This window comes from Pelophylax lessonae, assembly GCF_965119305.1.
Source record: "Pelophylax lessonae genome assembly, chromosome: 3".
NCBI classification, from domain to species: Eukaryota; Metazoa; Chordata; class Amphibia; order Anura; family Ranidae; genus Pelophylax; species Pelophylax lessonae.
Window position 1 is genome coordinate 434,651,110 of NC_138770.1, and position 67,291 is coordinate 434,718,400.

General features: G+C 43.2%; 1 protein-coding gene across 1 annotated transcript; it reads right to left on the reverse strand.

Annotated features, from left to right (window-relative positions):
• Positions 1–16,835: 16,835 nt before the first annotated feature.
• Positions 16,836–59,747, reverse strand: ALDH8A1 (aldehyde dehydrogenase 8 family member A1). Its single transcript, XM_082249436.1, has 7 exons — positions 59,562–59,747; positions 51,209–51,356; positions 36,860–37,015; positions 36,633–36,782; positions 31,930–32,186; positions 21,470–21,631; positions 16,836–17,338 (listed from the first exon to the last, which is right to left on the reverse strand). The coding sequence occupies exons 1-7, from the start codon at positions 59,718–59,720 to the stop codon at positions 16,886–16,888; spliced, it is 1,485 nt and encodes a 494-aa protein (XP_082105562.1). The 5' UTR covers positions 59,721–59,747; the 3' UTR covers positions 16,836–16,885.
• Between the last annotated feature and the right edge of the window lie 7,544 nt (positions 59,748–67,291).

The window sequence follows — 67,291 nt, forward strand, 5'->3', positions numbered from 1 at the left end:
CACCACCATGCTTGACTGTAGGCAAGACATACTTGTCTTTGTACTCCCTACTTGGTTGCCGCCACACACGCTTGACAACATCTGAACCAAATCAGTTTATCTTGGTCTCATCAAACCACAGGACATGGTTCCATTAATCCATGTCCTTAGTCTGCTTGTCTTCAGCAAACTGTTTGCGTGCATTCTTGTGCATCATCTTTAGAAGTGGCTTCCTTCTGGGACGACAGCCATGCAGACTAATTTGATGCAGTGTGTGGCGTATGGTCTAAGCACTCACAGGCTGACCCCTGACCCCTTCAACCTCTGCTGCAATGCTAGCAGCACTCATACATCTATTTCCCAAAGACAACCTCTAGATATGACGCTGAGCACATGAACTTAACTCCTTTGGTCGACCATGGCAAGGCCTGTTCTGAATGGAACCTGTCCTGTTAAACCGCTGTATAGTCTTGGCCACCGTGCTGCAGCTCAGTTTCAGGGTCTTGGCAATCTTCTTATAGCCTAGGCCAAAACATTTTTTTTTTCAGATCCCCAGAGAGTTCTTTGCCATGAGGTGCCATGTTGAACTTCCAGTTACCAGTATGAGTGAGTGAGAGCGATAACACCAAATTGAACACACCTGCCCCCCATTCACACCTGAGACCTTGTAACACTAACGAGTCACATGACAGACAGGGAAAATGGCTTATTGGGCCCAATTTGGACATTTCCACTTAGGGGTGTACTCACTTTTGTTGCCAACGGTTTAGACATTAATGGTTGTGTGTTAAGTTATTTTGAGGGGACAGCAAATTTACGCTGTACACTCACTACTTTACATTGTAGCAAAGTGTAATTTATTCAGTGTTGTCACATGAGAAGATATAATAAAATATTTACAAAAATGTGAGACGTGTACTCACTTTTGTGAGATACTGTATATATATATATATATATATATATATATATATATATATTTGTGTATGTGTGTGTAAAATACCCCCCCCCCCCTCCCAGATGATTACTTCCCAGGTCACAACAACCAATAATGTTGGATGATCTGGGTGACATTTGGGTTTAGTGTACAAGCGCCAAACCAAATGCTCAGGAGAAAACAATGTCATAACATTTTAGCGATCATTTACCTGTACTGATTTGTGCTCTTGTCAACTCAATGTAATCTTATTATATACATCTCATCATTTTTCCTTGTATTTATCACAAAGTAGCATTGGATGGGGTATAGAGCTTTTCTAAAGTAAAGAGCATCTATTCAGTTAAAGCGGAGTTCCGGGCACAAAATCGATCTTTTTTTTTTTGTGCCCGTCCGCTTGTTCTCCTTCACCTGAAAAGGAATTGGATAGTTAGGTTTTTTTTTTTTTTTTTTTTTTTTTTTACTCACCTTGTAATTGAAGATCGAATATACTCACCTATTCTTCACTTCCTCCCTCTGCGCCGCGGCTCCGCCATCACTTCCTGGCTTGCAATGATTCCTGGGAGCTGAACGTCATCGCTCCCAGGAATCAATGCGACGGCACCGGCCCCGCTCGTCACTTCCGGGGCGACGCCGCATTCCCTGCTAAACAGCTTCTGGGCATGCCCAGAAGCTGTGGAGGAATGCGGCGCCGCACCGGAAAGTGACGAGAGAGGCCAGTGCAGGCGCATTCTGGGAGAAGAGGACGCAGAAGAAGACGCAGAAGAGGATCGCGCCGGCTTCAGCTGCCCACAAGAGAGATGGCAACGCTGTGGAAGAAATTTTATAAGTGAGTATTTCTTCTTGCAGGTAAGTGCGAACCGGGACAGATCAGAGGCTAGCCATTGTGAAATGTACTAGCCCTGACTGTCCCGGGGGTATGTTCACTGAAAATTTTTTTCTGTGCCTGGAACTCCGCTTTAAGTTACATAAAAGTCATGCTTGTGTAATATACCTTTAATCAGTAGAACTTGTTAGCTATATTTTCAGGTAAATATATGGGGGTGTGCAAATTTTGTCAATGATGCACTGAGAAAAAATGGATTTTTGTAAAATCTTACCGTAAAATCCTTTTCTCTTAGCTCATCGACAGACGTAGTCCTCGGTGATACACCACCTTCGGGTTATGTTACCTCCGCAGGAGCAGGACTAGACAGGAAATTAAAAAGCTCTGGCCACACCCTAGGGGCAGTCCCAGAGGGTATATCCTCTCTCTCTCTGCCTCAGCAAATCAGTTATGTGAAAAAGCAGTGCTTAGAGAATTTAACCCAACCCAACTCCAAAACAGAGGGGCGGGGACTACGTCTGTCGATGAGCTAAGAGAAAAGGATTTTACGGTAAGATTTTACAAAAATCCATTTTTCTCTAGCGCTCATCGACAGACGTAGTCCTCGGTGATACACCACCTTCGGGACGTCCCAGGGCAGTATCACAACTGAGGGGTGGGAAAATGGAAATCAAATCCCAATCTAGAAGGCCCAACCGGTGCCAACTAGAAGTTTACAATGCTCATCCTTAATGATGAGACTCAACAAAAAAATTTTCAAACAGAAAAAAAAAAAAACCCTCGAGGTAGACCACCGGTCTCCTCAAATTGCGGCCTGCAAAACCTTGCGGCCAAATGAGGCATCCGCCGATGCCATCACATCAATTTTATAGAATTTTGTAAAGGTATGTACCGACGACCAGGTGGCCGCCTTACATACCTGGACCACTGACGCCTGATGGCGAAAGGCCCAGGAAGTACTGAGCGCTCGAGTGGAGTGCGCCCTAACAGGGAACGGAGGACACTGACCCTTAATAGAATAAGCCTGTACCACCGTTTGTCTAATCCATTTGGCAATGGTCGCGGCAGATGCAGGCAAACCCTTTCTGGGGCCATCCGTGATCACAAAAAGTGAATCCGTCTTACGGAATGATTCCGTAGCTTTCAGGTATACCCTGATTGCCCGAAACCACATCTAAGGAATGCAACGCATGTTCCCGATGATGCTTGGGCTGAGGACACAAGGAAGGTAGTACAATATCTTCATTCAGATGAAAATCTGAAACCACCTTGGGAAGAAAAGATGGCTTAGGATGAAGTACTACCTTATCCCTATGAATCACTAGGTATGGTGACTGGCATGATAATGCAGCCAGTTCTGACACCCTGCGAGCAGAAGTAATAGCCACCAAGAAGGCCACCTTCTGGGATAAAGTAAGCAAGGGAATCTCCCTGATGTTTTCAAAGGGAGGTTTCTGTAGAACCGACAAAACCAAATTAAGATCCCAGGGCGGTAAGGGCGCGCGGACTGGAGGAGCCAGGTGCCGCACCCCCTGGATGAAATTCCGCACCAAGGATTTGGTAGCTAAAGGCTTCTGAAAGAAGATTGCTAATGCTGAAACTTGACCCTTGATGGTGCTCAAGGCTAGCTTCTGCTCAACCCCTTGTTGCAAAAAGGCCAATATTCGAGTCACCGAATAGGTACGTGGAGGAAATCCTAAAGATTCGCACCACGCAATATAAGTCTTCCATGTGTGATAATAGACTTTGCTGGAAGTCGCTTTCCTTGCTATAATAAGGGTAGGAATGACTGAAGCTGACAAACCTCTGTCCTTCAGTACTTGGGTCTCAATGGCCAGGCCATTAAACCCAGCGACTGTAAAGCATGATGGTAAATTGGTCCTTGAGACCACAGACACTCCCTGAGACGAAGTTCCCACGGAACGTCTACGACTAACATGTCCAAGTCGGCCAGGCCGGCTAGAGGAGGCCAGCCTAGAATTTCTAGGACCACTGGCGCTGACTGGATCTGAACCAGGCGTCCCTAGAGGTATCTGGCCCCGACCATCCGAGAAAGTCTGGTCGTTTTCTGTTCCCACACATTTATCAGATACCTGATAGTTATCAGGAAAGGTGATCTTTTCTGGTTGAACCTCAGGGACCGAAGTCACCCGACTAGAGGCTACTTGGCCTATCTGGTCAACCAGATCCTGTGAGGTATCGGGACTAATCTTAGGAAAAGGTAAAGGAAAAGATCTATTCAGGGAACGGTAATTACCGCTTCCTGTAGTACTTAAATGTTGGAAGGGAAGAATCGCACCGGTAGTAGTGGTTGATGCTCGATCTAATGTCCTGAATACCGGTGAAAACGTCCCCCCACCCTGAAACCGGGTGGGGGCGCACCTTCAGGCTGTGTACTCCTTTGCTTCGGGTTTGGCTGGGTTGGTCCTTTGCTTGTCCGACCAGCCCTTCTTGAACCCTCCTGGAGGAGTCTTGCCTTTCCCGCTAGTACCAGCCGGGCGCCCTTTATGGGCGGTAAAGAAAGGTCCTCGCTTGTTGCGAGGTCCCTTAGCTTTAGCAGCCTGTGGCAAAAAAGTGCTCTTGCCCCCAGTGGCATCCTTAATGATTTCATCTAGGTTGGCCCCAAATAGACGATTCCCCTGAAAGGGGAGATTTGTCAAGGTCTTCTTGGAACCTAGGTCAGCTGACCAGCATTTTAACCACAGCACACGTCTGAGGATCACCGCTGTCTTAGATGCATGCCCTAATAAGGGAGTAGTGTCCAAGGCTGCGTCACAGATAAACTGTAGCCCTTGTATAATCTGTTCCATCAAATCAGATGTCTCCTGGGGAATATCTTTCCCCCTAAGATCTTGGCGTACCATTTTCGCCCATTCCGTAAGTGTCTGGGAAACTAGACCAATAACAATTACTGGTCTAAATGCTGACCCTATCAGAGAGAAGATGGTGCGGGACTCTGCTTCCATCTTTCGATCCACCGGATCCCTAAAGGACGAAGTGTCCTCCACTGGAATAACCGTGGCTTTATTCAGCCTGGAAATAGGCGGATCCACGACTGGTGGTACCGTCCATTTCTTAATGATGGATTCCTCAAACGGATAGCGTCTAGCAATACGCTTGGAAATAATAAAGGTACGTTTAGAATGCTCCCATTCTCCTTTAATCTGATTACCGAAACATTTAGGTACAGGAAAAGCCTTCATCGTCTTGATGGGCTTATTAGTACCAAAAGGAATCTCTGTTTCAGTTGCCTCTGCCGGTAAAGCCTCAAGTTTTAAGGTTTCCTGCACTGCCACAACTAGTGCGTCCACCAATGCTTCTTCCTGAATAATAGCAGGAGAAGAAGCGTCCTCCTCACTGTCTGAGGGGGCTTTACCTGGGATAACAGCCCTTGCAGAGGAACCTGCAACTGCCGTGACCACCTCTGAATCTGAGTCAGAGGTGTCAGATGGTATAGGGGTAGGCGGGGGTCGCTTCCTTGACCCCCGTCCCTGACAGGCCGCCTCCACCCGAGCCACCATAGACTCCAAAATTGCTGTAAATGACTCTATACTCTGTGCACCGGCGGGTCCCGTGGCCCCCTCGAGGGAAACAGGTGGGGGAATATGTGTGGCAGGGTCCATGATAACTCCAGTTACTTCCTGGATAATCTAATTCAAAAATAAAACTTTTTTTTTTTTTTTTTTTTTTTTCGACCCCCAGCGCCACAAAAGCCCCTTAGTGTTACCTGCTAGGGATCCCTATCGATCGAGAGCGAGAGAGAGATAGACCCCCAGGCTCACCACTTGATGCTCAGAGTTTAACTGCAACAGGTTACAGCGCTGTCTTAACAAACAGGAAGTCTTTTGGCTGGCTGCCCAGGAAGAAAGGAGGCGGCTCCGCCCCTCTGTACGCCTTCCGGCGCCTCCCCCAAGCTCCACGAGGTGTTTGGATCACCTCAAACAAGGCCGCCCCCATGCTGGAGACACGATGCTCCGCCAAAATGGCGGCTCGTGCGATCCAGCAAAAAAAATGGCGGCGGCCCGTACTGAATAGCGGTGTGCTGCAGGGCACACAACACTCTCACTGCATGGGGATATGGCGTGGTTGGCGGTACCGGCCCTGGCGGACCGCATGGCCGTTCGGGAGGCCTGCTAATAGCTGGAGATCTGATTAGGAAGGCAGTCTACATGTCCGTGGCTTCTGACTGGTAGGTAGCTTATTCTTAACCCATAAGATTCCCAGAATGCCACAGATTACATCTTTAAGACATGTATACAATTAGATTGTTAGCTCCCAAACCAAGCCTCCTGGCTTTTTGCACACATAAAATCACACTCAAAGTAGGAGGATCTGTGTCATGTTGTAGGATAGAAAGGGACTCTATCTTACCATACAGAGAGGGGCCCGCGTTCACCACAACACCCGTCAGGGGGAAAGGGGGAACATACTACTCACCATACCGGAACCAGGCGGGCACCAACTCCTGACAGTACCCCTCTCCACCGGGGCGGGAGGGCTGTCGACCGATACGGACGCCGTGACTCATGGTCTTTGACGTTTCGGCGAGACGTTTAACTCGCGTGGACAGTCCTTTAATGGGACTTTGTCGCGGCCGACCCAGCGCGGAGCTATGGCCTGCACGCGCTTGTAGGCTGAACTGGGGTGACCACCGGATCTCAACATCCAGCCCGTCGCCCAGTTCAGCTTTCTTGCTTGAAGATCTCACAGGAACACTGGAGAAAAAAGCTGTCTAAAAAAAAATCCTTTAAGAAAAAATTCTTGCCAGGACCTAAGATCCCAGCAAGGTGTCTAGGTCCTTACTCCTAACTAGACAGAAAATAACTGATTTGCTGAGGCAGAGAGAGAGAGGATATACCCTCTGGGACTGCCCCTAGGGTGTGGCCAGAGCTTTTTAATTTCCTGTCTAGTTCTGCTCCTGCGGAGGTAACATAACCCGAAGGTGGTGTATCACCGAGGACTACGTCTGTCGATGAGCGCTAGAGAAAATGCATTTTTGTTTCCATTTTTACTATTGATTCTCAATAAAAAGCTAAAAAAAAAAAAAGCCAGAGTAGACTACAAATATTAAACTGTATAATGTGCAGAATTGAGACATCACCAAAATGAAAAAAATACTTTGGAACTCAAGGGGACTTAGCTCAGGGATTCAAGTGGTTAAGATTGAACAAGATTGTAAAACAAAATTGTAATACTACCAATGAAGGATAAACACCATTGGTAAATAGAGCAGTTTGCCAGCTGTGTAATCTGCAATGCTACACTATTTATTCCAGTATGCTGTCAGTACAGATTTCATCTTTCCCATACAGAATGCCTTGGCAATGTGTCTTTTCCACTTTTTTTTCTTAGCAATTGATATCATCTCTGAGGTCTGCAGATCATCCAGTATTTCACATGACAATAGTTCACTTATCTTCTAACATGACCCTGCAGAGGAAGATCCTACTCTGTCTATTCATGGGTTGGGTGGGGAAGCAAAGGAAATTGACAGAGGATGCCAGGAACAAAACATGTTGAAACACAAGTTGATATTTCTACTCTGCCCTGGTCATGTGCATTAATATCTGACAAGTTACAACCCTGATGGGAAATAAGAAAAGTAAATATCTGTCTGACCTTCCCAAAATGACTTGAACATCTTCCAGTGCTTCCTAACAGAAGAAAGGCTTATTATCGGGGTAGACCACTTTTGCAAATTTCATGCTGAATGTGGGAATATGGTTTATGTGAAAAAAGTTTTTCTGCTTACATATAATCACAGATACAATCCTGGCTTCCCTTTAAGTGGAGGAATAGCTGGAAAATGCTCTAGTACATTTTCACGTGCATATTATACTTGTCAAGTGCTGAGTAATTTTTAGTGAAAGAGGGGAAAAGGTTTCAAGAGAATCTGTTCCTAGGGTCAAAAGGTACAAAGTGCAGCAGATTATCAGTGAGCTTGTGGTTTGGTACACAAATTCAGACAAAACATTAGGTATTTGTACCAACGCCTGAACATTTACCTGTTCAGCAGGAGCGAAGCATCAAGTAACATAGCGCCATTACTACCTCCATACATACTGCCGAGTGCTTAACAACCAGTGACGTTACTGGACCTCTTAACTTACATGAGCAGGAATCCCTGGCCATGTAAGCAAAAGATAGTTAAATAAAACCCTTTAGGTCTGGTATGAATTTAAAGGGGAACCCCAGGCAAAAATCAAGAACATAAAATCCATACTAGACCTTTATCTGAGCATGCAGTCCAGGGGAAGGCAAGGCCTACGTCCACCTCCCTCTATTCTTCCTCAACCATACCAGATCACATGCCCCCAACATGAGGAGATACTTTGCTTATGCTGATGAAGGCAAGGGTCTCTTCCGCAAAATCCTGGTCCCATGGTTGTTGGGGTCTGCGAGTGGGGGGGGGGGGCTTATCAGAATCTGAAAGGCCTCATTAACAAAAAAAAATGTTAAGCGCGAAGAAAAGAGATAGATTTTGATAACTGATATATTCAAGGGGCCTCCCTGGTGGTGCTGCTCACCTCTGAATGTAGTGACAGTGACAGGCGGCTGATGGATGCTGCTGTAAGTTTTCTGCAATCGTATGTTTTTACTGGGCAGATGCACCATTGGACATGCTTCTAAATTCAGGCAGTAATGTCACTTCCGGGACCACCATGACTTTTCCTTTTAAATGTGCTGTGCATCTACAGCAGCCTTTCTCAACCTCTTCAACACAGAGGAACCCTTGAAATTAATTTCTGGCCTTAGGGAACCCCTGCTAAAAATTAAAAATCTACAACTCATGACACATTAGTGTGACAGTCAGTTTAATTTACTTTCATCCTTTATTTTCACCTGGCAATCCTGCCAGTAACAGTAACATGGGGGAGCAATGGATCCAACCTTGGACAGCAGCATTGTGAACTCGTGGAGACTGAGGGTAGTGTTGAATGACCTAGCAAATGTGAGATTTTACTAACAGATTTAAAGCCAAATTCCAATTACCTACTTTTTTTTTTTTACCTCCTTTTTTCTAACCACTTAAGCCCCGGAAGATTTTACCCCCTTCCTGACCAGGGCCTATTTTGCGATTAGGCACTGCGTAAATTTAACGGACAATTGCGCGGTCGTGCGATGCTGTACCTAAACGAATTTGACGTCCTTTTTTTTCCCACAAACAGAGCTTTCTTTTGGTGGTATTTGATCACCTGTGCGATTTTTTGATCATGTGCTATAAACAAAAAAAGAGCGTCAATTTTGCAAAAATAGCAATATTTTTCACATTTTTTATATGAAATTCCCCAAAAAAAATGTAAAAATCAAATTTTTTTAACATTTTCAGCCAATTTGTTTTATGCTACATATGTTTGGTAAAAAAAATCGCAAAAAGCGTATTTTGATTGGTTTGCGCAAAAGTTATCGCGTTTACTAACAAAGGGAAAGATTTTTGTCATTTTTTTTTTTTTTTAAACGCGTAATGGCGGCGATCTGCGATTTTCTTTGCGGGACTGCGACATTGGGGCGGACAGATCGGACCCTTGACTGACATTTTTGACACTTTTGGGATTACAAGTGACATTTCTACAGTAATCAGTGCTATACATATGCACTGTTACTGTAAAATTACACTGGCAGTGAAGGGGTTAACTTTTTTTGAGAGGGAGGGGCTGTTTGTGTCCCTAGGGGCATGATTCTAACTGTGATTGGCTGTGGTTTGGGCTGTAGGAACAATGATCAACGGTCCTACATAGTAGAACCGTGTGATCATTGTTTCTACACAGGGGAGAATGACAGGCGGCTTGTTTACACTAGCCGCCTGACTTTCTCCCTCTGCAGCGGCGATCACAGAGTGACTGGCGGACATCGGGTCCGCCGGTCACACACGCGGGGGGGGTCCGTGACCACGCGGGAGCGGGAGCGCGCCTCCGGGGGCGCGCGCTCGCTCCCTAGAGCCTCACAGGCTAGCGACGTAGATCTACGTCACTTTGCCTGTGAGGGACTGACTGCCGAGGTAAATCGTCGTTAGGCAGTCGGCAAGTGGTTAAGCACTTAGAACAACATTTTGGGGGGGGGGGGATAAAGGTTTTACATAAATGTAGTAAAGCTGATCATTGTGAGTACCCCTGTCAGTGTAAAATGGTTTGTTTCAACCCTTCAACTTCCACTTTTGCAGCACAGCTTGGTCTGTTTTAGGAAGTTAAAAAATAACAGACTTACTGATCAGATCAAGGTGAAAAAGACTAAAACATTATGCATTCATCACATTTAAAGCAGTACTCCAGGAGCTGCAGCACTTTTAAAATATCTGCTGGCTTTTAATTGGATACATCCAGCGAAGTGTGTGTCATCATATGGATCTATCTCTTTTATTTACTATTTACATTTTTACTAAGCACTGGGAGTATAGCTTTTTGTATACTTCTAGTGCTACAGCACTGGATCTCTGGGTCCCTGATACAGCAGCTGCATAGTCTTTTGTAGTTGCTTTTCCTGCCTCTCTACTCCTCTTGCTCAATCATGTAAGGCTTTGTATTATGCAAACGCATTCAAAGTACAAAGTATTCTGTGAATGGGCAATGGAGGGGAGGGGGCGGGCAGAGCCTATCCTGTATATCAGAGCGCATCTGTCCTATCAGAGCACTAGAAGGAGTGTTTTCTCATCTGTTTTTATCTCTAGGTCACTGATTATTGCAGAATCTTGTTCATCATTGATGGAGCGACACCTCACTGGTTTGGCAAGGTCTGATACTGTAAGAGCAGGTGAATGGTCTTTTACCAATTTGCCATTAGGGTGGTAGGGCACAGGCAGTTATTTCATAGTCTGGACACAAACAGCTTTAAAAATAAGGGTGCATTCCTTATTCCAAACCACCTAATTTTGTAAAAGGTGCTGTACATTACTATCTCAACACTGCTTCATTCTGTACTGTGTGCTGTACATTCGCTATCCCAAATAGTCACTGTTTTCTGTGCCCTGCTGTACATACCTCATTCCACGTCACTTTATTTCTATACTGTGCTGTATCTTCCTGATTCCACAGTACCTAATTTTGTACACTGCTGTACGTCCCTTATCCTATATCACTTTTATGCTGAGCTCTATATTTCCTTTTCCATACCACCTTATTCTGTCCCCTCTGTACCCCTTTTCAGCACCATCTCACTCTGTATGTTGTGATGTACATTTCCTATTCCATAAATCCTGATACGGTACACTCACACAGAAGTGTCATGTGAAAGAACATTTACACTGCATCTGAAAAGTATTCACAGCGCTTCACTTTTCTACATTTTGTTATGTTACAGCCTTATTCCAAAATGGTTAAATGTATTATTCTTCAAAATTCCACAAACAATACACCATAATGACGTGAAAGGAGTTTGTTTGAAATCTTTGAAAATGTATTAAAAATAAAAAAAAATCACATGTACTGTACATAAGTATTCACAGCCTTTGCTCAGTACTTTGTTGAAGCACCTTTGGCACCAAAAACAGCCTCAAATCTTTTTTAACATGATGCTACAAGCTTGGCACACCTATTTTTAGGCAGTTTCTCCCATTTCTCCCACCTCTCAAGCTCCATCAGGTTGGATAGGAAACGTCGGTGCACAGCCATTTTTACATATCTCCAGAGATGTTCAATCGGGTTCAAGTCTGGGCTCTGGCTGGGCAACTCAAGGATATTCACAGAGTTGTCCTGTAGCCACTCCTTTGTTGTTTAGGCTGTGTGCTTAGGGTTGTCCTGTTGGAAGATGAACCTTTGCCCCAGTCTGAGGTCCAGAGGTTCTGAGGTCCACTCTGGTCTGCTCTGGAGCAGGTTTTCACCAAGGATGTCTATGTACATTGCTGCATTCATCTTTCCCTCGGTCCTGACTAGTCTCCCAGTTCTTTTTGCTGAAAAACATCCCCACAGCTTGATGCTGCCACCACCATGCTTCACTGTAGGGATGGTATTGACCAGGTGATGAGTAGTGCCTGGTTTCCTCCAGACATGATGATTGTCATTCAGGCCAAAGAGTTAAATCTTTGTTTCATTGGACCAAAAAATTTTGTTTCTTATGGTCTGAGAGTCCTTCAGGTGTCTTTTGGCAAACTCCAGGCAAGCGGTCATGTGCCTTTTACTGAGGAGTAGCTTCCGTCTGGCCACTCCACCATATAGGCCTGACTGGTTGAGTGCTACAGAGATGGTAGTTCTTCTTCTGGAAGGTTCTCCTCTCTCCACAGAGAAACACTGGAGCTCCATTAGAGTGACCATTGGTTTATTGGTCACTTCCCTGACTAAGGCCCTTTTCCCCCAACAATTAATCAGTTTGGCCAAGCGGCCCATTCTGGGAAGAGTCCTGGTTATTCCAAAATTCTTCCATTTATGAATGATGGAAGCCACTGTTCTCATTGGGACATTCAATGCTGCAGAAATTTTTTTGTACCCTTCCCCAGATCTGTGCCTTGATTCAATCCTGTCACAGAGGTCTACAGACAATTCCTTGGACTTCATGCTTTGGTTTGTGCTCTGACATGCACTGTTAACTGTGGGACCTTATATAGACAGGTGTGTGCCTTTCCAAATCAAGTCTAATCAACTGAATTTACTACAGGTGGAGAGACATCTCAAGGATGGTCAGTGGAAACAGGATGCATCTGAGCTCAATTTTGAGTGTCATGGCAAAGGCTTTGAATACTTATGTACATGTGATTTGTTTTCTATTTTTTTATTTTTAATAAATTTACAAATATTTCAAACAAGCTTCTTTTACGTTGTCATTATGGGGTATTGTTTTTAGAATTTTGAGGAAAATAATGAATTTAATCCATTTTGGGAATAAGGCTGTAACATAACAAAATGTGGAAAAAATAAAGCGCGGTGAATATTTTCTAGATGCACTGTAGCTGTTTGCACATTGGTCACGACCACATCTAGACAAAGCCTTCTGTAAAAGAGCCAGCTGGTTGCACCTGCTTAGTTATTCGGTTTAAAACAACCTTTTTAATTGCTTAAATTCTATAGGTAGTAAATGTTTTATATCTCTATAAACGTTAACATTGATTCAAAGTAGGTCAGTGCTACTACTAGTCACCTTCTCATTTCACATCATATATCCCTCTGTGGACCCTTCTATGTTAACATATGAAACCAACCAAAATCATTTCTGTTATATAATATAATATAATGGTTTGATTGATGTTGGTTGAATTATTTTGATTGTTAGCAGGTTTAAGCACAGTCATTTTTTTCTGTTCTGTTTTTCTCTTCTGGTATATCTAAGAAATGTCCCTTTCCTAGAGCAGACCAGAAGCCAAACAGGTAAAAGTTGAGTAGGTAAAATGCTTTGCTTTTGTTATGCATAACAGGAAAGAGACTGGCAATAGAAACATGGTGATAAAACTTCTAAATTCGCATTGTGTTCCATTGTCCTCACTCATTTTTTATATAACGGGTACGGTATTGTCATGCTCAGAAGCCAACAGTTTGGGAATTAACCTTTATTCTTTATGCATGTGCATGAAGTTAGGCAGTATTCAGAAATATTTTGAAAATATTTTTTTTGTAGGCAAAAGGGAAAGAAAGTGCTAACGGCTCACACCAAACAGTGTTAAAGACAATTAGACCTAGAGGGTTGACTTCATCAGTGCTGCTATTCCTTCACTTTCCAAGCACAGTTTTAATCAAGTTGTGCTGCTTTTACTGCTATGTTGAAAGAAAGTGGCCTGGCTATTGTCCGTCAGGGGCGTCCAAGATGCAGTTCACACACATACGTATATTTCAGTTGTGAATTTATTGGTTGCTGAGTTTTGTTGACAAGAATCAACTACATTACTTCAGAATTTTGCAGGGCCCTCGGTTTTATTTTCCCTAGCAATAGGAAGCATCAGCATTGTACAGTACTATAGACTTATGTTTTTTTGTTTTCAAGGCATCTCCTCGTGTTTTCCCTTCCAGCCTTTTGACTAGTACACACAATGAGAAAATCAGACAAAAAATACCACTTTTGAAGGGATTTTGTAATAATCTGATCGTTAGTATACAGCTTTCGAGAACCAATCCCAACAGTTCATTCAATCCTTTCATCATGTGTACAAGGCTTGAGGGTCATATCACACAGGCACTTCTACTGCTGGCAAAACATTGCCATAAATAAAATCACCCATGAGGGCCTTACACTTACCTCTATGGGATCACTCCCTCCCTGGACTAGAGCACTGGCAAATTTCCCTCACAAAAGAGGGCAGTGAAGGAGCGCCAACTTACTTACTGGTATCTTTGAAATAAAAAAAAAGCAAAGAAATAGGCAAACAGTCTCTAAAGGATCTTGGCACTGGGAGTTTTCACCAGTGACAGGATCTCGTGTGACATGGCTCTACAACATCTAAATATGTTAAATGACAAGATCTCTTGTGTGACATGGCTCAACAACATCTAAATGACTATTTTTGTAAACCCATTTTACTTTTTGTCTGTTAAGGACACTGTAAAAGTAGGGATCGACCGATTATCGGCAAAGCTGATATATCGGGGGCTGATATGCACTTTCCCCGATATATATCGGAATCGGCCCCTGAGGTCACTGATATTGCCGATATTTCAGGAAAGTGCTTGTATCGGAGTGATGTCTGCAGCTAGAGGCATCACCCCAGTACCGGCGTCCATAGCCGACGGTCGGCTGTCTTGTAATGACAACCGATGCGGCTGAGAAGCCGCTCGGCTGTCATCACAAGGAGCGGGAGGGGACAACCCACCCCCCCCCGCCGCCTTCCACGGCTTGCCCGGGTCTCCCATCCCACCGGGAGACCAGGCGAACCAGCCTGCACGGCCACCGAAGAGAAGACCCGATCAAAGCCGCATTCGGCTCTGATCGGGTCTCCATGTAAAAACCCGGAAGTGATGTTATGACATCACTTCCAGGGACTCTGCACCAAATTAAAAAAAATTACAGCATTCAAAACAGCCAAACTTGGCATTTTGAATGCTTTTAAGTGCAGAGGAAGGGTTTGGGGTCTTTTAGACCCCCAGATCCTTCCACAAGAGTACCTTTTAATGTACAAAAATATCGGCCTGTATCGGCCTATATCAGCCGATACCGATATGCAATGACCAAAATATCGGTATCGGCAATGAAAAAAAACGATATTGGTTGATCCCTAGTAAAAAGACTGTAGCAGTAGTGTAACTACTGCCAAAGCACCCCACACAGATATTGTGGGACCTGGAGGGCAGGAAGCTCAACCAGAGGTGAAATTCAGGAATTTTAATTCTAATTTTCAGAATTGTTAAGCCACTAAACCTTTGCTGACAAAGGATCTTTCAGATTTTTAGGTCAGCATAGTTCCCATATTAGAAATGCGGTATAGGTCATTGCTTAGCAGCAGTCAATGGTGCTGTTATTACAGGTGCTATGTAAGTTTGTGGCCTCCAGTGTACATCGTTGGATACTTTACAGAGGGGTCATCAGAAGGCCCTGGTATGGAGCCCTGTGATTTGTAGTTCCACCCTTGGAATTCCTAGGTGTCAGAGCTAATCTGAAAAGCTGGTTTTCTTGGCAAAGCAGTGCAGGACATCATGTCTCTACAATATTAAGAATAACAAATAACTGTTTAATAGGTAGATGAAGTTATACAGGCCTAACCTGAAAAAGTGACTTACATTCCACGCATAAACTATTTTAAAGGTTAAGGTCTGATTAATCATTGTTCACAGGCAGTTCCTTTAAAAAATTTTCTTCAGTAAATCATTTGGGGTCCTGCCAAGGATACATTTCTGGGCAAGGAAGGACGTAGGTGAGAGGTTATAGAAATGAATGAAGAGCTTTCTGATAATGTTATGATGAAAGACACAAGGGTGAGGACTGGTATCTTTTTTGAGATATCGTTTGATCACGCACAGTAAATGTCATAACACTGACATAAACCAGCAAATCACATGGCAGCCTCATGACAAGCGGTATAGAAGTAAAAGCCACGAGCCAACAGGTCAACCACCACTTCCCCTCTCCACTACTCTGCTACTATTTTAGGAATCCATAAGGGAGGGAGAGGAAAGGACATGGAAACATATCCCAGTTAAATTTCCTGGTATGTGTGATAAGTAGCATCACTGTAAAAAGATGCTTATGAAAGAGCAAGAATCTAAGAAGAACAAAGGGCTTTTCATATAGCATAATGTAGCAAATGACTTTGTTTGAATGACTGGGTCACAAAGTCAAAGTCTTCAAACAAAACACAAACTCAATTTGTTATGATGGAAGTGAACTTATTTGATCGTTTTTTTTTTTTTTGCTCATGGGCAGCCTGACAGTCATAAGCCATATATTAACCATTTGTCAGAAAAAATGTGAGCTATTCATGGTATTACATAAAGTAACTGCTTTGCACAGCACTGTGTTCTACTGATGCTATTCAGTCTCTTCTTCTGATCCAGTGAATTGATCTCACTGCCCAGGCTCTTCCTGCAATGCAAAATTGGCTAATGTTGCCCAGGGGGTTTTTGTTTTGCCTTCCTTCTGGACAAAGCTGCAGGAGATGTGACAGGTTTAACATAAAGGACGCAAGTCTTTAATTACCTTATTATAGTACTTCTGATTCCCTTTGTTTTGTTTTGGATAGAATAGAGAAGGGTTATAATTCCTGTTATGGATGTTTTTTGCTTGTGTCACATTTAGGGAGATTTCCCTTTACTTCCTGTCATTGAGACAGCAGGAAATGAGAGGAAGTCTCTCCAAAGTGAGGCCAACTACTCTCTCTCAGCTTTCTGAACAGGAGTCCTCATTGGAAGATTTTCCCTCACCTTCAATTACTATAACATGTTGTATTTCTCATTTAGTTTTGTCCTAATGACTATGGTTTGAAGGTAAGAATTGTTTTAGACTCTCTTTTCTGCCCCCTCAGCTACCAGTCTTAATTTTTTGTATAGAGGAATGCAATACATAATCTGGTTTCTTTAGAGCAACCAAGACTCAGTTCTTCCCACAGACCAATAATAAGGACAGTTTTTGCTACTTCCTCGGGCTTGTCACATGGGTGGTTGGACTGGTGGCACCAGAATCCTTCGACATCCCAATGAACTTCTTATAGATATTATGTAGATTGTGAAACAATAAAATATAACAATCACGTTAAATGTTAGCATAGATTTTATTAATTGTAAATGTATATAAATACAAGTTCAATGTTTTATTGTGACAGTCTTGACCTCAGTAAAGAATTCATAGGAATCTTTTGCTCCTTCTCTTCCCAGTCCTGATGCTTTCATGCCTCCAAAAGGTAGGTTAAGGTCTCTCACAAGCCAACAATTGGTCCATACAAGACCTGACTGCAATCTCTTAGCAACACGGTGGACACGTCCTACGTCTCTTGTCCATATAGTGGCAGCCAGGCCATATTTGACTCCATTGGCTTTTTCAATAACCTCTTCTTCTGTGTCAAAAGGAACAACACATGTGACCGGTCCAAATATCTCTTCTTGCATACAACAAGAGGTTTCTTTCAGCCCAGTTATCACTGTAGGCAACATGAAGTAACCACCATGGTTTTCTGGTGGGATGTTTAATGTATCCACACCTTCTCCACAAACAACAGTAGCTCCCTCCTCTAAAGCCTTCTTCACATAGCCCTTTACCTAGGAGACAGAGTATGTCAGGTGTTCAGCACAAAACGGTACCCATAGCAGACATTTAAAAAAGTAAACTTTTTTTATACATCAGAACAGTATTAGAGGGGAACTCTTTCAATAGGAAAACTAGTTCTAGTGACATCCCAGGATCCCTCACTTTGAAGGGATTTTCTCTTACTTTTCGTTTTGGCTATGGGAGAGGAAGTGAAGGGAAATATTCCCAATGGAATAAAGATGGCAAAAAAACTGATAGGGGTTATAACCCATCCCCCCCCCTTACTCTTTCCAAAAAAAAATTCATTTTATGACACCCTAATAGACAGATAGCTGTAAATAATTTTATACCATCATTTCTCAGTAGATTTGATGATTGGAGGTTTGATCAGGTGCTCAAAATAGTGATTCAAGTATAATAACCAGTGATTTACTATCCATTTCTGTATAAAGATAATTTTTGTTTGAAATTATCCATTTCACAAGTTGAGTAAAATGACTGCTCCATAGTAATTCTATAAATGGGAAATGTCTACACTATTTGCAGATGATTCTTTTATTGAGGTAAAAAAAATGCTTGATACAAATTAGCTTTATATCCTGGGGTGTATTTAGGTTTTGTGCTGCCCTAGGCCTGACTAAACTTGTGCACCCCCTAATTTAAATATGACCCACCCCTTCCTGTAAAGGCCACACCCCTTCCTGTTTCTGACACGTTCTGTCATCTGTAAACCACAGACCACAACCACAGTGTATCAGTGCCCATCAGCGTAGCCTCATCAGTTCCCATCAGTGCCGCCTCATTACTGCCCATCAGTGCAGCATATCAGTGTAGCCTCATCAGTGGCCATCAGTACAGCTCCATCAGTGGCCATTAGTGCAGCCTAAGATATTTGGACTTGTGTTTGCTGCCCCTGATTGTAATTATAGGAATATTTCACTTATTTGTATTATGACTGGGATATCCATAGTCATTATACAAAAAAGTGAAATAATCAGTGGCAGCAAACACAAGTCCAGATATCTTATAAGATAGGAGTAATCTTACTAACCCAGTGACATATTGTGATAGTACATATGAGGTAAGCAGGTCCAAAATATTATTGGAAAAAGGAATGATAACTACGCTAAAGTTGAAAAAGAATTAAGTGAAGCAGCAACTTCAAGTGTGACCACACCCTCAAATCAATATGTATACAATAAGTCGCGCTAAGTGATCTAGAACAAATAAATGTCCAAAAAACAAAAAGTCCCAAATCGTGAAAGTAAAATAAATTGAAGAAATGATGATGAAAATCTTGATCAGCACACAAGCAATCCAGAGTCTCTTAGGTAATATGCTTACCAGACAAGCAATTAAAAATTGCGGGATTCATATGCCAAGGTGACTTGATTGTGTGAAGTTTCGGTGTTGGACACTCGAATCAAAGTGTCATAAATCATATAAAAAAGAAAAAAACTCCATAGCGTGATATCGTAACAGTAAGTGTTAAATGATAACCTTAAACAATTCCACCACATAAAGGTGTGAGTATCCGTCACCAGTTGTGAAACTGCTTACCAGAAAAATATATAGCAAAGACATAAATAACAATCCCAGTGTTAAGGAAGGAGGGAGAACCACCACCGATTGTAAAGCCTCTTACCAGATTTAGAAGTGTAATCAGCAGAGATAAGAAAGATCCTGAGTACACCTGAACATCAACAGTGACACTCAAAGACACTCTGAGCCCCTTACCAGACCAAAATAGTCAGATGCTCAAGATGTAATATTGCTCTATGCGCTCCCCCAACGTATACAGCAGACAATCTCAGGGACCAGGATAATGCCGGCAGATGAAACCAGACCAATCCAGACAGAAAGAAAAGCGCCAATAGTGTAAAATCTTGCTGACTGTTTTATTATTAAAAAGAAATACACTTACAAACGCATGAAGAATAAAAGCACGAAGGAATGTATAGCCACCGGCCAGACGGCAAAGCACATCTGCTCTCTCAAACGCTTCCGGGGATGACGTCAGCACGCCGTGACCCAACGGCGTTTCGTCCAAGGAGACGTTTTCAAAGGTGCGGACGGTGTGCTGACGCCATCCCTTATGCACCGCTCACCCGGATGTCCGGAAATGAGCGAAGCCAATTCCGCCATTTTGCTGGAGGGAAATGGTGAATGCAAAGGACTCAATATCTATGTTAAATGCGCTGGCTCAATTATCTAATTTAAACCTTGCATAAACCCGGAATGAGTACTTCTACATATCAAGTTTAACTGGTAAAATACAATAATATAAATTGCGTGTGCAAAAATCAAAAACGATGGCTTCTCAAAAACTTAGCACCATCTAGTGGCCAGATAGGGGAAGTGCAATGAGTATCAAGCCACCAGATAAGTGTCTTATCTTATCTGGTGGCTTGATACTCATTGCACAAACGGAAGCGTTTGAGAGAGCAGATGTGCTTTGCCGTCCGGCCGGCCGCTATACATTCCTTCGTGCTTTTATTCTTCATGCGTTTGTAAGTGTATTTCTTTTTTATAATAACAGTCAGTAAGATTTTACACTATTGGCGCTTTTCTTTCTGTCTGGATTGGTCTGGTTTCATCTGCCGGCATTATCCTGGTCCCTGAGATTGTCTGCTGTATACGTTGGGGGAGCGCATAGAGCAATATTACATCTTGAGCATCTGACTATTTTGGTCTGGTAAGGGGCTCAGAGTGTCTTTGAGTGTCACTGTTGATGTTCAGGTGTACTCAGGATCTTTCTTATCTCTGCTGATTACATTTCTCAATCTGGTAAGAGGCTTTACAATCGGTGGTGGTTCTCCCTCCTTCCTTAACACTGGGATTGTTATTTATGTCTTTGCTATATATTTTTCTGGTAAGCAGTTTCACAACTGGTGACGGATACTCACACCTTTATGTGGTGGAATTGTTTAAGGTTATCATTTAACACTTACTGTTACGATATCACGCTATGGAGTTTTTTTCTTTTTTATATGATTTATGACACTTTGATTCGAGTGTCCAACACCGAAACTTCACACAATCAAGTCACCTTGGCATATGAATCCCGCAATTTTTAATTGCTTGTCTGGTAAGCATATTACCTAAGAGACTCTGGATTGCTTGTGTGCTGATCAAGATTTTCATCATCATTTCTTCAATTTATTTTCACAATTTGGGACTTTTTGTTTTTTGGACATTTATCTGTTCTAGCTCACTTAGCGCGACTTATTGTATACACCAAAATATTATTGCCATCTTGTACAATTAAAAGTCTTAATTGTATATGATGCAATTCAATATGCTCGCTCAAGGACAAGGATGTTTAAAGAAATGAAATTATATTATTGACATAATGCCTGCCATACCTGGGGGCAGAGGAGGGTAGGCGGAGCATTAAGCTGCAGTGCCAGACTTATTAGCATAAGGGGCCGTCGGGCCAATTGTATTAGGTGTGGTTGGCGGCCTGCGGTCTGTCCGAATGTCCTCACCCGCCGGTATTATCATACCGGCAGGTAGCAGTGTGACCCCTTTATGTGGGTGCCAGACTTATTTGCTTCCTGGACCCTGCCCTCTGGCCCAATTCACCCCATAAGGCTGGCACTATACTAAAAAGTGTAGCGCAAGCCGGCAGGGACCCTTTTCATGCAGGAGCAGGGAGGAGGCTGTTTTTTTTTTTCTTTTTTTTGTGCGGGGGTGCAGCTTTTTTTGCTGCCCCCCCCCCCCCCCCCTGCAAAGTGCCGCCCTAGGCCTGGGCCTTGTTGGCCTAGGCCAAGATACAGCACTGTTTATATCTTTAAGTTCATTAAATAAGTTTTCTGGAATTTCAGTTGCTATAGTTTGTAGTAGAAAAAGTAATGAATAATTTCTACCAATGAACAAATTAATTTGCAAACAGGCACCTCATCATTTTTTATTTGCCTAATATTTATGCAGGTATTTCCAATCTACCTAGAGAATCATATGATTCATGAACCATGACTGTCTGGATTTTTGAATGGTGCAAGTTATATATATTGTTTCTTTGGTTTCTGCAGAGCTTCATATCAGTGGTGTGGGTTATTATGGATAGGGTAAGTATTTTATCACAAAAAATACTCTTTCCACTTTTGCTCTTTAGGACTGTATTAGCATTAATAGCTTACTTTTGCTAGATGGTTCTGACTGATTAAAGCTCCCATGCTGGCTGACGGATCAGATGGGATGCCGACCTTCCATTTTCTGGTAGCTTCTACAAACCTCTTTAGAAACTCTTTATAGATTGAACGCTGAACATAAATTCTGCTTGTACAGAGACAAATCTCCCCCTGTAAAATGACAAAAATTATTATTTTGTTTCTGCCTGTTCAAAAATAAATTTTCATTCAAAACTTAAATGTGATCCCTAACCTCTGCACGTACTGTGATTGTTAGGGCATGGCGCAAACCTCATGCTCCATCCTTCGCAGACTGGGTCGCCGGGGTCGGGGATATGGACTCCATCTGCCACTTAGAAGGTTTGATCTCCTGGGAAACGGATACACTCTCACCTGGTCAGTGAGGCATCACTTCCAAAACTTCCACAAATTTGCCACCTATCTCTGATACTGTTGCCCTATTATTCATTATCTTGTGAGGGATACCCATCCCTGCTACCCCATGTGATGCCTGGATCCTGCAATTGGTTTGTAATTTGATTTAAATTACCATCCCCCCCCCCACCCCCCCTTTTTCTCCTTCTTTTTCTACTTATTGTGGTTCTAAAATACTTGTTTTCTCTTTTGTCTATGTTTTTGGATATCAGTAATCTTCTAGGGGTTCTACATGTTTATCTAGTCATTGTCATTGCTCTGTAAGATGTATAGTGCCTTGAAAAAGTATTCATACCCCTTGAAATGTTCCACATTTTGTCACTTTACAATCAAAAAACGTAAATGTATTTTATAGGGATTTTTTGTGATAGTCCAACACAAAGTGGCACATAAAGTGGCACATATTGTAAAGTGGAAGGAAAATGATAAATGGTTTTCAAAATGTTTTACAAATAAATATCCGAAAAGGGTGGCGTGCATTTGTATTCAGCTCCCTTTACTCTGATACCCTTAACTAAAATCTTCAGAAGTCACCTAATTAGTAAATAGAGTTCTCCTGTATGTAATTTAATCTCAGTATAAATACAGCTGTTCTGTGAAGCCCTCAGAGATTTGTTAGAGAACCTTAGCGAACAAACATCATCATGAAGGCTAAGGGACACACCAGAAGGGTCAGGGATAAAGTTTTGGAGAAGTTTTAAGCAGAGTTAGGTTATAAAAAAATATACCAAGCTTTGAACATCACACGGAGCACGGTTCAATCCATCATCCAAAAATGGAAAGAGTATGGCACATCTGCAAACCTACCAAGACATGGCCATCCACCTCAACTGACAGGTCGGGCAAGGAGAGCATTAATCAGAGAAGCAGCCAAGAGGCCCATGGTAACTCTGGAGGAGCTGCAGAGATCCACAGCTCAGGTGGAAGAATCTGTCTACAGGACAACTATTAGTCCACAAATCTGGCCTTTATGAAAGAGTGGCAAGAAAAAAGCCATTGTTGAAAGCCAAAAGTCCCATTTGCAATTTGCGAGAAGCCACGTGGGGGACACAGCAAACATGTGGAAGAAGGTGCTCTAGTCAGATGAGACCAAAATTTAACTTTTTGGCCTTAAAGCAAAACACTACCTGTGGCGGAAAACTAACAATGCACATCACCCTGAACACACCATGCCCATTGTAAAACATGGTGGTGGCAACATAATGTTGTGGGGATGCTTTTCTTCAGCAGGGGCAGGGAAGCTAGTCAGAGTTGATGGAAAGATGGATGGAGCCAACTACAGGGCACTCTTAAAACAAAACCTCTTAGAGTCTGCAAAAGACTTGAGACTGGGGTGGAAGTTCACCTTTCAGCAGGACAACAACCCTAAACATACAGACGGAGCTACAATGGAATGGTTTAGATCAAAGCATATTCATGTGTTAGAATGGCCCTTTCAAAGTCTAGACCTAAATCCAATTGAAAAACTGTAGCAAGACTTGAGAATTGCTGTTCACAGATGCTCTCCATCCAATCTGACAGAGCTTAAGCTATTTTGCAAAGTAGAATGGGCAACAATTTTACTCTCTAGATGTGCAAAGCTGGTAGAGACATACCCAAAAAGACCTGCAGCTGCAAATGCAGCAAAAGATTGTTCTACAAAGTATTGACTCAGAGAGACTGAATACAAATGCACGCTACACATTTCAGATAATTATTTGAAAAAAAAAAATTGAAAACCATTTATCATTGTCCTTCCACTTCACAATTATGTGCCACTTTGTGTTGGTCTATCACATAAAATCCCCCAAAAAATAAATTTTTTTATGTTTTTGGTTGTAACATGACAAAATGTGGAAAATTTCAAGGGGTATGAATACTTTTTCAAGGCACTGTATACCCAAAGGAGAGGCATCCTGTTGCCTTTATTGTAGCTAACCTTTTCACTGTGTATACATCCTGCTGCCCTCTGTAAACTGGGTATATTGAGTATTATTTGAGAGGTTTTCATCTACAGATTGATAACCAAAGAAACCTCAAAATGTAGCGCTTGGGAGATGTGAGTCTATGCAGCCAAATTATGAAAATAATCTTGCTGGCTGTTACTTTTAGTCCCACAGAGTGAATTGAGATCACAAATAGATAGTAAAAAGCTGCAAAGTTTGTTGATTGAAAAATCATAAAAATGAAGACTTTAAAACAGACTTTAAACAGACTGATGGTGGTGTGTGTAAATATAATGATCCATCATGACAGTATACATGGCACAGATTTCTGCATAATGGCTTCACGTACCCTACAGGAGCCAGTGTTGGGAAGGAGACAGGAAGTGGTATGTTGGGGTAAGAACACCCCATCTCCACAGTGGGGATCAGCCAAATTCCAGAGGTGTGCTGCAGTGTGTGGCACCTCAGAAGGGTGTCCTTGTGTGGTAAGATGCCGAGATGGAAACAGCCACAACGCGCTGACTGTGTGCCACTGTGACACCATCCATGACTGTGGGGCACCAGACCCGCTGTGTTCACTAGCGAGTGGGGATGCCGGATGTGGGCAGTCAGACCGTCTGACAAGGCACAGGAAGAGAATGTAGGAGGCTGTCAGCTGCTACCACGCAAGCTAGTGGAAATGCAGTGTCTGCCAAAGGATGACATGACCAAAAGAAGGGCAACGTCCGAAACGCGTTGTCATGGCGACATCCCCATGACAGACAGCTGACTATCAGCTCTATCATCCTTTGGCTCACACTGCATTTCCACTGGCTTCCATGGTAGCGACTGAATGCCTCATACATCCTCTTCCTTGCCTTGTCAGGCAGCCAGACCTCCCACATCCGTCATCCACACTCGTTCTTGGCCCAAGTGGACACTGCGGGTCTGCCGCCACACAGTCACAGATGGTGTCACAGTGGCACACAATCAGCGCGTTGTGGCTGTTTACATCTTGGCATCCCACCACACACGGACACCCTTCTGAGGTGCCACACACTGCAGCACACCTCTGGGATTTGGCTGATCACCACCACGGAGATGGGGTGTTCTTGCCCAGACAAACCACTTCCTGTCTCCTTCCCAGCACTGGCTCCTGTATGGTACATGAAGCCATTATGCAGAAATCTGTGTCATGTATACTGTCATGATGGATTGTTATTTTTACACACACCACCATCAGTCTGTTTAAAGTCTGTTTTAAAGTCTTCATTTTTATGAATATTCTATCAATAATGTTTGCAGTTTTTTACTATTTGTGATCTCAACTAACTCTGTGGGACTACAAGTAACAGCCAGCAAGATTATTTTCTTAATTTGGCTGCATAGACTCGCATCCCCCAGTGTTACATTTTAAGGTTTCTTTGGTTGTTCTCTTGTGTATTGGCACCCTTTTTGGTGTGATATATATCCCTCATAGCTGTGGGTGGATATCTAGGTGATTCATTTGCCTATTGCTGATTTATTATACATTATTTTATCTTTATATTTAATGTTTTCATGGTCCACTATAGTGAGCCTGAATATTTTTTTGTTGTATCTACAGATTTATATGTACTCCTAATGCCTGCTTATACCCCCAATGGGTAGTAATGCTCTTTTGTTATTTTCCCCATGGAGTATTTCCATGTTTTCCTTTTGTTATGCTTATTACAGTATATTAGCATTTACAATGTACTTTTACTAATAGTGTACTGACTACCGATATGTCTCTGTGCTTTATGTTCTTTTTTTTTTTTCTTATGAATTTGTTATAAACAAAACTTTAATAAAAAATATTAAACATATTATGAACGTGATCCCAGTGCTAGGATTTTACAATTTTATTTGCAATGCAGACTGATTCATGATTATGTAAGCAAAGAAAGATGGAGCCAAAGTGAAAGGTATTGCACATAGCAACCAAAAAGGTACCACCTTTCACTGCATGCTTCTGTAATCCACAAGTGTATTTATTTTAGGTTATCCCACATGTTTAAGATATGTACAATGACTCCATCTTGTGGTAACATCTAACAATTGTTACTATTTTTGTTCTTTGGCAAGTATTGACATTTTTTTTTGGATTCTGATTATTACTGTAGGTAGCATTTAGCCATATTTTACTCTTCCAGTTGAATGCAAACATAAAAAATAAAGTTGCCCATACACAGTAGAAGTACATCTCATAAACAGACATTAAACATAGAAGCATTAATGAACATCAGTTACAATGTCATAATGACTAATCATGACGTTCCTGTTTCCGCAAATTGTACAGACCCGAAACAAGCCCCCTGAAGTTTCATTCCACAATCCCAATACCCAGAGCAACTCCTCAAACATGCTATCCTGTCACTAATATCAGACACTCCTAGCTTCCCACAGCTGTTTCACTTTTCCTGCGAAAAAAAACAGCCCGATTGGTTCCTAGCCATTTCCAGTAGGAGACCAGTGACCAAACCAAAGAAGAACCAAACATTTTTCTTAACCCGTAGTATTCAGTAACTGTCTACTCCAGTCTTAGCCTCTGACCAATCTTACCTGCCAGCCTCACACCAGCCTGTTTGTCTGCCAGCCTCAGACAAGCCTGCTTGCCTGCCAGCCTCAGACCATCCTGCTCACCTGCTAGCATCAGTCCAGCCTGTCCCTGTGTTTGCTGTTCCAGTACAGTCTGTGATCACTATTGATGTCCAGCCTGTATTCATGCCAGCTGTTCCAGCTCAGTCTGTATTCGTGCCTGCTGTTCCAGTCCAGCCTGCCTCTGTGCCAGCTGTCCCACTCCGGCCTGAATTTTTGCCAGCGCTCCAGTCCAACCTGTCTCTGTGCCAGTTGCTTCAGACTAACCTGCCTTTGTGCAAGCTTCTCCAGTCTAGTTTGGTTCGGCTCTGGCTGTCACCAATCTGCGTTTGGTACTTTCAGCACCCCATCTTTCCTTCTCTGACATCAATCCTCTTACATCTTCCTAAGAGGTCTGATTTCTACTTTGGACAGGCTTTCTCTTTCAGCTAAGTGGGGTCCTCAACCATTCTCTTAACTGTTAGGCTCTCTGACTTTGCTCCACAGATTCTGCATCTTGTTCCCTTTTCCACTGTTCAAGAAGCCTTGCACCATTGTCTCTGCTTCATTGGTTTTATACCCTGACTCTGCTCCAAAGGCTTTGAACCCAGTCTTTGTCCAGGAGTCTTGCACCCTGTCTCTCTACTTTAGTGGTTTTGCCCCTGACTCAATTCCAAAGACTTTGGGACCAATTTTTTATTTCAAGAAGTCTTGCATGCTGCTTCTGCTTCAGTGGACACCTTAACTCTGATCCAAAGACTTTGCACATTGTCTATTCCAGAAGTGATGCATCTTGTCTCTGTTGCAGATCCCGATCTCTTGCACCCTGTCTATACTTCTGATTTCCTGCTTCTTTACTTGGCTTCCAAATTCCTGTAGCCCAATTTGGCTTCCAAAATCCTGCATCCCAATTTGGTTTCTAGAGTCCCAGACCAAAGCAGCTCCAGAGGTCTTGTAGCCCAATTTAGCTTCCAAAGTCCTATACCCCAATTCTGATTTTCTTCTGACTTGTCCAAATGAATGATCCTATTGGTTTTCCACCTGCTGTTCAGCCGGACCCTGCTGCTTCTTTGCCTGCTGTCTAGCCTGTTCTGGTTTTGTTTGCCCAAGGTCTTTTTAGTAACTTTTCTGTTCCTGTTGTTCTTTCTTCCTGCTGCGCCAAAGCCTGGTGGTCTAAACTTGTGCTCCAAAACCAGTGGTGATACTCAGGTTGCCGGCCCTTGTTGCAGGGGCCTTTTGGAAAGTAGAGGAGTTCTATTTGAGCTTCTTTGCTCCTCAGGCAGATGTGCTGTGTCTCTCAGTACACTCGAAGACCCATATAGGGTAAGTGGTTCAATGAGAACATCTATGTGTCTGCTATCCAGCAGAACAGTATAGATCAGTTTTAAAATTTTACAAAATGTGAAGCACCCAACCCCCTAAAAAGAATACAATAAAAATACACACTAAATACCGAACTCAAGTGTATGCAAATCAATATATCCATATAAAGAAATTAAAAAGTGGTGGGTGTTTTTAAACCATATGTAAGCAAATACATGTGCCCTTATATAAAACTATCTAATTATCCTTAAAGTATATGTAGCACCCTCCTAGTCAGGTGCTTGATAGACAGAATAGTTTTGGGCTCTTTCTGCTTAACAGCAGAGCAGTAGGCTAAATCTATGTGCTCCCTGCTTCACAGGGAGCAGAATCTGTTAGTTAGGCCTGTTACATGTGTCCATGTGTGATTCATCTGGGCTGAAGGAGTGTTCCCACTGTGTCCAATGAGGAGGCCTGTTGGACAGTGGAGGAAACCCAGCCAGAGACACACAGGCTTTTGTAGCTGTCTCAGTGGGTTGGCACAGACAAGTGGTGCATCCTGGGATACGCTATAAAAGCCAAGGGCACATGTGGCAGGGTGTCTTTGGGTGGGAAGCCGAGTCCCAGAAGGAGGGTGATGGCTGTCTCCTGTTCTGAAGCTGTGGAAGGTGGTCACAGGCAGTCGGCCTGGTGAACCAGAAAGTGTGGCTGAACCCAGAGGTCCAGTGGAGGCTGACTGGTGGAGTTTAGAGGCAATGGTGACTCTGGAAAAACAGTGTCCGTGAGTACAGAAGAACTTGCCCAGGGTCTGCCAGGAAGGGGACCACTCCAGAGTCTAGAGTCAGGAGACGGGTGTCAGCACACAGGTAGTGAGAGTAAAGGGGGTGCCAAGTTTAGAACCCTGAAGGGAATATCCAAGCAGGAACATTTAAAGCATCTTCACTTCAGTAGCAGAGTGAAGCAGCGGCCTTGACGCATTCTACAGTTAGCTGTCCTCAAGACTGTGAATAGTTAATAGTTGGAGTATCCCACTCATCCCTTCTCCTATCCAAGTTCTCAATAAAAACACAAAAAACAACATCCCCTGGATTGATTATTGACTGAGCCAAGAACTTTAATTGCTGTTTATCTGCTGTCAGTTGCTAAGGATAACCCAGAGGAATCCAGAAAGTGTAATTCTCAGCAGTCCTCTAGGGGGCAGTGCTACATTTAATTAACACCTTCAACACTGGGCAATTTTACCCTCTTCCTGCCCAGGCCAACTTTTAGCTTTCAGTGCTGTCACATTTAGAATGTGAATTGAGCAGTCATGCAACACTGTACCCATGCAACATTTTCATAATTTTTTTAGACAGACTGAGGTTTCTTTTGGTGGTATTTAAACACCACTGGTTTTTTTATTTTTTGCTAAACAAACCAAAAACACCGAAAATGTTGGGGGGGGGGGGGGGGGGGAATGTAGCACTGTCCCCGTAGGGCTTGCTGTATGATGACTTGTTGAGCCTCCTCTGATTACCAGCACACAGTCACTTAGGGTACATTTCACGCATTTAACATTGCTCCCAATGGCTCGTTGCTCATAAACAGGCCATGGGTGTTGGTTTTTAGTATTTATTGTGGAACTTGGATGTGAGGAGGAAATAATGGTACACTCCAATTGGAACTATGTACATTGGATAAGAACAACTCTCACTTGGCCTCACCAGGTTGCTTGTGGAAGCAGTCACACTGCTTAAACCATACTGCCACACGTATGGAATGGGTTAAGTCTCCTTGTTCTTTCTCCAGCAATAGACTTGATGATCTACATTCTCTTCAGGATATTCACTAGCATGCCCTTTACTGACACCCGCCCACTGACTCTTAGCTGCAAGGGTTGCCCTTCTCAGGTAAGACTCCTTGACACAGATCTGTACTCACTGTGGTGCAGAATCAGATCCTTCAGTGTCTCCCTTTCCAGTCAGCTCCACAGGACCTCTGGGTTCAGATTCCTCTCCAGTTCTCTAGGCCCTCTGGTCGACTACCTGAGGCCGCATGGCACCTCTACAGAGAAGGAGGCAGCTGCCCCCTCCCTCCGGGACTCCGCTCTCCTGCTGAAAGACCCAGAGGATATGTGCTCCTGGCATTTATACAGTGTCCCAGCATGCATCGAGGTTCTTTCCTCTGACAAATCACCAGGGCTGTATGTATTAAACGCCTGTGCACTCATTTATCAGGTTTCCTCCCTCTGTCCAATATGCCTCCCTATTGGACCAGTGTGAAACACTCTGCTTACAGACTGAGTTGCACCTGAGTACATTGAGCAGACCTCACTAGCAGATCCTGCTCTCTGGTAGTCAGAGAAGAATATAGATTTACCTGAAATCCCTCTGGTAAGCAGAAAGGATTCAAAACTATACTTTCTCTATCTCTAGCACCTACCTAGGTGAGTGCTACATTCATTTCTGTATAAAATTTTGCAAATAAGTAATTTTTGATGTGCGCTGATGAGGCTGCACTGATGAGGCGGCACTAGCAGGCACTGATAGGCAGCACTGATGGGCACTGATTGGCAATGATCAGTGCCCTGATTATTAGTGTAAATATGTGTTATCAGAATTGTCAGATACTGTAAGCATGAGGCTGTGATGGCCCAAGAGGAAAGGAATGCTGATAACTGGCAAGTTTGTTTACATGTGATCAGCTGTGATTGGACATAGCTGATCGAATGGTAAAGGGCTGCTGTGATTGGCCCTTTAATGCGATCTGTGATCAGCTGTGTCCTAAGGACACAGCAATCACAGAGCGCAGTGGATGGCGCTCCACAGGGGACACAGGAGGAGTGTGGTTCTAGGAGGACGTCCATGAACAGAATGGGAGAGCTGCACTGTATCTGTCTTTTGGCAATAATGCGGTCATGAAGTGGTTTTGCTTTGTGTATAGTTGAGTCGCTTAGCCTTGTTCCCACATCAGAGGTATGACTTTTTGGCAGCAATTCTTCCATAAAGACTACTTCTGGCCAGACTTCTCCATACAGTAGATGGGTGTACCTGAGTCCCACTGGTTTTGCACCAGTTCTGTGCTGATGGCATCGATGGACATCTTCCAGTGCCAAAGGGAAGTAAGCATGATGTGTCTTTCATCTGCTGCATTAAGTTTCCTTGGTCGACCACTGTGTCTAAGGTCCTCAACGTTGCCCGTTTCTTTGTGCTTCTTCAAAATAGCTTAAATATCACATATTGAAACCCAGTCTGCTTTGAAATCTTTGCCTAGGAAAGACCTTGCTGATATAGTATAACTAGCTTGTGTCTTGTTGCTCTGCTCAGCGTTGCCATGCTGTTTGACCTGTGACATAAAACTGTCTTCCACAATCTCACCTTAGCAGTAGAGTTTGGCTGTTCCTCACCCAGTTTAAAGCCTCCTACACAGCTGTTTCTGTTTCAGTTAGTGACTGTGTTTCATTCTACATATGAAATTAATGATCATTTCAAGCACCTGCTTGTTATTATGGATAATCGTACACCTGACTGTTATCCTACAAAATCCCTGACTTTGTGCAAGTGTACAAAGTGTAAGAATCAATGCTGGTTTAAAGCCAAATATTGATCCGATTTAGATTGTTCTTCTCTTTGCCAACTTTGCATTTTGTAAATTGATGAAAATTAACAATTAAAATATATATTTTTGAAGGCATTCTTACTATACAGCATGTATTTACACCTGCCTAAACTTGTGCACAGTACTGTACAAGTTCAACTTTTTTTCTGATTTCCCACTAAAATCAATACTAACTATGCTATAAAGCTGTTGTTCTGGATTTTCCTCTCTCTCTCTTTTCTCTTTCTCACTCCATAAGAACATGATCTTTGGATTAATGTTCCAGAACAAAAAACAGATTAGAGTTCCAATACCAACCACTTCAGCTCAAATACATGCCTCAATGTCAGCACAGTTGTCACACATATGTTTAAACCTGGCCTGGCCAAACTTGTCAGTCATTGCTAACCTGGAAATCCTGCCTAAGAGAGTGCTTGCTATTACCCATGTTGGGCAGAATAAGGCTGTTTAGTGCACTTCTCTTACAGAATTTACTGTATTTCTAGGTTCCTTTTGCAAGTCCAGGGCCTACTCTACTTCCCGTTATCCAATGAAAGCACACTTTGAGGGGGTTTTGTTGCAGATGGGGGCTTAACCCTAAAGTTAAGGGAAAAGGAACACAAATCCAACAAAGCAGAAATATGCACGTCTTACCTGATTGGAAAAACTTGAGCGAACAGTAGTAGTGATACAGTCCTCTAGGTTGGCATCTTCAAAAATGATGGCTGGGTTCTTTCCCCCAAGCTCCAGTGACATCTTTTTACAGTATGGGGCGCTCTTCTCAATAATGCGTTGGGCAGTCACAGTGCTTCCAGTAAAGGAGATTAGAGGCACATCAGGATGGCACACAAGAGCCTCTCCAGCTTTTGGACCAGTACCAAACACTATGTTGATGACACCTGGCGGTACACCTTTCAAGGAAAATAAATAATTTACATTATACTTATATAATTTTTCATCATCATGCAGCACACAAGAAAATGTTCTCCCTTGAGAGTTCTTACTATCAGGTGGAGATTTTACAATTTCAGATAATGTAAACCAATACTCAAATGTTAAGTACAAATCAGGAAAATTGAAAATTCAGCAGTTTTGGATTCTCCTGAATATTTAGATAAAAGTCCTCATGATCTGTAGAGGATAACACAATTTCGGAAGCCAGGTAGCCATGATTTGTTACTCGAATGATTCTCTACAGATTTAAAAAATTCTCAGGAAAATGTAAAAGTTATTTTTCTGATTCTGATGAATAAATTCAATCATCATGTAGACAGATGGATGATGATTGTAGGGATGGAGTAGTAGGTCTAAAATACATAACTTTTCTGAAGCAAAAATGCTGCTGCTACTTCCTTTCAGCACTGGTCATGTTGCTGAAAGCCTAGCTAATTCACCAACTGAAGTAGAAGATGGAGTTCAGAATAGATGATAATCCTGCTTTTTAGCAGAAATCATGTGACCAGTTGCGGGACTTCCTTTTATAGAAGAAGCACTAGAGATATGCATAACAGAAAAATTTGTTTAGTTTCAGATTCATTCATTAAATCATTTCGTTTTGTTTCGGATTCATTTGTTTTGTCATACTCATTGGGTTATTTGAATATCCACTTAACAGTATCTCCTGAACTGGGGGCAAATAGTCCCTGATGACCTTATCTATGTAGCCCTGCCCCCTTGGGGGTGGCTTTTTGTATGGGTGTCCTCTTCACTTCTTATGCCCTGAGCCTTCCCCAACCCATCTGACACTATTAGTGAGACCACAAGTGTCGCAGTGAATAAACAATTTATTGCTTTTTACTTTTATATGTAAAACAGGAATATGCAAACAGAATCAGAAATAACACAGATGTTGCTAGAGGGATAGATCCTGAATTTCCAACCAAGGATTTAGGCCTTTTAGTTCAGCACTCAGGATCCAGAACGCAGGCCACACATACATATGCACAAACAAATGTGTATGTATGCTAGAGAGTGACCACAGATAAGAATGACTACACTTGGTAACTTGAATACAAGGTAAGCAATGTATCAATATTGGAACAACTATTAGAGTGCACTCTAACGGGGGCCCCCTTTATGATGAACTGCAATAGTCTCCTGAAAAGTGAGGCCTCACTTGTCTTCACCGGCAAGGAATTCCCAACAATCCAAGGAAAGTATTTGTAATTCGAAAAGGATAGAGAGGATGAACTGTATTCCCCAAAGCAATCAATAGGTGTAATCCACAGAGAAGCAAATGTGACAATTCCTTATGTGTCACAACAGGTTGACAGCCTAGGACTGGATTTAAGGCATAAGGCCTAGCTCACCCACCTCGCACTATATTTGTATCTGCAGTGTCCAGTGGTTCAACTAAATGTTGATATGGCCTTTATAAAGTATACAGTCTATTTGCCCTTATTTGAATCAGTCTAGGTCTGTATTTAATAGAGATGCAAATACTGGATGTCTCTCACCGAAACCAGGAGATCCGCTTCTCTCTGCAACCAGGCTCCGTTCTGCTCAGCGTCTCCGTCCGCCTGTCAGCCACCTTCCTCTCGGTCACGCCACAGAGACTCCTTCGCACACTCACACCGCCGGCTTCACTCTGGTGTCCACCACTAGGCCTCGGCCTAAGTTCCTGCGATCCGCAGCAGCTCTTCCCCTTCTGTTCAGTGCGCTGTCCTCGAGGCAAGAGAGCGAAGCAAAGTCCCGCCTCCCTTTATATAACCACTCCCAGCAAGCTCCACACGTCCTGTTGCTCCCTGGGAGAAAGGTCTTTCTGTCTCAGCAGTCTATGATCCTGGCTCCTCCCGGACTACATCTCCCATAATGCCAAAGTCACTATCTTCAAAAAAAGATTTAAAAAAATCCTTGAAGGAGCTGGGCAGAAAATTGTTGGCCTTACATCCACTCAGATACAGCCAGTGTTTAAATATTCTTAAAGGGGTCAGGTGTGGTTCTGAAAGTATATTTACTGCAGCAGGAGATTTCTCCATCCATGTTGTATAGTGTGAATGGAGTAATCTGTTACATTCTTTTAGTTTAGCCCACTGTTTGAACGAAGATAATCTATATTTGTATACCCAGGTTAAATTGGTTGTAAACCTCAGACATGAAATATGAACAAAGCATATCCCTTTAAAGTGTGTACTTGTCTAAGTTAAAAGCACTAAGTGTCATTTCTGTCTGCTGCTTTGTTCCTCTGTTATCAGCATCAATCACTTCTGACAACTTTTCCTGACACCAAGAGAAAAATGGTGACAGGGGAGGGATCTCCACCTGATTGACAGCCTCAGTTCTGTTCCTGTGTGAAGGAGGTGTTTCCCTTACTTCCAATCAGCTCTCAGAGCTCTCCCCACTAAGCTCTGCAGTATGTAACTTCAGCTTTCTACCCCGAAAAGACAACATTTAAGTGCTGCTCAGGTAGAGTGCAGGCAGGGACAGGGAGCTCGTCCTAGCTTCAAGCTGCAGCAATGTCAAAGGGAAACATCCATAAGCTGCACATCATGAAGTATACCCATGTGCATGAAGTGAGATGAATGGCAGCCTCAGCCTGGACTCCAAGCCAGGCCACGCTCTAACACATTTTGCTTCACTGAATTGTTCGGCTCTCCGCCCCCTTTTGAAGTTTGAACAGATGTAAAGTTTGAACAGATGTAGAGAGGAGAAGACGGCAGATAGACAGATACAACTTATGTAGGAGGATTTGTTTTATTTCTTTGTTTCACCTGAGGCCAGTCACTTCATTGGGTATATGTAAGAGTTTACAACTACTTTAAGATAGATGACAGGTACTCGTCTATGTAAGTAGGGAGAGATGGGAGAGGGACTTGGGTCTCATAGACGATGACACCTGGACATTATGTCTATCATCCGCCCCCGTGGTCTCTGTGTCGGCCTCACAGAAGCGTTCTCATTTATATCTCTTGCACAGTGCGTACAGGACACCGATACAATTCCATAAATGGGGTGCTAGATCCACTCCCCTTTGTCCTAAATGTAAGCATAATCATGGCGATCTGTTACACATGTTCTGCCCAAAGGTGCCCAAAGCTATTAAGGTACTGGGGGGAAGTGCTGGATACCATTTCCCTGGTTTATGGGGTTGTGCTCCCGAGGGATCTCATTATCTGTCTGTTGGGGCGCTGGAGGAGGAGGCCCTGACTCCTAATGCACATACGGCGGTTTTACAGCTGTTGTATGTAGCACGAAAACTCATAGCCAGATACTGGGGGGAAGTGCTGGATACTATTTCCCTAGTTTATGGGGTTGTGCTCCCGAGGGATCTCATTATCTGTCTGTTGGGGGCACTGGAGGAGGAGGCCCTGACTCCTAATGCACATACGGCGGTTTTACGGCTGTTGTATGTAGCACGAAAACTCATAGCCAGATACTGGGGGGAAGTGCTGGATACTATTTCCCTAGTTTATGGGGTTGTGCTCCCGAGGGATCTCATTATCTGTCTGTTGGGGGCACTGGAGGAGGAGGCCCTGACTCCTAATGCACATACGGTGGTTTTACGGCTGTTGTATGTAGCACGAAAACTCATAGCCAGATACTGGGGGGAAGTGCTGGATACCATTTCCTTAGTTTATGGGGTTGTGCTCCCGAGGGATCTCATTGTCTGTCTGTTGGGGGCGCTGGAGGAGGAGGCCCTGACTCCTAATGCACATACGGCGGTTTTACGGCTGTTGTATGTAGCACGAAAACTCATAGCCAGACATTGGATTACTCCGCGAGTACCCACCAGGGGACACCTTGGGTGTACCAAGTAAACAAGATGCTCATACGAGAAAAACTGACATACCAACATAGGAACGCCCCCAAGAAATTTCATTCTATGTGGCAACCTTGGCTGGAAGTTCCAAGATTGGCACCGTTTAGACTGGTGGGTGACAGTTTGCTTCAGGGATAGGGGGATGTAGGGTTGTTCACTGTGCAGGCAGCTGTCAAGGGGTTACTCCATCATATATATTACTGATCGCAAGAGGGGCTCTATTTTTTTCACATTTTCTTTCTCTTTTTCTTACTTTTCTTTGAGAAACGAGGAAATATTTTACATGTCCAGAGTTCTGGGAATTGTCTTTTATTACCATTGTGTTGGGTAAGCTGGATTACATTCATAAAACAAACGTATGGCATTCTTAGCTGTTGTTTAGTTTGAAAGTCCTAAAGAGTCTACATACGATGCCTTGTATATGCCTATCACGAAATGTTTGATGTATGTATTGTTCCTAATGTATGCTTTTTGATTTGACCCAATAAAAACTTTTGTTCTGATTGAAAAAAAATATATATATGGATGCCAGGTAGTCAGTAACAACATAATATTATAATAATGCTCTAATGTTGTAAAAATAATTCTAATAAACTACCTGCTTCGTCCATTAACTTGCACATCATCCATGCTGTAAGAGAGGTCATTTCACTTGGTTTTGCCACTACCGTGTTCCCACATGCTATAGCAGGTGCAATTTTCCAGGTGAGTAGATAGAGGGGCAAATTCCAGGGACTGATTAGTCCAGCTAATAAGAAACAATTCAGTTAGAAAACGGATTTAATGTAACAAGACCCCTGCCAACCCCAAGTCGATCAATATTACCAACTCCAATAGGAGTGCGCACTGTATAATTCATGCAGTTCAAGTGCTCCATTTGTGTACACTCCATGGTATGGTGCAGGATGGAGGAGGCAAAAAAGCGAAAGTTGTACACTGAACGTGGTATATCTATAGTCCGAGCAAATGTCAGTGTTTTCCCTGAAAGGCAAGAAAATTGTATGACTTCTATACATCATAATTTACGTTCCTATGTTAGGATCTTTTCACAATGTGCAACTAAACCAAAGCACCAAGATGAAACTTTTTAAAGCATAGGGAAGATTGCAATGTCATGATAGACCTTTTAATCATTGGGCTTGGCACCAGTAAGAACTTGCAAACTTTCTTATAGAAGTAAAAATAATTGAGGCAGCATTTGCCAAGATAATGGGATGTGCAATGACCAATGCAGCGCAACTTAGAACCCTTCGGTATCATTTTAGAATCATTTGTGGAAACATTTCTGATTGGGCAAGTTTTAGGGCTGAAATTTATTTTCCTTATATTTTGCCTTCCCTGGCCCCTCTTTCACCCCTCTTCAACATGGTAATGGAGTTTTGAAATAACACTCTTCCCTTTTTATTACATAACTTATTTTAGTGAAATCATTGTTGTATCTCTGTGCTACTTTAAGGAATAAAGGCAGATCATGGCGGGTGGGACTGGCAGGTTGCCATACATAGGTTCCTAAACATATTACAGTGCCCTGCCCCACTCCTCCTTTCAAAACATCTAAACCCTGGCACTTGGGAAGATTTATTCAAACTTCAAAATGCTTTGATGGGTAAATATCAGTCTTTTCGGTTGGGAGTTTCTAGGCAGACTATATTTGCTTGTAGACCACCCTAGATAATGCCCACATGCAGGGCTGAGACAAGCGGTGGGTGGTTGCCCTGAGCACTGTGGTATCATGTGAGGTGGGGGGCACCATGAAAAGATTGGGGGGAGGGATTTGTGTTGAGTGGGAGACCTTTGGGGGCAGTAGGGGGTTAGCATTTTTCTAGGAGCGGAAATTTGGGGGTGTGTGGTAGTAAAGGTGATTTGGGGGATTTATGTTGGGAGAGGGGATGGGGGAAAAGGATTTGTACTAGGAGGGGGGATTTGAGGTGTTTGTGCTAGAAGCAGTGGTGATGGGGGGGGGGGGGAGGGGATTGGTGCTAGGAGGGGAATTTTTTTTTTTTGGAGGGGGATTTGTGCAAGTAGGGATTAGAGATGGACTTGGTCATGTTCAAGTTTGCACGTGCCCGATCCTGCCAGGAAGCCAACACTGCACACGGCTAATTACAGGCACTGAGACATTTCCGGATCTGTGCAACTTCAGATCGGGAAATGTCACACTGCCTGTGATTAGCGGAGTGCAGTGTTGGCTCCCTGGCAGGATCGGGCACGTGCAAACTCAAACACACCCAAACCCATCTCTAGTAGGGATGATTGGGGTGTATTTGTGCTAGGAGGGAAAATGTGGAGGGGGGGAGGATTTGTTCTAGGGGGGATTTATTCTGGGAGGGGAGATTTGGAGTGAGTGGAAACGATGTGTACTTGGAGGGGAAATTTGAGAGGTAGAGGAATTGTGCTAGGAGGAGGGATTTTTTTTTGGGGGGGGGGGTTTGAAGAGAGGATTTGAGCTGGGGGGGAATATTTGTGCTGGGAGGGGGCATTTCAGCATGGGGGCATATTTTTCCTGGGAGGAGGGGGAATTTATGCTTAGGGGGTAAGCATGCTGACACACAAGTGTAAATTTACTAAAACTGGAGAGTGCAGAATCTGGTGCAATTGTGCATAGAAGCCAATCAGCTTCTAACTTCAGCTTGTTCAGTTAAGTTTTGACAAAAAAAACCTGGAAGCTGATTGGTTTCTATGCAGAGCTGCACCAGATTTTGAACTCTCCAGTTTTAGTAAATAGACCCCTTATTGTTCATACATCTTGGGGGGGGCACAGTTTGGCATGTTCACCCTGGGCTCTAGATGACCTTGTCCTGGCACTGCCCACATGCAACACTAAGCCTGACTGTACTGAAATCCAATAAATGAAAGGGGCATGCCAGGGATGGTAGGGCTAGGAAGGAGATAGTGACATGATGCTGGATTTTCTCCAGCCAGGAAATGAGGATGGCTTGTCTGACTTGCTGTAGCTCCTAAAACACACTGTGAAAAGCTCACAGTGTTCAGTGAAATCAAGTTAAGCCATTTTAGTACAGAAGAGGAGCCTGTACAACTGTGCAAAACTGAAGAGTTTAGCTTTAAAGGGATTCTAAAGGCAGAAGTTTTTTTTTATCTTAATGCTTTCTATGCATTGAGATAAAAAAAACCTCTATGTGCAGCAGCCTCCCCCAGCCCCCCTGCCCCCCCCCCCCAATAATTACCTGTGCCCATCTTTATCCAGCGATGTTGCAGGAGTTTCTCAACTGTCCGTTACTCCCCTCCTCAATGGCTAAGACAGCAGTGCAGTGCGATTGGCTCCTGCTGCTGTCAATCAAAGTTAGTCAGCCAATCAGGAGAGAGAGGGGATGGGTCCGGCTCGCGGCTCTGTGCCTGAATGGACACAGGGAGCTGTGACTCGGCTCAGCAAGCTGCTTGCTGTGGGGGCATTCAACAGGACGACGGGGCCAGGAGCACAGAAGAGGGAACAGAGAAGAGGAGGATCCGGGCTGCTCTGTGCAAAACTAACTGCACAGAGGAGGTAAGGATAATGTGTTTGTTCATTTTTTTATTTTTTTTTTTAAATATTAGACTTTACAGTCAGTTTAATAAAGTCCTTCCAATAGGCTAAAATGACCTCATGTTTGCTAGAAGGAATGTAAAAGAAAAACTGCATTTAAAAGTAAAACCACCAGCAATTCTGTATAGGAGTTTATTTTTTAAAACATTAAAGAGGTATTTGTACAAGCCGAATAAAATCTCATTGTTATTTTCATAAGAGGTATTTGTGCAAGCTGAATAAAATCTCACTGTTATTTTTCTAAGAGATTTATTACTGTATCATCAGCTCCATCTAGTGGCTAAAATGTAGTATAGTTTTCTCACTGAGGTTTTTTTTTTAGAAAACTATACTACAGTTTGGCCACTAGATGGAGTTGATAATACAGGCATTATTCTCTTAGAAAAAACACATTTCGTTCAGCTTGCACGAATGCTTCTGACATTCGTGCAACAAATGTTTTTATGCATTTACTCAGGTATTTTTTTTATTTTGTTTGATTGTGAGCTACATTGGCATCTAAATTAAATGTTGCTGAGCTTGTTTCAAATGACAGTAGTTTATGGATAGAGAAACGGGGGAGAGATTCCCTGGTGAATATCACTCTATATTATTTGTACTGGGTAGGGGTTGTCATAAGACACAGGGGGGCATCAGGACGCAGTCTTTATCTGATTTTATATATTTTAATTACTAATAAATGGATTTTTGTAAAATCTTACCGTAAAATCCTTTTCTCTTAGCTCATTGACAGACGTAGTCCTCGGTGATACAGCACCTTCGGGTTTATGTTGCCTCCACAGGAGTAGGACTAGACAGGAAATTAAAATGCTCTGGCCACACCTTAGGGGCAGTCCCAGAGGGTATATCCTCTCTCTCTCTGCCTCAGCAAATCAGTTATGTCACAAAAGCAGTGTTTAGAGAATTTAACCCAACCCAACTCAAAAAATAGAGGGGCGGGTACTACGTCTGTCAATGAGCTAAGAGAAAAGGATTTTACGGTAAGATTTTACAAAAATCCATTTTTCTCTATCGCTCATTGACAGACGTAGTCCTCGGTGATACAGCACCTTCGGGACGTCCCAGAGCAGTATCACAAATGAGGGGTGGGAAAATGGAAATCAAATCCAAATCTAGAAGGCCCAACCGGTGCCAACTAGAAGTTTACAATGCTCATCCTTAATGATGAGACTCAACAAAAAAAAATTTCAAACAGAAAAAAACCCTCGAGGTAGACCACCGGTCTCCTCAAATTGCGGCCTGCAAAACCTTGCGGCCAAATGAGGCATCCGCCGATGCCATCACATCAATTTTATAAAATTTTGTAAAGGTATGTACCGACGACCAAGTGGCCGCCTTACATACCTGGACCACTGACGCCTGATGGCGAAAGGCCCAGGAAGTACTGAGCGCTCGAGTGAAGTGCGCCCTAACAGGGAACGGAGGATTCCGACCCTTAATAGAATAAGCCTGTACCACCGTCTGACTGATCCATGTAGATATGGTCGCGGCAGACACAGGCAACCCCCTTCAAGGGCTATCCGTGATCACAAAAAAGTGAGTCCGTCTTATGAAAACAAGTTCGTAGTAGTCAAGTGTATCCTTCTGAACCCCATCCAAGGAGTGTAATGCAAACTCCCAAGGATGGCTAGTCTTAGGACACGGGGAAGGTAACACAATACTTTTATTCAGATGAAAAACTCTGAAAACCACTTTAGGAAGGAAGGATGGATTCGGAAGAAGAACCACCTTATCCCTATGAACCACCAGTTCAATGACAAGATAATGCGGCCAGTTCTGACACCCTGCGTGCAGAAGTAATGGCCACCAAGAAGGCCACCTTCTGGGATAATGTAAGCAAGGGAATCTCCCTAATATCTTCAAAGTGAAGTTTCTGAAGAACCGACCACACTAAATTAAGATCCCAGGCGGTAAGGATGCGCGCACTGGCGGAGCCAGATGTCGCACCCCCTGGATGAAATTCCGCACCAAGGAATGATTAGCCAAAGGTTTCTTGAAAGAAGATTGCTAACGCCGAAAACCTGACCCTTGATCGTGCTCAAGGATAGTTTCTGCTCAACCCCTTGTTGCAGACCGACCAAAATTCGGGTCACCGAATAGGTATGTGGGGGAAATCCAATAGATTCACACCATGCAATATAAGACTTCCATGTGCTGGAAGTCGCTTTCCTTGCTTTAACTGGAGGTAGGAATAACTGAAGCTGACACTCCCTTGTCCTTCAGTACCTGGGTCTCAATGGCCAGGCCATTAAGCCAGCGACTGTAAAGCAAGATGGAAGATTGGTCCCTGAGACCGCAAATCCTCCCTGAGAGGAAGTCTCCAAGGAGTGTCCGCGACTAGCCTCACCAAGTCGGCGTACCAGGCTCGACGAGGTCAGTCCGGAATTTCCAGAATAACTGGAATTCCCTCCACCTCTATCCTGCGAAGAAGTTCCCGCAGCAACTTGAGAGGATGGAAGGCATGCCGTAGCTGATACTGCCCCCACGGGGCGATCAGTGTTTCTGCTGCGTCCGCTAGAGGATCGCGGCGCGAGCTACAAACCTCTGCACCATCCTGTTAAGCCAAGGTGCCAACAGATCCACATCCGGGATGTCCCAATGAAGGGACAGCTAGTGAAAAACCTCTGGATGAAGAGGCCATATGCGATTGGATCCGAATCGGGCTGCTCTAGAGCTGCTCGATCCAGTAAATCAGACAAAATCTGATCGCTCTCAGTTCCGATACCCTTATTGGTAATCTGGATACTATCGGAAGAAATGACTTCCCCTGGTTGAGCATCAGAGACTTCCTGGTCCGCTCGCTCAACCGGATCCGATTGTCCAGGAAATCGGAATTCTGATTCCATTAAAAAAGAATCTCCTTCAGGAGAATTCGGGTATGAGACTGGGTATACGGTACTGCCTCTAAGAAGGCCACCATCAGTCCCAGCCAATTGACGGACAGCAACATCCGACTGACTGTTGACTGAACCTTCTGGAGTTTCTCAGCAAGGAGAAACTCTCTTGCCCAGGATGTATCCAACCTTAGGCCCAGATAGTTCAGTCTCCTGGTGGGAACCAGGGATGATCTTTGGGAAAGTGAAAAAATGCTGATGTCCTGCGATGATGGGGATATAAAGATAGGCCTCCTAAATGTCTATGGACGCCAGGAAATCCCCCTGATGCAGGGAGGCCACCACTGTACGGATGGACTCTTCCCAAGTCCAGATTTGGACGCACCTTGCCCTCTTTCCTGGGCATTGTGAATAGGTTCGAATAGAACCCCTGAAACCGTTCAATGTTAGAAGGGAAGAATCGCACCGGTGGAAGTGATCGAAACTCGATCCTGTGTCCTCCAGAAACCGGTGAAGACATCCCCCCCACCCCAGAGATGGGTAGGGGCGCATCAGGCTGTATCTTCAGTCTTGGCTGAGCCGGACTTTTTGATAAGCCGACCAGCGCCCTTTGAAACCCCTCTAAAGGGGCTTTGGAGGGTTTCGCCTTATCGCCCGCCCTCGCAGAACGAACAACTCTTTATGAGCAGAAAAGGAAGGTCCTCGTTAGTTACGAGGTCCTTTTATCCTAACAGTCTGTGGCAAGACAGCAGGTGGTACCGTCTATCCTATAAAGAGGAATTCCTTAAACGGATAGCACCTAGCCATGCGTTTGGAAATAACAGGGGTTCGTTTCAAAACGACCCCATTTGGGTAAAGGAAAATCCTTCGCCCTTTTGGTAGGCTAACAAGTACCAAAAAGGAATCTCAGTCTCAGCTACCTCTGCCAGTGTAACCTCAAGACTAAAGGTTTCCCGGACGGACACAACTAGTGCATCCACCACTCTTGTGCTATGGCGGAGGCAGAAACGTGCTCCTCACTGCTGAGGAGATATTACCTGAGACAACAGCCCCTGAAGGATCTGATAAACAATAGGGGTAGGCGGGGGTCGCTTCTTGACCCCCGTCCCTGACAGGCCACCTCCACCCGGGATACCAAAGACTCCAAAACTGCCGATAATGCATTAAAAACAAGTGGGGTACTGGAGGGTCCTGCGGCCACCTTGAGGGGATCAGGTGGGGATACCTATGCGGCAGGGTCAATGATTATACAAGACACTTGCCAGCGACAAAAAATTACAAAGTAAAAAACTTTTTTTTTTTTTTTTTGTGTCCCCCAGTCGCAACAGCACCCCTCAGTGTTACCTGCCTTTTTGGACCCGAGAGAGAGAGAGAGAGAGACCCCAAGGCTCATCCCTGATGCACAGAAGTTTTCATCAGCTTGCTCAGTGCTTGTCTTGTTACAGACAGGAAGTCTTTGGCCCTATTTCCTGGGTAAAGGAGGTGGCTCCGCCCCTTAACACGCCTGCCGGCGCCTCCCCCTGGCTCCATGAGGTGTTTGAGTCACCTCAAACATGGCCGCCCCCATGCTGGAGACACGAGGCTACACCAAAATGGCGGCCTCGTGCGATCTACCAGACAATGGCGGCAGCCTGCACAGATAGCGGCATGTCTGCAGAAGGATCTCGGCCTCACAACCCTTCACCCTCATGGTGATCAGCGTGGTCGGCGGTACCGGACCCTGGCGGGCCGTATGCGGTCCGTGGCCGTCGGGAGGCATCTGCTTAGCTGGAGGAATGATCTGGAATGCAGTATACATGTATAGATATCGCCCTGTGGCTTCTGACAGGTAGGATACCTTATACTATCACAGTAAAGTTCTAGTACTGCCACTGACTACAATCATTTTCACATTTTTACAATTAGATTGTCAGCTCCCAAACCAAGCCTCCTGGCTTCTTGTACACAAAAATCACACTCAATTAGGGGGATCTGTGACATGTTGTAGGATAGAGGGGAACCCATCCTTACCATTACAGAGAGGGGCCCGCGTTCACCACAAGACCCGTCAGGGGGAAAGGGGGAACATACTACTCACCATACCGGAACCAGGCTGGCGCCAACTCCTGACAGTACCCCTCTCCACCAAGGTGGGAGGGCTGTCGACCAATACGGACGCCGTGACTCATGGTCTTTGGCGTTTCAGCGAGACGTTTAACTCGCAGGGTCAGTCCCCGTCCAGTGGGACTATGTCGCGGCCGACCCAGCGCGGAGCTATGGCCTGCACGCGCTCGTAGGCTGAACTGGGGTGACCACTGGATCTCAACATCCCGCCCGTCGCCCAGTTCAGCTTTCTTGCTTGAAGATCTCACAGGAACACTGGAGAAAAAAAAAAAGCTGTCTAAAAAATCTTTTCTAAGAAAAAAAAAATCCTGCCAGGACCGAAGATCCCAGCAAGGGATCTAGGTCCTTACTCCTGACTAGACAGAAACAAACTGATTTGCTGAGGCAGAGAGAGAGAGGATATACCCTCTGGGACTGCCCCTAAGGTGTGGCCAGAGCATTTTAATTTCCTGTCTAGTCCTACTCCTGTGGAGGCAACATAAACCCGAAGGTGCTGTATCACCGAGGACTACGTCTGTCAATGAGCGATAGAGAAATACTAATTATTATTAGGGCTCTTTCACACGGCCGCTCCGTGTGAGAGCTCCGCTGCGGGACTTTTTTTTTTTTCACGGAGCGGATGACATTTCTGTCATCCGCTCCGTGTGCCCGCATATCATCCCATCCGTTTGCGGATGATATGCGGACATAATGTAAGTCTATGGCATTGCGGATGTCAGCGGATGACACCGCTGACATCCGATTTTCCTTCCTTTCCGTTTTTTACACGGATGAAAAAATAGGGTTCTGTTCCGTTCCAAAAAACGGAACAGAACTGAAAGGAAGAAAATCGGATGTCAGCGGATGGTATTCCGCTGACATCCGCAGTGCCATTCACTTACATTATGTCCCCAAATCATCCGCAAAAAAATAGGATGATTTGCGGACAAGCGGAGCAGCCGTGTGAAAGGGCCCTAACTTAGTTTTTATTTTCCAGTGAAATCGAAAAACAGACATAGGTAAGTAGCCATTGACTTTTTATGCATCTCTCTTTGTTTAAAACGGTTTTCTTTTGCAACAAAAATAATCTCACCCCATATAAGATATGTCTACACCTTAAACTAGTGCATGGCAAAAAATGTTCAATTACATGATTTCTGAGAAAACGTATTACTCAGAAAGACATCTGTAAACGCAAACATGAAAAGTACCACTGAGAACAGGCACCTCTGAAAGGAAATGGAGACTTACAGTACAAAGCTTTCAGAGACTTAGAGGCTGTTACTTAAGGAAATACCCGTGCTCATCTTTAGTACTTGTCAGGCCATCTATAACTTAGTTATGCAAAATCGTTTCCTTTAGAATGCAAGTGAAGTTTCCCAGTTTGGAATTTGCAGCCATAATCACTTCTTTTCTGACTCATCTTATGTGACCACTTCTATAACATCTTTACATCAGTTTGTAGGCCTAACAGTTTGTACATGGCACAAATGAGTGAACACATTTGTTTAATAATTACTTTGAGGTTTCGTGAACTGGGAATGCAAAACCTTTGTTTACAAAGATGGCAGTCAAAAATATGTTGCCTTGGTTATACACTGTATTTGCATTTTAAACTAACTACTGAAAAGTCCCTATTATTACATACTTTGTAAATCCCTTAAATGCTTAATAGACTTCACAAAATATATAGTAATTAGGGATGGGCGAATGATTTGCCAAACACCCGAATTTGCAGAGTGTAGCCCTGACGAAGACCCTGCAATGCACCGAGCGCTGCACAGCACATTCTGCACCCTGATTGGGCAAAGCTTTGCCCAATCAGGGCGCAGTGTAAGCTGGTTGTAAAGGAGTGGGGCCAGGAAGCCAGCTGCAGCATCCTTAACAACCGATGAGTCATCAGCTGTCAATGGGTTTCCCCGCTGAAAGCTAAATAATAAAAAAATAAAAAAGTGCCAGTTAAAAATAAAGAAAAAAACAGGGTGGGGGTCAATACCAGGCCCTTCGGGTCTACCACGCCAAAACTTGTTTTAAAAAACAAAAAGGCGTAGGGTCCCCCCAAAATCCGTACCAGACCCTTATCTGGGCATGCAGCCCGGCAGGTCAGGAAAGAGTGAAAATGAGCAACCGCCCACCCTCCCTCCTGAACCCTACCAGGCCACATGTCCTCAACATATGGGGGTGGAGGGGGGCTCTGCTCTGCCCCCCCCCACCCCAAAGAACCCTGTCCCCATGTTGATAGGGACATGGGCCTCAACCCCACAACCGTGACCGGTGGTTGTTGGGGTCTGTGGGCAGGGGGGGGCTTATCGGAAACTTAAAACACCCTTTAGCAAGGAGGCCCCCAGCCCCCCTATGTGAATGAGTATCGGGTACATTTTACCCCTACCCATTCACCAAAAAAGTGTCAAAAAGTAATAAAATCAAGAGAAGTTTTTTGACAAATCCTATATTAAAAAATAAAAAATAGCGTCCCCCAAAGAAAAATCCATCGTCAATCATGCCGCCCGCCGACCCAAAAAAAAAAATCCCCCCCCCCCTTTCCTGATCTGCCAGTCTGTGTGCTCAGATAAAGGTCTGGTATGGATTTTGTGGGAGACCCCACACTGTTTTTTTTTTTTCTTTTTTTCAATAGCGAGGTGCCGCAATTGTCACAGAGAGTCATTTTAAATGGGATTTGACTCTTTTTTTTTTTCTCTTTAGAAATGTCATTTTTGCTGCAGCATGTTTTATGCATGCTACATATGCGCCACTTTGCAGGCAGACTAAGGGGACCCCTAGGGACTATATTTAAAGGACTTTTTCATTTTTATTGTTGCAATTTAAGCATGATAAAAATCTGAGCTCCTGAAAAAACAATTGTATTTCAAAAATTATTTTGCATTGATACATGTCCCCCGGGGCAGTACCCGAACTCCCATACCCCTTTTATGGCCAATTACTTGCATATAACTCTTCAAAATGGGCACTTTTGAACAATTTTTCCTGTTCGGCTCCCATAGACTTCAATGGGGTTCGGGTTAGAACATTTCCCCTGTTCGGAAGTTCTGCTGCAAACCAAACAGGGGTTGTTCTGTCCATGTCTAATAGTAATCACTCAAAATAAATAAAAATTAAAAAGTGTACTTGAGTATCATATACTGTGTGTGTATATATGTATATGTATATATATATATATATATATATATATATATACAGCTGGTAAAATAAGTATCAAACACGTCACCATTTTTCTAGGTAAATATATTTCTAAAGGTGCTATTGACATGAAATAAGTTCTGAAATTGAGTTATGTTTAATAAAATGGAATGACACAGGGAAAAAGTATTGAACACATGAAGAAAGGGAGGTGAAAAAAGGCATGGAAAGCCAAGACACCAGCCTAAATCTATCAATAATTGGAAATCAATCCTGCTCCTTGTCAGTACAAATCAGTATCACCTGGTTCAGTCTCAATTAATGGCCTATAAAAAGGTGTCTCATTAGTAAGGTGTCATACAAGAAACATCTCATGATGGGTAAAAGCAAAGAGCTCTCTCAAAACCTTTGCAACCTTATTGTTGCAAAACATACTGATGGCATTGGTTACAGAAGGATTTCTAAACTTCTGAATGTTCAAGTGAGCACTGTTGGGGCCATAATCCAGAAGTGGAAAGAACATCATCTCACCATAAACCATCCACGACCAGGTGCTCCTCGCATGTTTTTTTTAACAGAGCAGTGAAAAGTATTATCAGAAGAGTTGTCCAAGAGCCAAGGACTACTTGTGGAGAGCTTCAGAAATACCTGGAATGAAGTAAACAATAAATACTGCACTCGACTTAACCACTTGACCACACAAGACTTAATTGCTAAAGAAAAAACATGTTGAAGCTCATTTAAAGTTTGCTGCACAACATTTAGACACGCCTGTGAAATACTGGGAGAATATAGTCTGGTCAGATGAGACCAAAATTGATCTCTTTGGATGCCATAATACACACCATGTTTGGATGTCAAATTGCACTGCACATCACCCCAAAAACACCATTACCAATAGTGAAGTTTGGAGGTGGGAACATAATAGTTTGTTTTTCAGCATACCATACTGGAAAACTTAATTTCATTGAAGGAAGGATAAATCAAAACATTTTCCAAGACATTCTTGATAAAAATCTGCTGCCACCTACCAGGATGATAAAGATGAAACAAGGGTGGACATTTCAGCAAGACAATGATCCCAAACACAAAGCCAAGGAAACTCTCAATTGGTTTCAAAGAAAGAAAATAAAACGGCTAGAATGGCCCAGCCAATCTCCTGACTTAAATCCAATAGAAAATCTGTGGAAAATACTAAAGATCCGAGTTCATAAAAAAGGCCCACGGAACCTTCAAGAATTGAAGACTATGTGGAAGAATGGGCCAAAATCACACCTGGGCAATGCATGTGACTAGTTTCTCCATACAGATGTTGTCTTTAAGCTGTTATTACCAACAAAGGATTTTGTACGAAGTATTAAATACATTTCAGTTTGCGTTCAATACTTTTTCCCTTTGTCATTCCATTTTATTACACATAACTCAATTTCAGAACATTTTTTTGGCTTCTTTGTATGTATGGATTTGCATGGGTTGTTACCGACGTGGTGAAAAATTCATGTCAATAGCACCTTTAGAAATATATTTAACTAGAACAATGGTGAGGTGTTCAATACCTATTTTACCCACTGTACTTTGTGTTTATACTGTATATATATATAAATATATATATATATATATATATAAAACCAAAAGTATTGGGACACCTGCCTTTACACGCACATGAACTTGTGAAATTGCGCAGTGTATTTAATTCATTTTATTTTTTTAAATTACAACTTCAAAAACTCACATGCCTCCAACTAAATACTCTGGACTGTCTACTTTCTAAAAAAAAGGGTCATTTATGGGGTATTTGTACTGTCCTGGTATTTCTGCGCCTCAGGATATAAGATAGGCAGTCTACATCAGTACTGATCAATTTTCAAATACACACTATATTGTCAAAAGCATTGGGGCGCCTGCCTTTACATGCACATAAACTTTATTGGCATCCCAGTCTTAGTCCATAGGGTTCAATACTGAGTTGGCCCACCCTTTGTAGCTATAACAGTTTCAACTACTCTGAAAATGCTGTCCACAAGATTTAGGAGTGGGTCTATGGGAATGTTTGACCCTTCTTCCAGAAGCGCATTTGTCCAAAATGTCTTGGTATGCTGATGTCCTAAAAGTTCCCTTCACTGGAACTAAGGGGCCAAGCCCAACCCCTGAAAAACAACCCCACACTATAATCCCCCCTCCATCAAATGATTTGGACCAGTGCACAAAGCCAGGTCCATAAAGACATGGATGAGTGGGTTTGGGGTGGAGGAACTTTTTGTCTTTTTGCTGATGACACAAAGATATGTAACAGGGTTGATGTTCCTGGAGGGAAATGCCAAATGGAAAAGGATTTAGGAAAACTAGAAGAATGGTCAGAGCTCTGGCAACTGAAATTTAATGTGGATAAGTGCAAGATAATGCACCTGGGGCGTAAAAACCCAAGGGCAGAATATAGAATATTTGACACAGTCCTGACCTCAGTATCTGAGGAAAGGGATTTAGGAGTAATTATTTCAGAAGACTTAAAGGTAGGAAGACAATGTAATAGAGCAGCACGAAATGCCAGCAGAATGCTTGGATGTATAGGGAGAGGTATAAGCAGTAGAAAGAGAGAAGTGCTTATGCCGCTGTACAGAACACTGGTGAGACCTCACTTGGAGTATTGTGCGCAGTACTGGAGGCCATATCTCCAGAAGGATATAGATACTCTAGAGAGAGTTCAGAGAAGAGCTACTAAACTAGTACATGGATTGCAGGAAAAAACTTACCAGGAAAGGTTAAAGGACCTTAACATGTATAGCTTGGAAGAAAGAAGAGACAGAGGGGATATGATAGAAACTTTTAAATACATAAAGGGAATCAACTCGGTAAAGGAGGAGAGCATATTTAAAAGAAGAAAAACTACCACAAGAGGACACTGTTTTAAATTAGAGGGGCAAAGGTTTAAAAGTAATATGAGGAAGTATTACTTTACTGAGAGAGTAGTGGATGCATGGAATAACCTTCCTGCAGAAGTGGTAGCTGCAAATACAGTGAAGGAGTTTAAGCATGCATGGGATAGGCATAAGGCTATCCTTCATATAAGATAGGGCCAGGGACTATTCATAGGATTCAAATATATTGGGCAGACTAGATGGGCCAAATGGTTCTTATCTGCCGACACATTCTATGTTTCTATGTTTCTATGTAACTTGACTGGCCTGACCTCAACAGCTTTGGGATAAATTAGAGTGGAGCCTGCGAGCCAGGCCTTCTCGCCCAACACCAGTACCTGACTTCACAATTGCACTTCTGGAAGAATGGTCAAACATTCCCATAAACACACTCCTAAACCTTGTGGACAGCCTCCTTAGAAGAGTTGAAGCAGTTATAGCTGCAAAAGGTGGGCCAACTCAATATTAAACCCTATGGACTAAGATTGTGATGCCGTTAAAGTTCATGTGCATGTGAAGGCAGGTGTCCCAATACTTTTGGCAATATTGTGTATGTCTCTCAGTACCATTAGTTTCTGTATGTGCTTATCAATTCTCATTGGTAGAGCGGTATAGAGGGGTATTTACTATTTTTTTTTTTATTAATTAAAATATTCAGGTGTACCTTGGTCTTTTGATTCTGCTTGTGCAAACTCGTCCAAATGTTTTTCGATCAGGTCAGCTAGCTTATTCATAACTGTAGATCTGTCTTGAGGGCTCAAAGATGACCAATTGGGGAATGCGGCTTTGGCAGCATGGACTGCAGCACTGACCTTGAAAGAGAAAACGTAAGCGTCTAAACATGAAATATGTAATTATCCAGTGCTGCTTTAATAAATATTTTTATAAGTCTAACTATGGGCAATATAATAAAAAAAAATGATTTACTGTAGTCAGTAGCATTTTTCTTTATTTATTTTGTATTACTTGTTGTATCTACTAGTAGATCTGTTATTTTTATTTTTTTTTTATTACGTATTATAATAGAGTAACAATGTTGTTCATTCTGCAGTGAAATAACAAAGAAGCCTTGACACTTTGTGGACAGGGTAGTCTCAGATGGATAGGTATTTTTAAATGGACGTTAATTTGCATGTAAAAGGCAAAACTTTCGGGTTAGAACCCCGGCCAAGTTTTTTTATTCATGTCTGTGTCCCCACTTGGGAGAATCACTCTTTATGTGTCTTGAAGACCACTGTCATTGGCCAAAAAGCGCTAGGAAATCAGAAACTTTAGAGGCGACACTGGAACTGACGGTAAGAGGAAATCAAACCCGACTAAAATGGGAATTCTGTTCACTTTGGAGAGATTTCTTTTCAACTGCTGCAGCATGTTCTAGGCAAGAAGTGAAGGGAACTGGGATAGAGACAGCAAAAAATAACCCTTCCTGTCTCTGTCCAAAACAGAAAAAAATAAATCTTAACATTTTTAGGCAGTTACTGCAACAGTTTTTTTTTCTTTTGTAAAATAGAAAAAAGGGGTTAAGGGGGCTTAAGGGGTGTGCTAAAAAAAAACCCAGCTCTCTCACTAATACCCCTAGCTCTCACTAATGCCCCCCAGCTTTCTCACCTCTCACAAATGCCCCCCCAGCTCTTTCACCAATGCCCCCCAGGCCCCCAAGCTATCACCAATTCTCCCTGCTCTCTTACTAATGTCCCTCCCTCCAGCTCTCTCACCAGTTCCCCCTCTCCTCTCTTACTAATGCCCCCCCCCCCAGTTCTCTCACCAATTCCCCCTTCCCTCTTGCTAATGCCACCCATCTCTCTCACCAATTCCCACTCCTCTCCAAATTATGCCCTCCCCTCAACTCTCTCACCAATTCCCCCCTCCTCTCTTACTAAAGCACCCCCAGCTCTCTCAGCAGTTCCCCCTACTCTCTTACTAATGCCCCTCAACTCTCTCACCAATTCCCCCCTCCTCTCTTACTAGTGCCCCCCAAGTTCTCTCACTGTTCACCCCTCCTCTATTACTAGTTCCCCCCCCCCAGCTCTCTCACCAATTCCACCCTCCTCTATTACTAATGCCCCCAAACTCTCTCACCAAGTCCCCCCTCCTCTCTTACTAGTGCCCCCCCAGCTCTCTCACCGTTTCCCCCCTTCTCTTTTACTAGTGCCCCCCCAGGCTCTCTCACCAATTCCACCCTCCTCTCTTACTAATGCCCCCAGCTCTCTCAGCAATTCCCCCCTCCTCTCTTACTAATGCCCCCCAACTCTCTCACCAATCCCCCCCTCCTCTCTTACTAATGCCCCCCAACTCTCTCAGCAATTCCCCCTCCTCTCTTACTAATGCCCCCCAACTCTCTCACCAATTCCCCCCTCCTCTCTTACTAATGCCCACCAACTCTCTCACCAGTTCCCTCCCTTCTCTCTTACTAGTGCCGCCCCAGCTCTCTCACTGTTCCCTCCTCCTCTCTTACTAGTGCCCCCCCCCAACTCCCTCACCAATTCCCTCTCCTCTTGCTAGTGCCCCCCGAGTTCTCTCACTATTCCCCCTTCCTCTCTTACTAGTGTCTTCCCCCCAGGTCTCTCACCAATTCTCTACTCCTCTCTTACTAGGCTGTCAGTGACAGTCTCTACGAACGATCAGGACCCAGGGGAACCAGATACCGATCACATGATCGATGTGATAGCCTCTGATTGGCTATCACAGTGTTCACTCACTTTGTAGTCCTTCCCTGTGTTATCTTTCCTTTTTGAGGAGGAAAAACAACAGATTTTTCTGCTAGCGAGGAGGAAATTATACATTGCATCTATTCATACTCGCTGATGAAAAGTTTGTACAAAAAAGAAAAAATATATAGGTTTGTATGTCTCTGTGCTTACATCACTAGCCACACCCCTTTACAGTTAGAAGCACGCCCCTAGGGACACACTTAATCCCTGCATGCCAGTGTAATTTTTACAGTAACAGTGCATATGTATAGCACTGATTACTGTAGTAATGTCACTGGTAACCCCAAAAGTGTCAAAAATGTCAGTCAAGGGTCCGATCTGTCCGCCGCAATAAAAAAGTTGCAGATCGCCGCCATTATTCGTTAAAAAAAACACCAAAAATGACAGAAATCTTTCCCTTAGTTAGTAATAACTTTTGCGCAAACCAATCAAAATACGCTTATTGCGATTTTTTTTACCAAACATATGTAGCAGAAAACAAATTGGCCAAAAATGTTAAAAAATTCTAATTTTTACATTTTTTTGGGGGGGAATTTCATATAAAAAAATTTGAAAAATATTGTAATTTTTTCAAAATGTATGCTCTTTTTTCGTTTATATAAGTAAAAATCACACAGGTGATCAAATACCACCAAAAGAAAGCTCTGTTTGTGGGAAAAAAAGGACGCCAATTTCATTTGGGTACAGCGTCGTACGACCGGGCAATTGTCCGTTAAAGTCACGCACACGTCACCATAGGTTGTAAGCATGCTTCTGTACTTTCAGATCCCACAAAGTGCCTGCATCCATGGAGCAAAGGCCAAGAGAGTTATCTGTACAGTCAAGAGTCTACACCTGGTTGAAAGTCGAATCAATGGAAAAACCTGAGACCCATTCTCAATAGACTCTCAATCTTTGAAGGAAAAAGGGTCCTAAACCTAGTTAGATTAATCCACTGACTTCAGTAAGGGGTTCTCTATGACTGTCTGGGGGTATAATCCATACCTGCTGATCATCCGGAAAGGCCAGGAATCCTTCCCAAAAGGGCTTAGCCTACTGTGCAGTGTGAGGCACACATAGAAGTGTGAACCTCCCCCCTGTAATGAGAGGCTACCAGGTAACAGGAACTAGTGTCCAATTAATCGCCTCTGAAAAGATCTTTGCCGTATGGCATGGCTGCCTCCTCAGTCCCCCCGCTCTAGGTGTGACGCTGGCGTGACGTTGGGGGGTCCTTTGGAATGTGCTCTCTAATGATGGCATCACCTCTTTGGAATCAATACCTATTGATCCTTCTGTGGGAATCTTGCTATATCTTTTATATGATCTATACATTATTACACAAGGGTTCACCTTTCCTTTTACTATCTATCATGTGTCACCATTATGGAGTGACTTCCATGTACCCCAATACCACAGCTCCCTGAAAAGACGATCTCCATTACCATTCATTCCTTCATGTTTCTACATATTTTACCCATACTAGCCTCAGTAGTCCTACATGTACAATTGTACGCATCGCATCTGCTCCTGACGAGTGAATATATTCACGAAACGCGTAGAGCTAATATAGACGCCATGCTATTTTATTATACATTTATTCTACTACACTTTCATTATCTATTTAGTTTTTATGTTGTTATTTCCCCAGGTAGACACCCAGGTCTATATCGACTAATATATGTGCAATTGTGTTATGTTATGTACCATGTGCGTTTATTTATGTATTACATATAAGGAATTGTAACTTGTATTTAATATTACTTCATTGTATATTTCATTAACCCATGAATTAAATGTAATATTTTATACTTTATTATTTGTATATTCTGTTTTGTTATCAATTTTATGTAATATTCTCTAATAATAATTTTTGTGCCATGACCTTACACATGGACACACCAACCATACATATGATATTATTCATCTATTTTACCTATTTCCCCTGATTGCACCTGCAGTTTCATTTAAAGTCCCGACCCCCTTTTTGTTTTTAGACTAAATTTCTTGTTGCAGGAAGGACTGCCATTAGTTCGTAGTAATGAAGATACAGTAGCATTAAAATGATGTCCAACAGAATCTGACCCAGCAGACCTGCGGAACCCCACAATATGGTTACCACCACCAGAGGACAAGACTTTGTAGACACACAAAGCACTACCTGATCCATGGAAGCAGAGGAGAAGGAGTAATAGCAGTGGAATATGACTCCCTATGGGTAAGCTTGTCAGTCAAGGATTTGATCAAATTAGATTCAGAGAAAAGCTGCAAGCAGTCATCAGTCTGTTAACAGAAAGTGAGCTAGTGTACCCAGTACAGCAGGAACTAAAATTAGGTATGTTATAGCAGCAGAGTGGATAGGAAGCACACATGCTCAGGGTAAGAGATAAGGCCCCGCCTACTTCAGCCCCGGAAGGTTTTACCCCCTTAATAAACAGGCCATTTTTTGCGATACGGCACTGAGTTACTTTAACTGATAACTGCGCAATCGTGCAACGTTTTTCTTTTGGTGGTATTTGATCACCTCTGCAGGTTTTATTTTTTGTGCTATAAACTGAAAAGAGCAACAATTTTGAAAAAAAAACAATATTTTTTACTTTTTGCTATAAAACATATCCAATAAAAAAAATGTAAAAAAAATCTAATTTCCTCATCAATTTAGGCCAATAGGTTTTCAGCTACATATTTTTGGTTAAAAAAATCCCAATAACCATATATTGATTGGTTTTTGCAAAAGTTATCGTGTCTACAAACTATGGGATATTTTTATGACATTTTTATTTATTTATATTTTTTACTAGTAATGGGGGCAATCAGTGAGTTTAGCGGGACTGCGGGACTGCGACATTGCGGTGGACATATTGGACACCTGACACTTTTTTAGGAACCAATGAAATGATTACGGTGATTAGTGCTAAAAATATGCACTGTTACTGTACTAATGGCACTCGCAGGGAAGAGGTTAACATCATGGGCAATAAAGGGTTAAATGTGCTCCTAGCTGGTGCTTGCTAACTGTGTGGAGGATGGTCTGACTGGATGAACACAGAGATGCTTAGCAGGAACACAAGGTTTCCATCTTCTTCCCTGTCAGAACAAGGATCCGCCTTGTTTACATAGTCAGTTTGCCGTTCTGCCTTTCTGGGGAATGATCGCGAGTGGCCCACTGATTGGCATCCCCTGTGTCCAATCAGCACGCGACCATGCCTCCGGCTATTGCACGAAATCACATACAGGTACCTGTAAGTGATTTCGCGCAATAGCGCTGACCTGCTGCAGTAAGGCGATCGGCAAGTGGGAAAACCTGAACAGCTAGAAGTAGGTAAGGGTCAAGTAGCCATAGACGGCCAAAGTAATTTTATGCGGAAGGCGGAAACAGATTTAATTTCCCCATGGTTCTTAGCCAACAAGTGGCATGTTGGTGGTAGGAGACGTTATACCCTAGGCTGGCCTGCAGTTTTTTTTGTCAGTGTCTAATCCTCCTGTAGGTGTAAGGTTTAAGACTCACTATGTCCTTTGATCCCTGTATCCAGTGGCGTACCTAGAGCATTTGGCACCCGGGGCGGATCCTATATCTGGCACCCCCCCCCCCCCCCCCAACTTTAAAATGTAAAAACACCCACAACAATTTGTAATGTTTTCAAGAATATTTATTGCACACATTTCACAGCCCCCCCATCACAGTGCCCCTTGCAGTCTGCCCTCCGTCTCTCTAATCACAGTTCCGCATTTTGCACTCTCTGCCTCTCCTGCACAGTCCTACCTTTGGCATAAACAGATAGCTAATATTATTAGCAATGTATTTAAGTTTGAGTAAGAGATTGAAGACATGCTAAAGGAGATGGTCAGAGACTGCAGACATGGTACAGGAGATAGTCAGAGACTGCAGACATGATACAAGAGATGGTCAGAGACTACGGACCTGATACAGGAGATGATCAGAGACTGAGGACTTGATACAAGAGATGGTCAGAGACTGCAGAGATGATACAGGAGATGGTCATAGACTATAGGCATGATACAGGAGATGGTCAGAGACTGAGGACATGATACAAGAGATGGTCAGAGACTACGGACCTGATACAGGAGATGGTCAGAGACTGAGGACATGATACAGAAGATGGTCAGAGACTGCAGACATGATACAAGAGACGGTCAGAGACTATGGACATGATACAGGAGATGGTCAGAGACTACAGACATGATACAGGAGATGGTCAGAGACTTCAGAAATGATACAGGAGTTGGTCAGAGACTGAGGACATGATACAAGAGATGGTCAGAGACTGCGGACATGATACAAGAGATGGTCAGAGACTGAGGACATGATACAAGAGATGGTCAGAGACTGAGGACATGATACAAGAGATGGTCAGAGACTGAGGACATGTTACAAGAGATGGTCAGACACTGAGGACATGATACAAGAGATGGTCAGAGACTGCGGACGTGATACAAGAGAAGGTCAGAGACTGCAGACATGATAGAAGATAGAAGAGCACTAGGGGGGCGGAGAGCACAGGGGAAGCAGAGAGCACTGGAGGAGCTGAAGGGCAGGGGGAATGGGGGGGGCTAGAGAGTATTAAGGGGGGGTTTGGAAAGCATTGCAGGGGGATAGAAGGCGCAGGGGGTGGAGAGCACTGGGGGGGGACAGGAAGCACTGGGGGGGGGGCAGGGAAAACCAGGGGGATAGAGAGCACGGGGGAGGGGGGGACTGGAGAGCACTGGGGGGGAAATGGAAATCACTGAGGGGGGAGCCAGGGAGCACAGGGGGGTGGAGAGCACTGGGGGATCCAGAGAGCATAGGGGGGAGATGAAACGCACTGTGGTGAGCTGAAGAGCATTGGGGGGCTAAAGAGCACTGGGGGGGCTAAAGAGCACTGGGGGGGGGATTAAGAGCACTGGGGGAGGGGGGTTAAGAGCACTGAGGGGGGGAGTAAAGAGCACTGGGGTGGGGGGTTAAGAGCACTGGGGTGGGGGGTTAAGAGCATTGGGGTGGTGGGTTAAGAGTACTGGGGTGGTGGGTTAAGAGTACTGGGGTGGTGGGTTAAGAGTACTGGGGTGGTGGGTTAAGAGTACTGGGGTGGTGGGTTAAAAGCACTGGGGTGGGGGGTTAAAAGCACTGGGGTGGGGGGGGTTAAGAGTACTGGGGTGGGGGGTTAAGAGCACTGGGGGGGCTGGAGAGCACTGGGGGGCCAGCAAAATAAGTTGTATAGGAGGGGGATGGGGCAGCTGCATATGGAGGAATTGATCTTTCCATATTCTTCCTGCAGCCGCTGAATGCCTGCAGGAGGGAAAGGAGGAGAATCAGGCATTCGGCGGCTGCAGGAGGAATAGGGAAAGATCGATTCCTCTATATGCAGCTTCCCCATCCCCCTCCTATACAGCACACACACTCAGGCACTCACCTTCTTCCAGCCGCGGCTGCCTTCACACTGAGATGCAGGCAGGACACCGGCCTGACACCCCCCCAGTAAGTGGCACCCGGGGAGGGCCACATCCCCCGTTGGTACACCACTGCCTGTATCTCCCTTTTTTAAACTAATATGAATAAGTAAGGACTGATTCAGTAAGTGCCCACAAGACTTGAACAAGATTCAGGATAATGGCAGAAACAAACTGGACATGTTACCCTTGGCTACAAGTCAGGGCATGCTATCAATGCATAACCAAGATAAATGGGAAATCTAGTTGATTGGGTCAAGTTCTATATTTTAGATTTTTGTTTTTTTATACATGAGATTTTCTATACAAGTCATACTTTAGGGCCTAACCTTTTAATAGATGGCAAATACGTATATTTACAAGGCAGTTTATGACAAATACAAAACCAACTTTTTGATAAGTACCTCTATATTTATATATATTTTTTTTAAGTGGCTATAATGAACAGTTGCTGTTTCCACTAATTTTAGAGGTGTACATTTAACAAATGTTGTGCATTAGGGACACGGGAGTTATTTTAGCATTCTCGTGTGTAAATTATAGAATCATACTATAAAATATGTAAGATTATTAACAGGTACTCTAACCTAATAAATAATTCTTATTAATTAGTTCAGTTGGCACTAGCAGCCAAACTTTTTTTTTAACCTGACCCTTTCAGAGAATACCCCTGCTACTTGATAAAGGGCATAGTCCAGAATCAGGCAACGGGCCAGCATAGAGGAATATTTAAAAATATTATTTATCGTTCTTCTGTCCTGTAAAACAAACCTAACTAAAAATACTGCAAAAAGGAACTTTGGTAATATATAAGTTATTAGTTTGCTCCTATATGAAGGGTACAGTCACTTTTACACAAACACACAAAAAAATACCAGATCTCACCTCTTCATTGTCGCTATCAGGTACTCTACAGAAGATATTTCCTGTAGAAGGATCAAAAGAATCTACATAGGATCTGCTGGGGACAAATTTTCCTCCAATGTAATTCTGCAGCTCTAAAATAGGGCTTTGTTTTTCCATGTTAGCAGGAAAGAGAAGCATTTGTGTTAGCCGAGTTTAAAAACAAGCAGGCTACATTGGAGTTTGGACTGCACATCTATTAACTCCTCCCCATTGTGCAAATATACAACTTTGACCAAGTATTTGTCTCTGCACATGAACAAAAAAAAAAGACTTGTCAATGTCAACAATAAGGGCCATGCTAAAAAAAAAAAAAAAAAAAAAAAAAACAGCTGACTATAGGTATTTTTAAGTTAAACTGTAATAATGACCAGTGTTTTACACAGCAAAAAAAAAAAAGAAACTGCAAAATGCTGATCCATTCCTCAGTAACTCTTTGAAACTGCTAAATCTATAGCTACTTAAAGCGGAGTTCCACCCAGTGAACGTTTTTTTTAATAAAAATACCCCCGGGACAGTCAGGGCTAGTGCATTCCACAATGGCTAGCCTCTGATCTGTCCCGGGTTGCACTTACCTGCAAGAAGAAATACTTACCTTGAAAATGTATTCTCCAGCGCTGCCATCTCAGGTGTGGGCAGCTTGAAGCCAGCGCGATCCTCTTCTGTGTCCTCTTCCGTCTTCTTCGGTCCCACGATGCACTGCACCGGCCCCGCCATCACTTCCAGTGCCGCAGCGTCATCCCTGCACAGCTTCTGGGCATGCCCAGAAGCTGTTTAGCAAGGTATGACGGCGCCTGCACCGGAATGGACGTCGGGGCCGGTGCAGGCGCATTGATTCCTGGGAGCGATGACGTGCAGCTCCCAGGTATCATTGCAAGCCAGGAAGTGACGAATCGCTGTGGCCGCCAAGGGGAGGAAGAGGAAGTTAGGTGAGTATATTTTCTTCTAAACCAGGTAAGTAAAAAAAAAAAAAAAAAAAAATTGTCATTATCCATTTGTTTTTCAGGTGACCCCGGGCATGAAGATGGAGGTAAGTATAATTTTAGGGTGGGACTCCGCTTTAAAATGTATAGGGCAAGACTTTGGAATCTCCCTCCATAGATGTAAACGTCAATATATAAAAAAACAGTAGGTGTACAATATAAGTATTTATAAAGGTAAACAAATATGCATGTTAAAATAATGAAACAAGGTGCAGCCTTGCATCCCATTGAAGCCCAAGAATACTATGGTATACTGAAATATACAGTAATTACAAGCATTTCATAAGTGTCAAAGGCTTTTATTGACAATTACATTAAGTTTATGCAAAGAGTTATTATTTGCAGTATTGACCCTTCTTTTTCAAGACCTCTGCAATTCGCCCTGGCATGCTTTCAATCAACGGACTGGTGGAAGCCGATTCTTGCATAATCAATGATTAGAGTTTGTCAGAATTTGTGAGATTTTTTTTTATTCACCCGCCTCTTGAGAATTGACCGCAAGTTCTCAATAGGATTAAGGTCTGGGGAGTTTCCTGCCATGGACCCAAAATTTTGATGTTTTGTTCCCCAAGCCACTTAGGTATCACTTTTGCCTTAGGCCCCTTTCACACTGCTCCGTTCCGTCGACTGAGCCATTCTGCTCCGCAGGGGATCAATCCGCCGATCTCCACTGAGCAGGCGGATGACAGCGGACTGTCCGTTCTTATCTGATCCGATCCGCCAGGCGGATGGTATATAGGGTTTACATCCGTCTGGATTTGACGGACAGGATCGGATCGGATGTCTCCAACAGAGATGTTTGGGGCATTTGTTCAGATCCGCCTGAAAAACTGACAGGCAGATTTGAACGATCCACATGTGTGAAAGGGGCCAAAAGGCAAGATGCTCCATCATCTGGGAAAGGCATTTTACGTCAACAAACTGTTCTTGGATGGTTGGGAGAAGTTGCTCTCAGAGGATGTTTTTGTACCTTTCTTTATTCATGACTGTGTTCTTAGACTAAATTGTAAGTGAGCCCACTCCCTTGAGAAGTAACCCCACACATGAATGGTCTCAGGATGCTTTACTATTGGCATGACACAGGACTGATGGTAGCACTCACCTTTTCTTCTACCGACAAGGTTTTTCCGGATGCCCCAAACAATCGGAAAGGGGATTCATCAGAGAAAATGACTTTACCCCAGTCCTCAGAAGTCCAGTCCCTTTACCTTTTGCAGAATATCAGTCTGTCCCCGATGTTATTCCTGGAGAGAAGTATCTTCTTTGCTGCCCTTCTTGACACCAGGCCATCCTCCAAAAGTCTTCTCCTCACTGTACATCAGGAACATGCGGTGAGGTTAGTTGCTTTTGAGGCACTGGATAGCATCAGAGCCAGATACACACAGGTTACATATTCACAAGTTACGTATTTGATTCTCATTATGTAGGCGATTGAAGTTCTACTAGTTTAACATTTAACAAAAATATTTACAAACTCTGTCCCTTTAAGATGTTTTTTGAGATTTCACTGGTCAAGTACAGGGCTGATACAGAATGCAGAAATAAAAAATAAAAATGACACTGTAATCTATATAGCTACCAACAGTCATGATTTTATTAAAACAAGTCATTATGTAGGTAAAATTAGTAAACTATGAGAACTAATGAAAGTACCATATATAATCTATATAATAAAAGAATAGAACCTGAACCATTCTCGGATTATATCGATTATATATAGCACCTTTATTAGTTCTCATAGTTTACTAATTCAACCAGCATAAAGACTTGTTTTAGCATATGTAAACGGCGTTCAAACCACATATGTGAGGTATTGCCACAAACGTTAGAGCGAGAGCAATAATTCTAGAACTAGACCTCCTCTGTAACTCTAAAAATGTAACCTGTAAAATTTTTTAAAGCGTCGCCTATGGAGATTTTTAAGTACTGAAGTTTGGCACCATTCCACAAGTGTGCGCAATTTTAAAGCATGACATGTTAGGTATCTATTTACTCGGCGTTATATCTTTCACATTATACAAAATTAGTAATATACAAATAATTATTATATATTGTTTTTTTAGGTAATTTACTATAGTTTCAAAAACTGTACTCAAGCAGGTGGCTTAAAAGACAAATAAGAAAAGGTCTGGGACTATCCCGCGCTCTGGAAATTGTGTAGGTATGTGTGATAACCAATGTGTTGGAGTGTGCTGCCATCTCTATATTTCCAAATGGAAATATTAAAATTAATAAAAGAAGGGGGGGAGGTAGGCGCGTCTCTGGTGTGTTTTCAATCAAATAATAATCTGAAGTCAAATATGAATACAATAGCAATGAGTACTAATAGATGAATAAATATCAGGGTTCATACACATTTTCACCAATAAAATTCCATGACTTTTCCATGACTTCACGTAAATATTCATGACCTAATGTTTCATGAAATGTCTATGTATACATGTTAAATAAGAAGAAAATCCATGTCACACCCAGCATATTTTTACTAAAATAAATGACAATCTTTGTAGTGTACAGTACCTCTGCAGTTAGGGTTTCGTTTCTGGATACAGCGTGACTCAAAATGGTCCCTTGTTTTACAGTGGATGAGATGGAAGCACCGCTGCCGCAGCTGGGAGCCGGTGTCACTTCAGGCGCACGGGTGAAAAAGCCAGCGATCGGATTGGAAGCTGTCAAGCACGCAGCTGCAGACTGGTGCTTTGCACCTTTAGCGTGGCTAGACCCGTGGCTATCAACCAATGAGGCAGCGGAAGCGTCACTGGAGGGCGGGCCTGCCGCATGAACCTGATGACGTGGGGGTAAGGTAACCAAAACGGTTAACGCTCCCTTCTGCGTCATCATCACGTTCATGCGGCCGGCCCGCCCTCCAGTGACGCTTCCGCTGCCTCATTGGTTGATAATCTCCCCGCTGGTACTGCTGCTGCTAGCCAGTCACAGTGTCTCCAGGCAAACCGCGGCCGGCCCTCCCTGCTGCCTGATTGGGTCATCTCTTCGGCTGCTGCTGGCCAATGACAGCACGCGCATACCGCGGACCCGGAAGGACCCTAATACAGCGAAATGTAAATACAGTATGTGGCAATATCATTATCATAAAAAAATTAAAATAATTAAGCATCCGCTCCCCGCGGCTCCACAGTAATTTAATTCCATGACTTTTACAAAACCTAGTGTGTTTCCTAATTTTCCATGACCTTTCCAGGCCTGGAAAGTGTCATCTAAAATTTCCATAACTTTTCCAGGACCGTATGAACCCTGAAATATTCATACAATAATAAGAAAGTGCATGGTGCTGGATAAAAAATACAACCAAGTGCTATATATGTGATGCCCTTCCTTAGCCACTAGAGGGAGCGGGCGTGCACAAGATGCAAATGTGAAATGAATTGTTTGAGTGTGCTGCCACCTCTATATTTCCAAATGGAAATATTTAAATGAATAAATAAAAAAAAAAAATCTTCTAACTGTGAGTGGATATTTGCCTTGTATTAAATAAATTATTTTACCTACTACACTATGGGCGTATCACTATATTTTCTCCATATGTGAGCGATGGCAACATAGGAAGTCGGTAGGAAAGCTGGGATGTCCAGGGATACATCCTTACTGCAACAAAGGCTACATATCCCTACAGGGGTAAGGATCTGTGGTGAGTGCATAACCATAGGGGATTAGCACCTGCACGAGCCTTGAAGCACTAAGGAGGAAGAAAGCACTATTACCATAAGTTTGGATATACTTCACAGCATGGGATCACGGGGAAGGCTCCCTATTGGTTTTGCACACTCATACAAGGATTAAAGAAGCACAGGCACTTTTTCAGCTATTTGGAAATAGCTGCAATACACAGGATTACCATTGTATGGACTGTGGACTGTCAAATCACTATCACGAACCAGCACTATTTTTTTGATTATTGTCACTTCAAATGTATTGTATTGGTTTTATTTTCATTTATAATAGCACCTTTAATATGCCCGTGGGTTAATTGATCATAGAGGTATTCCATTTAATAGCACATTGGCACTTTTAAAATCACCTCTTAATCTATTTCACATTTGCATCTTGCATATCTATTAGTGCACACCACTCCCTCTAGTGGCTAAGGAAGGGCATCACATTTTCAGCACTTGGTTGTATTTTTTATCCAGCACCATGCACTTTCTTATCATTGTATGAATATTTATTTATCCATTAGTACTCATTGTTATTGCATTCATATTTGACTTTGGTTTAATATTTGATTAAACACACACCAGAGACGTGCCAACCTCACCCCCTTTTTTTATATATTTTTTATTCATTTAAATATTTCCATTTGGAAATAGAGGTGGCAGCACACTCCAACAATTCATTTCACATTTGCATCTTGTGCACGCCACTCCCTCTAGTGGCTAAGGAAGGGCATCACATTTGCAGTTGTATTTTATATCCAGCACCATGTACTTTCTTATTCTTAAAAGACAAATGACTGAAATCTGAAGTTATAACTTCAAAACCAGTTATTTCACAGTAAACAGATAAATAATAAATGATTATGTTATAGCATAAAGCATAGTAATATATTATTTTGCTTGATTAAAGAAGTACCTTTTCAGCAGCAGCAGATTCTCCCTCTTAATTGTGTGAGAAAAACATGGGATTATGGGTAAATCTTATACCTATAAACCCATGTTTTTTCCTTGTAGTTATGAGGGCTGGGCCAGAAGGGAGCATTTGTCTTTTAGATACAAGCCTCCTTCCATGACACTTCAGTGAGAGGAGAGCCTCCCCTGCAGGCTTTTTATTGAACAGCTTGGGCCAATGGAGCTTTACCATTGGTCCAAGGTTCCAAGCTGTCCATTGAGCTCAGTGCCTTTGACAAGAAGTCAGAGGCACTGTGAGCTCATCCTCACAGTCTGCTGCAAACATCATGTGTCGGCTTTAACCACTTAAGCCCCGGAAGATTTTACCCCCATTCCGACCAGGGGGTATTTTGCGATTCGGCACTGCGTGACTTTAACGGAGAATTGCGCGGTCGTGCGACGCTGTACCTAAACGAATTTGGCGTCCTTTTTTTCCCACAAACAGAGCTTTCTTTTGGCGGTATTTGATCACCTGTGCGATTTTTTTATCACGCGCTATAAACAAAAAAAGAGCGTCCATTTTGCAAAAATAGCAATATTTTTCCCTTTTTTTTATATGAAATTCCCCCAAAAAAAATGTAAAAATCACAATTTTTTAAAATTTTCGGCCAATTTGTTTTATGCTACCTATGTTTGGTAAAAAAAATCGCAAAAAGCGTATTTTGATTGGTTTGCGCAAAAGTTATTGCGTTTACTAACTAAGGGAAAGATTTTTGTCATTTTTGTTGTTTTTTTTTTTAACGCGTAATGGCGGCGATCTGCGATTTTTTTTGCGGTACTGCGACATTGCGGCGGACAGATCGGACCCTTGACTGACATTTTTGACACTTTTGGGGTTACCAGTGACATTTCTACAGTAATCAGTGCTATACATATGCACTGTTACTGTAAAAATACACTGGTAGTGAAGGGGTTAACTTTATTTGAGAGGGAGGGGCTGTGTGTGTCCCTAGGGGCGTGATTCTAACGGTGATTGGCTGGGGCTTCAGCTGTATGCAGAGTGATCAACGGATCTACATAGTAGATCCAGATGATCAGCTCTCATACAGCGAGGAGAATGACAGGCAGCTTGTTTACACAAGCTGCCTGACTTTCTCCCTCTCCCCCGCCGATCGCAGAGTGGCCGGCGGACATCGGGTCCGCCGGTCACACGCGCGGGGGGGTCCGTGACCACTCGGGAGCGGGAGCGCGCCTCCGGGGGCGCGCGCTCGCTCCCTAGACCCTCACAAGCTAGTGACGTAGACCTACGCCACTTTGCCTGTGAGGGGCTGACCGCCGACGTAGATAGTCGTGCGGCGGTCGGCAAGTGGTTAACCACTTAAGCCCCGGAAGATTTTACCCCCTTCCTGACCAGGGCCTATTTTGCGATTCGGCACTGTGTGACTTTAACGGACAATTGCACGGTTGTGCGACGCTGTACCCAAACGAAATTGACGTCCTTTTTTTCCCACAAACAGAGCTTTCTTTTGGTGGCATTTGATCACCTGTGCGATTTTTATTTTTTGCGCTATAAACAAAAAAAGAGTGACAATTTTGAAAAAATAACAATACTTTTCACATTTTTTCTATGAAATTCTTAAAAAAAATTATGTAAAAATCAATTTTTTTTTAACATTTTAGGCCAAATTGTTTTCTGCTACATATTTTTGGTAAAAAAAAATCACAATAAGCGTATTTTGATTGGTTTGCGCAAAAGTTATTGCGTTTACTAACTACGGGAAAGATTTATGTCATTTTTATTGTTTTTTTTTTGGTAACTAGTAATGCCGACGATCTGCCATTTGTTTTGCAGGACTGCTACATAGCTGCGGACAGATCGGACCCTTACCTGAGATTTTTGACAATTTGGTGGTACCAGTGACATTACTACAGTAATCAGTGCTATAAATATGCACTGTTACTGTAAAAATGACACTGGCAGGGAAAGGTTTAACTTTACTGGTGATCAAGGGGTTAAGTGTGTCCCTAGGGGCGTGATTCTAACTGTCAGGGGGCGTGGCTTATGAAGTAATCACAGAGACATGCGATCCTTTATAGCAGGATCACATAGCCTCTGTGATCACTTCAGTGAGAATGACAGACGGCTGTGTTTACATCAGCCGTCTGT

Coding starts and splice junctions, on each gene's coding strand:
- ALDH8A1 (XM_082249436.1), bottom strand. CDS start 59,720: ATGCTTCTCTTTCCTGCTAACATGGAAAAACAAAGCCCTATTTTAGAG. Junction 36,783..36,859: donor GCGCACTCCTATTGGAGTTG/GTAATATTGATC, acceptor GTTTCTTATTAG/CTGGACTAATCAGTCCCTGG. Junction 21,632..31,929: donor GCTCAAGTTTTTCCAATCAG/GTAAGACGTGCA, acceptor GTCATTTTACAG/GGGGAGATTTGTCTCTGTAC.